Below are 71,465 nucleotides of genomic sequence, written 5' to 3'. Positions count from 1 at the left end.
TATCCCTAATGAAACTTTTCCCAAGAACAAAGAACTATTACCTCTGTGTTATGGAAGAGAAAAATAGCTCAGAGAGGTGAAGTAACCCACCTAAGACCACACAGGATTCAGAGCCGTCTGACTCAGAGCCTGACCTTTTCCACTCCACCAGGTGGCACTCTAAACCAATGCCTGTACAGACCCTCCATCCCTTCCCCCTGAACTCTGTGCTTCAGCCATAATCAGAGGGAACGGAATACTCTTCTGCCGCTAAGCCTTTGCAAATGCTGTTCCTTCCACTGGCACACCCCTTGCCCTTCTCACTCTTTCCGTTCCAGCCAATGCATCACTTTCCAGAGGAAGCCTTTCCAGATTAGATGAGTGCCCTCTTTGGGGCTCCCAATAAAGTACCAGCTAATCTCTCTATTTTTCCATGACCAGACCACGTTCCTCAGAGACAGGAACTTTCCAACCCTACAACCCATACCTGGCACAGTGCTTCATGCAGAGTTGAGATCTGGTACGTGTGAACTGCATGACTGGAGGAGGAATGGATGGACGCCTACACCAAGCACAAGAGGATAAACATTTTAAATTACACAACGGTCCACTTGGTCCTGGTTCTTAAAGCCAGCCTCACCCCCTATACCTCCCACACTTTGCAGACCCTAAAGGTGAGCACTGAGCACAGCTGGTGCTCCAGGCAATTGCTCAGGGCCCTTGTGTCTCCCTGAGCCACCTCAGTTGAATGTCATCTCCCCAACACTGCCCCCTTGGTCCCTGGGACTCACTCTGTTCTCCACTTCTTCTGTCCCTTGTCTGCCGGTCCAGCAGCACCTCACTTCCTGTCACTCAGACATTGCTGCCAAGATCCCAGGGGCCAATCACAGTGATGTTGTTAAACATTTCCTCCTATTCTCAGTCGTGCACTCAGAGATCCCTATTCTCCAGGATTATCTGCCCTCCGGTGGCCTGGGATCTTCTCCACTGCCCCTTGATTGGGCTCTGAGGATTTGGGGTCACAGGAATCTCCTGCTCACACCACCAGCCTTTCCCCTCAGGCTCCTGGAAATGTCCCCTCCCACCTCCAGTAAAAGGCAGCACCTGAGGGTTTTTTAATATTATATCACAACCAAGTTGGATTTATTTCCAAATTGCAAGGTTTATTTAACATTCAAAAATTAATCAGTGTGGGCCTCCCTGGTGGCGCAGTGGTTGAGAGTCCGCCTGCCGATGCAGGGGATACGGGTTCGTGCCCCGGTCTGGGAGGATCCCATATGCCGCGGAGCGGCTGGGCCCGTGAGCCATGGCCGCTGGGCCTGCGCATCCGGAGCCTGTGCTCCGCAACGGGAGAGGCCACAACAGTGAGAGGCCCGCATACCGCAAAAAGAAAAAAAAAAAAAAAAAAATTAATCAGTGTAATATCCAAAAAAATATTTGATTAAAAAAAAGTGAATAAATAAATGCTGCCATCTCACAAGTTAAAAAAATATATCACCTTGTCTAAAAAAAAAATTAATCAGTGTAAACCAGGGTTTCTTAATCTTGGCACTATTGACCTTTTTGGTTGGATAATTCTTTGTTGTAAAGGGCAGTCCTGTGCATTGTAGCTTCTACTCACTACATGCCAGTAACACACACACACACACACCAGTTGAGTCAATCAAAAATGTCTCTAGACATTGTCAAACGTCCCCTAGGGAGCAAAATTGCCCTCAGTTGAGAACCAATAATAAAATCATCTTATTAATAGAATAAACTAGAAAGTTTATAAAATTATCTTGGTAGGTATAGAAAAACCATTTGATAAAATTCAATGCCAATTCATGTTTTTTAAAAAGTACTTGGCAAACTAGAATGGAAGGAAATAATTTGATAAGTGGTATCTACTAAAATAATCTACAGTAAACATTATACTTGCTATGGTTGGAATTGTGTTCCCCAGAAGTTCATATGTTAAAACCCTAACCCTCAATATGGCTGTATATGGAGATAGAGCCCTTAGAAGGTAATTAAGGTTAAATGAGATCATAAGGGTGGGACCCTAATCCAATAGAACTGGTGACTTTATATGAAGAGACCTCTCTCTCTCTGGTCATGTGAAAACAGAGCAAGACAGCAGTGCCTACAAGCCAAGAAAAGAGGTCTCAGAATAAAACCTATTTTGCCAGCACCTTGATCTTGGATTTCCCAGCTTCCAGAACTGTGAGAAATAAATTTCTGTTGTTTAAAACCACCCAGTCTATAGTATTTTGTTATGGCAGCCCAAGCTAATATAATTCTTAATGGTGAAAATTTGAAAGTTTTCCCCATGAGCTCAAGAAAGAGACAAGGCTGCTTGCCACCATTGATTCAGTTCCATTTTATTGGAGATCTTAGCCAGTGCAACAAGGTAAGGAAAAGAAATAAAATGTATAAGGATTATAGAGGAAGAAATAAAACTCATTATATGCACATGATATGATTGTGTTGCAAATCCAAAAGAATCTACAAGTGAATTGAGCAATTTCACTATACACAAGTTCAATAAACAAAATTCAAAAATTTTAAAGTAAACTGGCAATAAACAGTTAGACAATATAAGAAATGGGATCATAATTCCTCCTTCACTGGGCTGCTGTCAGGGTCAGGCTGAGTCATTCCAGGCTAAAATGGCCTGAACATCAGTGCTTCCAAGGACAGAGGGAGGCTCCCTATGTCCTAGAGTCCTGGGGAGGAGGCCTGGGGCTGGTACTTGAAGGATAGGAAACAATGAGGAATAAGAACCTTCAAACTCCAGCCCTGGTTACCTCTCTAGCCCCATCTCCCCTCCCCCCACCTCCCACTCTGTGACCCTGCCAGGTTGGCTCTTTACTTTTCCTATCCATGTGTCTTTGCACATGCTGTTCCACCCTGCCAGAATACTCTTCCCCTCCACCTTATCCAGAGACCTCCTGTTCATCCTTCAACACCCAACTCAGATGTGTCCTTTTTGGTGAACACTTCCCCACCTTTCCTGGGCAGAGTTAGGTGTCATCTAAGCTCCCCCATGATGAGCCCCTCAGTTCAGCAAACATGTATTTCATGTGTCCTGGTTGGGGTGAGATTCAGATGAAGCAGACGTGGTCTCTACCTATAAAGCCCCTTTACACAATCGCTCTTCCTCTGTTGACTGACAAAATGCAGAGGATCCAGGGGGGACTCTGAGCCCCTGGAGGGTGGCAAGGTCACTAAATGAAAGGTCCCTGGGTTCTTGAGTGGCTGTATGGAGCAGACCCCCTCACCATACCTGCCCTTCATTAAACTGTGATGTGAATAAAGAAATCTGCAGTGTGGTAAGTGTTGAGATTTGAGGGCTATTTGTTAGACAGTCAGTGTTATTTACCCTAACGGCCCCCAGTGTCTTTCCTGACTCCTGGGTCAGACAGATTAGAGTGAGGGGGCACTGAGAGGCAGCTGAAGGCTGAGGGGGCTGGGCAAGAACATAAGGACAGAGAAGATGCCCCAGCTTAGGGGATGAAGATGTGGGTACTTCTTGGCAGCACAGGTGACCTAGTATTAGTCACTTCCCCACATGAACCTCTGTTTCCTCCTTGATCAAATGAGGATGAGAGTTCCTACCTCTCATGGCTACTCAGAGCATCAAAAATTACATACATAGAGTGCTTCAGCTATAATGCTGCTTTATAAATGTTTGTGTCCCTTACATGGGTGGGCCTAGAGACTGTCATAGAGAGTGAAATAAGTCAGAAAGAAAAAAACAAATATTGTATATGAATGCATATATGTGGAACCTAAAAACATGGTATAGATGATCTAATTTGCAAAGCAGAAATGGAGACACAGACATAGAGAACAAACATATGGATACCAAGGGGGAAGGGTGGGGCGGTGGGATGAACTGGGAGATGGGGATTGACATATATACACTATTGATACTATGTATAACATAGATAACTAATGAGAACCTACTGTATAGCACAGGGAGCTCTACTCAATGCTCTGCGGTGACCTAAATGGGAAGGAAATCCAAAAATAGGGGATAGTGTATACGTATAGCTGATTCACTTTGCTGTACAGTAGAAACTAACACAACATTGTAAAGCAACTACACTCCAATAAAAAAAATTACATAGAGCTACACACATACACACATATGCACACACACACATTCATGAATGCACATGTAACTAATGAAATCTGAATAAACTCTGTGAATTGTACCATCAAAAAAATTAAAAATAAAAAAACAAATGTTTGTGTCCCCTGCTCTCTATTGCATCCCCATCCACAGAGGGTGAAGCAAGGCAGGTAAAGAAGATACAAAATAGCTCACAGTTACATACAGCTTATTTTGTGACCAAGCACTTTACAGAAAGAGCTCATTTAATTCTCACAGCAGCCCATTTCACAGATGGGGAAACTGAGCCACACTAAAGTTAAGTCACATGACCAAGCTAGTAAGTTGCAGAGCTGGGATTTGAACCCACACCATCTGGCTGCAGGGTCTGTGCTCCTAACCATAATGCTATACTTCTAAGTGAGCAGAGCCTACCGAAAAGGGACAGAAAGAGCCACTGATACCAGTCACCTACAAAGAGCTGGTGACAGCCAAATCCAACTCCCAGTCATTCCCTGGCTGAGCAGACATCAAAGAAAAGTCAGACTTACTTGGTGTTTCTTTCCTCAGAAAAGAAAGCAGACCAAACTGTCTGCACAGAGGGGAGCCCTTCCTGGGAACTTTATTCAGTGAGAAGCACATCCCGTGCTCCACCGTCCGGGAGGCCCTGAGTCACTGAGTGGACAATGGCTCCTATTATGGTTTTGCAAAGGTCCAGACCTGCAGGAAACCACGTCATTTCTGGAAGCAATCTGACTCTGCTTCCTTGTAAATCCCTTCACTGGAGTGCGACCTGGAACCTCACTCACCAGGACCTGCCAACCTAATGCCAATGTGTTAACAGGCATGGGGCAGGTATCAGAGGAATCTAGTTCCACCTGGGAGAGCTGAGGTCGCTGTTCTGAACACCTGTCACCTTGGGCAGGCAGTTAGGACACTCAGTCCAGCTCCGGATGGGCCTCAGTTAGTCTGTGAGACCACAGGGGCATCATTCACAATCCTGGGCCCAGGGAGGGCCCATCCTCATGGGAGACTCCCCCAGGCTGGGGGCCCCTGAGGGCAGCCACTGCCTCACATTCATCTCTGCTTCCCCAGCAGCTGGCACAGGGCCAGGGACCAAGTGGGGACTTTGTAAATGTTGGCTGGAAGAATCCAACTAAGGTAGTAGCGTGGGGCGGGGTTTGGCTAAAAAAAATAATATAGTACTGCTTCCATGTGTGCTCACTTCCCGCAACAGCTGTGTGTGAAAAGAATGGTCATCGTCCCCATTCTTCATTCTAGGAAAGCTGGGGTTCCGAGAAGTTAAATGATGTGCCCAAGGTCACACAGCCAGTGGGAGTGTTGCATTATTGTGCCATTGGAGGCTGCCATCCAAACTGAGTTGTTGAATGAGGACCTTTATCTTGGTCTTGGAACCCTAGCCTGTATTCCCCAGGCTGGGGGTAGTTGCAACATGGTAGAATAGGAAACACCACAGCACTTGGGGTCAGCCTTGTAACTTGTGAAGACTAAGTCGGGCTTCTCTTTGTTCAGCAGCACAAGAAATCCCAAATTTGTCATGGGAGTTTGAAATTAAAACTAAAGAAAGCCTATGAGCGCCCCCTTGTGCCGAGCTCCACCATCATGCATGTAATCCGTGCTTCTTGGTTCCTAAGTCACATGGGCCACAGGAAAAGAAAGGGCTCCAGTGACCACCACACGGCCACATCCCCAGGGCCAGGAGTCCAGTCTGCCAGCCCCAGAGGGTTCACAAATAGTCTTTAATGGCTCAGGGCCTCTCAGGCACAATGGGGTCAATTGCCCATCCACTGGTCCCTGCTGTGCCATGTGTGGGGGCCCACAGCTTCAGTTTTACTCATTCCATGCACATCCACTGAGGCACTGTGCCAGGCTCTATGCTAGGTGCCTGCTGCCTGGTCATCTCCAAAGCCTGACCCCAGGGTGTCCCATGTCCTGTGCTTCTGCCAGAGACACTTCTCCCCTCCCTGCCCCAGTCCCCCTCCTCCCATCCCCACATGCCCATCAGTGGCACCCACCTCCACCCTAGGAATCCTTCCCAGGTCTCCCCTCATTCCAGTCATACCCCCAGTCTCCACACCTCAATACTGTGGCATCTCTCGCTTCTCGCCCTTCCCATCACTATCCTAATCCAAGCCACCACCATCTCGGCCCTGGACAACCTCTAAGGCCCGCTCACTGGCCTCCCCACCTCCATTCTTGACCCCTACACTTACTCTCTGCACTATGACCTGAGTCAACCTTCTAGAATGGAAATGTAGGCAATGGAAATTTCTCTGTAGAAACCCCCATGGCAAGCTCTCAGCTCTATAATGACTGAAATGGGAGGGGGAAGGACAAAAGTAGGGGAAATGTACAAAATGGATATATAAAGGAGATGTAAAAATCAAAATGTAAAGAGGTTATTTTTTAAAGGGCCCGGTGCTCAACATATATCCACTAAAACCTTGCTCCTCAAAGTTTGTCCACAACCAGCAGCTTTGTATCCCTGGGAGCTTGTTAGAAATGCAGCATCTGAGCCCCACCCAGATCCCTGAGTCAGGATCCGCATTTTAACCCACTCCCAGGGCTTCATGCACTGGGGGACACCTGCTGCAGAGGGGGATCCCCTGAGGGGAGGCCATGCCTCAGCTATCCTGCAGCCCTCACTGCCAGCACTTGGCCTCCTGGCAGGACCCTGTCCCAACAATGCCACCACCAGGCTGATCCCTGCCACCCTCGAATGTGGAACAACCCTGCCTGGAGACATGGCCAGACTCAGAAGGGTCAGTTGTACAGACCTGTTCACATTGACGGCCACCATGTGCAGGGCTAAAGGGCTGATGGTGACAGCTGCAGACACACTGAGAAGTCGCCAGTTTGTTTTGAAAGCTTTCTCATTAAAAAGACAAGAATAGGGCTTCTCTGGTGGCGCAGTGGTTGAGAGTCCGCCTGCCGATGCAGGGGACACGGGTTCGTGCCCCGGTCCGGGAAGATCCCACATGCCGCGGAGCGACTGGGCTCATGAGCCATGGCCACTGAGCCTGCGCGTCCGGAGCCTGTGCTCCGCAACAGGAGAGGCCACAACAGTGAGAGGTCCACGTACCGCAAAAAAAAAAAAAAAAAAAAAGACAAGAATAAAAAGCCCGTCATTTGTTCTTTCCAGAAACCAGGGTAATGCTCGAACCCCTCTTGCATCACTCCTACCAAGAACACTTTTCACCCTCCAGGGTCTTTTCTCTGCTTTGTTCTGGTGTTGGGCAAGGGCTCTTTTCACAGTTAAATGTATACAAAGTTCTTAATGACAATTGTCTAAAATCAGGAAATTGTGGTAGTTGAATGGGGGGTGTGGAGATCAGGGTGGGAGAGCGGAGTTAGCTAGCTGTGTGACCCCACAGGCCACTGGCCCTCTCTGGGCCTTGGTTAACTTTACAATAAAATGTGGGCAGGCAACGAGGGTGGGTGGACTTCTCTTCCTCTGAGAGGTCCCTGATGCTGAGCAGCCAGGCCCTGTGTTTTTTCTGTGGCTCTAGGCCAGGGGGGAGTGATGGAAGAAGCAAAGGCATTGGGGTCAGACAGACAGATGTGCGTTTCCATGTGATTCAACCACCTTCCAGCTGGGCCACCCTGCCAGCCGTGTACCTTAACCTCTCTGTACCTCAAATTCCTCTTCTAAATTGGGCTTTAACAGAAACTACTTCTTAGGGTTGTGGGAGCTCTTTGTGTGTCCTTTTCTGCAGTGCTTACTCATAGGAGCCTGGAGTTTGCTTCTTTTCCCCTTCGTTTCCCTGAAATGAGCACTAAAGTGGCTTTGAAAACAAATCACCAAAGGCTGGGTGTGGGGGCGGGGGTGAGGTGTGCGTGCAGAGTCCAGCCCCAGACGCCTGGAGGGCCAGAGCTCCAAATCTCCCCAGCCCAGTGAAGGAGGATGGGGTGGTCTATGGATCGATTTGTGCATAAAGGAGTGGCGGCTGCAGGTACTTTAGCTGAGTCACCACCCAGCCAGCTGCCAGCATTGCTGGTGTGGGTGGGGATGGGAGAGAATGAAGGCGCGGAAGGGGTCGGAACTAGCCATATTTAGGTATCCAAGGTGGGCTGGATGCTTCACAGACCAAATTTATGATCATAACAATCACATGACAGATATCATTTCCGTGCTGTACAGGAGAGGAAACTGAGGCCCAGAGAGGTGAAAGGACTTGCCCAAGGTCTCATAGCTCCGCTTCTTTTCCAACACAGTAAGTACATTTGTCCATCCTCCTGGGTTCCAGGAATGTAGACCTCATTCACCCCATTTTTCAAGCCTGGGACGGGTCTCATGAGCAAGAGGGAAAGAGCTTTGCTCTGTTCTGCCCTTCCCTGGAAAGTACTGGCTCAGGGCAAGGGCTACCAGAGGGAAGAACAGGGTCCATCCGCCCAGAATTCATGCATGCATACAGACAGGCATCACTACTTAATGTTGCCCAGGTACCTCCGTGTTGCAGGAAACCCCAGGAGGGTTCTAGTTCCTCCCTAGAATTTTTTTTTTTTTTTTTTTTTTGCGGTACGTGGGCCTCTCACTGTTGTGGCCTCTCCCGTCGCGGAGCACAGGCTCCGGACGCGCAGGCTCCGCGGCCATGGCTCACGGGTCCAGCTGCTCTGCGGCATGTGGGATCTTCCCCAACTGGGGCACGAACCCGTGTCCCCTGCATCGGCAGGCGGACTCTCAACCACTGTGCCACCTAGGAAGCCCTCCCTAGAACTTTTGATTCCAGCCCCAGTTCCTCAGCCTGGGACTGACAATGTGTAATCTCATTGTTTTCTTGCTGGTCTCCCTACCTGATGCTAGGGGCCTGTCACTGTCCCTCCTCCTTATCTCTCAGAAGCCTCCCACAGGAAACAGTCCAGGTACCTCACCCGAAGTGTTCCCAGGACCTGACCCCTCCATCGCCCCCTCACACTGCACAGCAGCCCTCCTGAACCCCTAGCTTCTCTCCCTCATCCCTGTTTGCACAGGCAGTTTCTTTTGCCCAGACCACCTCCATTCACCCACTCTCTACGATGTCCCCCTGATCACCGCTCACCCCCTGCTACTCCCAATGACTCCTGTCCTACTTTGTGCCTCTTGCCCCTTGCAGATGGTCAGTCAGAGCTTCTCACACTGTGTGGAGAGGGCAGGCTGGTCTGATTCCCCTGGGGCCCAGCCAGGCCTGGGAGTCTCCTGATGTTGGCTCAGAGATGAATGAATGAACAAATGGATGAATGAATGAATGAATGGTGAGGTAGGCTTCTTGGAAAGCGGCCATCTGCAAGCCAGGAAGAGAGTCCTCACCAGAACCCGACCATGCCGGCACCTTGATCTCAGACTTCCAGTCTCCAGAAATGTGAGAAATAAATTTCTGTTTTTGGGGGAATTCCCTGGTAGTCCAGTGGTTAGGGCTCTGCACTCTCACTGCTTAGGGCCCAGGTTCAATTTCTGGTTGGGGAACTAAGATCCTCACAAGCCGCACAGCATGGCCAATAAATAAATAAATAAATTTCTGTTGTTTCATCTCACCCAGTCTATGGGATTTTGTTATGGCAGCTCAAGCAGACTAGGATTCACTGCATCTTAAACAGCCCTGGAGTTGGAGGAGTGGGGCAAGTAATTTAGTTGCTGGATTATTTCCATCTCCTGCTCTCTCTGGTCAAAGTCCACCCCGTGGGCACTAGCCCCCTGCACGGCCAGCTTGGCCCCCCAGGAAGCTGCTGGGAAAGCCAGGGCCTCTGAAGTTTTGGTCCAGACCAGCTAGTGGGCAGGGGCAGCAGTCTCTCTTTGTCAGCTGGCGCTGACATGGGGGCTTCTCGGTCTGTGATGAGTGTCCAGGCTTTAAGGCCAATGTAAGGTGGGACTTGTCACTAAGGCCACTCCGGACAGGAAGCAAGTCACGTGAGCTGAGCAGATGTAGGGGTGGGGACGCTTGAACTGGGTCTGGGGCCGTGCCTCTTCTCCCTTTGGAGCTGAGTGTTCCGTGAAGGCAGGGGCCATGGCTTGCTCCTTGCCCGCCCCTAGTGCCATCACAGAGCCTGGCACAACGTGGCTGTTAGTGAATGTTCATGGATGTGGCAAACATCTGTCACTTTGGTTGCTACAGAGCATATGAAAAATATCTGTGTGTTTCTGCACAATTAGGGCTTTCTGAACAAATTTTCCTGAAACCTGGGCCAGACCTAAGAGCAAAACTTAAAGTTATTTACAAAAGTTTAGATGAGAGAACTCCAGAGAGATGTACCTAATCGTGGAGGAATGTGTTTACATTTCCAGGGAGAATGGAGTTTCTCAGGTACTCAGTCTCTGCCAGGCTGACTTACATACCACAGGGCAGCAGTGAGGACTCAGGCCCATCCAGTTTCCAAGGAGACCCTTCCAGGAGGGGCAGGGGACAGCTGCCTCCTTCCCCTCTGTAAGCAGAGAAACTTCATTTTTCATTCCTTCCTCATTATGAAACAGATTTTGTATACACAGGAGCTTTTTCTGACTTTCATTATATTACCCCAAGGATGAGAATTGGGGTGTGGGGAGTCAAGTGATTATTATTTGTCTTTTAAGTGAATAATGATAATCTGATGTAGTCACCTTGTGTGCACATTCAGTATAAAATTAATAAGCATGAATACTAAAAATCCAACAGCTGTTCAGCATCTGAACACCCTTCCTATATTTTAGGGACTCCCAAACAGGGAGAAACAGACAGAAAACCTAAGGAGGAGAGAGTCCCATCCAGCCCCGTGGCACTGGAGTGTGGGCACACATTCTAGGTGTAGCTGATTAGCTGCTCCTTCCTGGCTTTGACCTTTGAAAGACATCTGGTCATTAGGGATTCTTGAAGATGGGGGTGAGGTCTTCAGTGGCCCGGCAGCAAGTGTCCAGACAGCAATACAAGAAGGCTTTATCCCTCAGCAGACACTTCGTGGGCAGCGTCTTCAGTGTGCTTGGCCTCCCTTACTTCCTGTCAAAGTCTGGCTCTCAAGCCATCCCATCATGTCTTACAGCTTCCTGATACCCTCCACAGATTCCTTTTCCTCTTGGATAAGCCAGGACCCATTTCTGAGCTTGAGAAAGAGAGAGAGAAGGAAGGAAGGGAGGGAGGGAGGGAGGAAGGAAGGAAGAGCCTTACTGACAGAGCTGAATTGCACTTGCTGTTGAATGTGTATGATTAAATCTCAAGCCAGCTGTAAGGTTGAAAGGTTGAGGTCTCTGTTTCTCTTTCTCTCTCTCTCTCTCACTCCAGTGGAGATAAATAGCAGCACCAGCCTTGGGCATGTCCTGACCTCTGGCCATCAGCCTTCTGGAATGCTGGAATGCTGGAATGCCCAGCTGTGTTATCTGATAGTTGGTAACATTCTCTCTACCTTCAGGAGCAAACTATTATTTATGCCTGCAGGACCTCAGGAAATCAACTGGCTGAGATTAACACCATCATAGGGGGCTAACCTTGGAGAAGAGCTGAAATCTATTATTTGGGGCGATCAAGATTTGGCCCCTCCCACCTGACCCCTGTCTTCATTAGTCTGGAGAGTTCACCACCCTCCCAGCCCCTCACACCTCTGCACCTTTGCTCAGGCAGGGCTCCTGGAAGCCGACCCCCTCCTCCTCTGCCTAATGGGATTATGCCCTCCTACATGGCCCAGGTCACCTCTGCAAAACACCACCCATTCCCACTCCAGAATGAACACTTATCATTCACTCTTCTGTGTTCTATTTCAGTGCTTTTCGTACTGATTATACACACAATTGGTTCTGTGCCCACTGATAACTTTATTGAACTACAAGTCTGTTGAATCCTTAGCAACTATACACTACTGGTCACCTACTAATGCTCAATAAATGTTTGATGATAGAATAAATGAATGGATTCAGTTTAGTCCTCTCATCTGACAGATGAAGAAAGTGGGACTCAAAGAAAGAAGTATTAAGTTGCTCCAAGTAATAGAGCAAGTAAATAGTGGAGCTGGGATTTAAAATCAGGTCAGTCTGAAACCTCAGTCCTGTGCTCTTTCCATTTCTATGCCTTCACCATGATCATCATCATCACTGTGATCACCATCGACATCACCACCTCCATCACCATCACACCACAATCATACAACCATCATAACTACTATCACAACATCATTACCACCAGTACCACCATCACCACCACCACCACAATTACCACCATCATCACCACAACCACCATCACCAGCATCACTGTAATCACCACAATTACCACCATCATCACCACAACCACCATCACCAGCATCACTGTAATCACCACCACAATTACCACCATCATCACCACAACCACCATCACCAGCATCACCGTAATCACCACCACAATTACCACCATCATCACCACAACCACCATCACCAGCATCACCGTAATCACCACCACAATTACCACCATCATCACCACAACCATCACCAGCATCACCGTAATCACCACCACAATTACCACCATCATCACAACCACCATCACCAGGATCACCGTAATCACCACCACAATTACTACCATCATCACCACAACCACCATCACCAGCATCACCGTGATCACCACCACAATTACCACCATCATCACCACAACCACCATCACCAGCATCACCGTGATCACCACCACAATTACCACCATCATCACCACAACCACCATCACCAGCATCACCGTGATCACCACCACAATTACCACCATCATCACCACAACCACCATCACCAGCATCACCGTGATCACCACCACAATTACCACCATCATCACCACAACCACCATCACCAGCATCACCGTGATCACCACCACAATTACCACCATCATCACCACAACCACCATCACCAGCATCACCGTGATCACCACCACAATTACCACCATCATCACCACAACCACCATCACCAGCATCACCGTGATCACCACCACAATTACCACCATCATCACCACAACCACCATCACCAGCATCACCGTAATCACCACCACAATTACCACCATCATCACCACAACCACCATCACCAGCATCACCGTAATCACCACCACAATTACCACCATCATCACAACCACCATCACCAGCATCACCGTAATCACCACCACAATTACTACCATCATCACCACAACCACCATCACCAGCATCACCGTAATCACCACCACAATTACTACCATCATCACCACAACCACCATCACCAGGATCACCGTAATCACCACCACAATTACTACCATCATCACCACAACCACCATCGCCATCACCGTAATCACCACCACAATTACTACCATCATCACCACAACCATCACCAGCATCACCGTAATCACCACCACAATTACCACCATCATCACCACAACCACCATCACCAGCATCACCGTGATCACCACCACAATTACCACCATCATCACCACAACCACCATCACCAGCATCACCGTGATCACCACCACAATTACCACCATCATCACCACAACCACCATCACCAGCATCACCGTAATCACCACCACAATTACCACCATCATCACCACAACCACCATCACCAGCATCACCGTAATCACCACCACAATTACCACCATCATCACCACAACCATCACCAGCATCACCGTAATCACCACCACAATTACCACCATCATCACCACAACCACCATCACCAGCATCACCGTAATCACCACCACAATTACCACCATCATCACAACCACCATCACCAGCATCACCGTAATCACCACCACAATTACCACCATCATCACAACCACCATCACCAGCATCACCGTAATCACCACCACCTCCTCTACCATCACCACCATCATCACAATCACAACCATTACCATTGCCACTATTGCCATCAAGACAAACATCACTGCCACCATCATCAGCACTGTCACCACCACCATCACCACCACTGCTGCCACTACCAACACTATCAGCCTCACCATGAGCTTCACGACCACCACCACCATCACTACTACCAACACCTCCATTAACCTCTCAATTACCCCCGTCATGACCATGACCACCACCGCCATCATTACCACTGCCATCACTTCTACCACCAGTTCCACCACCATCATCATCATTGTCATTGTATCCAAAGCTCATTCAAAGAGTTTTAGAGTGCTAAGTCCTCCTCACTTTCTCAACTCCTGTTCAGTTGTTAACAAAATCAGCTTTCCCAATGCAGTTTGTCCCCAGATGTGTCAATGCCAATCTTTCTCTGGTGGGTTTCCTACAGGACTTTCTGTGGCTGTATCAGCCAGATGGTTGGTACACATAGAGTGTTGTGTGGATACTAAACAGGGCTCCCTGTCCACGAGGAGCACATTGAACAGCCAGGAAAGCGTGCTCAGAGCACATAGTTAGGCAGCATGGCTCCTCGCTTCACCTGAACTACCTGACGTAGTGGGTCCTAAAGTCAAAGTGGCCTGGTTTCAAATCCTGGCTCTGCCTTTAAATGGCTCCGTAACTCTGAGCCAGGCCTCTCCACACTTCATCCATAAAATTAGATGAGTGGCACCTATTCCTAGACTTGTTGGGAGAAGAAACGAGATAACGCCTGTAATGTGGTAGCTCAGAGCTGCCAGGTGTCAAGTGTCTACTATTAGTTCTGTCTGCCCCGAGTCTAGCACAGAGCTTGGCCTGTTGGTCCTATTGATTGATCTCCCCTGAACTCCTCTCCCCAGGCGGTGTGATCAATCTCTTACAAAGGTAGAAAGAGCCACAAGTGTTGAAAGGAAGGAGTGACAGAACTCAGCTGGAAGCTGAAGGTGGGGCAGGAGGCACTGATCAAAGGGGACTTCATTGGTGATTGAGCTCACTTTGAGGAGTAGGCAGGGTTTCCCTTGGCCCAGATGGATGGGAAGGAAAAGCAGATTTATTGTCCCTTCTCTGCCTTATTTTTGAGCCTTGACCATTGTACAGTTCATGCTGCAGGATGCCCACCACAGAGCTGACTTGCAAACAAGCTGTTGAATGAATAAAATATAAAGTGACTTTATTTACATATTATGCTATGACCACCACTAAACTGGGCACCCCTGAGAGCAAGAACCGCACCTTCTGCCTCTCTGTACCCCAGCACCCAACAGGGTCCAACACATTGGCAGTGAGCTGTGTTTGCAAGCAACGTAACACAACTCCAGATAATTAAGCAGAAAAGGAACACATTAAAGGATCTTGGGTATCTCACTGCATCTCTGGGAGGCCCGGAGAACCGGGCTTGGAGACTACACAGCCTTGAGCAAAGCCACAGAAGGTGCACGGGCTTCAGCAGTTGTGGCACATGGGCTCAGTAGTTGTGGCTCGCGGGCTCTAGAGCGCGGGCTCAGTAGTTGTGGTGCACAGGCTTAGTTGCTCCGTGGCATGTGGGATCTTTCCGGACCAGGGCTTGAACCTGTGTCCCCTGCGTTGGCAGGTGGATTCCTAACCACTGCGCCACCAGGGAAGTCCCTGTGCTGAGCATTTTCCACACTTTCTCTCCCTTAACCACCAGCACATCCCTGTTAGGTTGTGTACTGTCCCATTTTACAGATGAAATCCGCCTTAGACTTGCTCAAAGCCACACAGGTAACAAGAGGAGGAGCTAGAATTTGAACCCAGATGTGCCTGTGCCCTGAACTAGAGTTCTCGCCTGCTAAGCTCTTTTTCAGAGCAGAGCTTAGCCTTAGGGATATGGTTGCAATGGCCATGAGTTAGCAGGATGGGCTGCAGAGGGAGACAGGGGCTGCAAGACCATTTAAGTAGCAGAGCATCCTCCAAGCTTTACGTGCCTCCTATCCTTTTGGTCTCACTTGCCCCTTACTCAATTCTGAATTCCTCAGTTCGGAGACTACTTTAATTTACCTTTGCCGCCCAGCCACTGGCTCAGGGCCCAGCCCCCAGTAGACCCTCCACGATGTGAGTTGAGTGAATTGATTGGATGCCCTGTGTGTTTCCAAGACAACAGGCCTGTCCCATTCATCTCTGCAGCCCTAGAGCCTGGCACTGGGTCTGGCACGTGGAGGGCCCTGAATGGCCACTTGGTGCTCACCAGGCTCCTCATAAACCCAAAACCTTCTCCAAGGAGACTTTAGGCCTCGACTCCCTCCCTGTCTTAACCTCGTCAGAAAATTACCTCCCATTTATCTCATCCTCGTGGACAATTTAACCTTCCTAGGTCACCATGTGCTTCTTGTTCTTCTCCGCTGGAACCTGATTAGAACATCGACTTGATCCCCTTTTAACAGCTTGTGTCCTGGCAGCTCTCCAAAGCATGGTGTCAGCTCTTTGCCTGCATCATTTCTAATTCTAACAACCCAAAGGGGGGTATTACCTCCATTTTCCAGAGGAGGAAATGGAGAGGAAGTGCAAGCAATTTGCCTAATAATCGAAAAAGTCTGATTAGAAACCCAAATCCTGTTAATGCTAAAACCTGGATTTTAAGGCCTGTCTACGGGTCTAGCATTAAAAGAAAAGTGTGTAACAGCTTCATCCATTCTGTGTGTGTGTGTGCGCGTGTGCGCGTGTGTATATTTGCTGCTATGCCCAGGCACTCACTCCGATAGACGCCAGACTCATCATAATGACCCAGTGTCTGCCCTCCAGGAATTCAGAATCTAGAGGGGATGTTTTGTTTATTTTTAAATTAATATATCATAGAGAGATATAATATACCATCTTGGCCAAGGTCCAGTTATTTTAACAGAGAGAGTTTAGTATAAAGAAATATAAGGTCAGTTAATGTTGTTGACTCGGTAGCTGAAGAGTCAAGAAGGAAACACTTAGGAGAGAGTAAGTGCAAGAAGCTGCTGACTCCGAGGGCTGGGGGACTAAGGGAAGAGGTTGGAATTATTCAAAGTAAACACTTGGGGGAGGGCCCTGTGGGCCTGGGACCCAACCCCTGGGGAAGGGGGGCTGGTTGCTGCTGCTGGTGCCTGTGAGGATGTTCCGCAAGGACTGGGAAAACTGCAGACTGGATCCAGCTGCTGCTACAGGGAGGAACTGCTGCTGCAGTAGAAGCACTGCTGGGTTCTGCTCACAGGGAGAGGATGGCAGACACAAGTCCTCTGGAAGCAAATAGGAGGGAGCAAGTCCCTTCTTCCCCCTTCCCCTCCCCCACTCCAACTGATGGCTGAGCAGCCTTTCTCCCTCTCTCCCCCCCTCTGTCTCTCTCTTTCTCTCTCTGTCTCTGTCTCTCATCTCTTGAGCACATGCACAGATCCTAATGTAGGGCCAGTGGGCAAAGCGGAACAGGGTAGTTTGCAGAATCCCATCTCCAGTATCCAAAGCCAAGCGTAGAAAGACAGGGTTGGAGCCGAGAGGCGATAACTTACTAACTGACACACAGGATAGGAAAGGGTCTGGACTGGAAATCAGCGTTCCTGAACCTTCTCCTGCCCCTTCCACTAACTTGCCATGTGGCTTGAAGTATGTTGCTTTACTTCAAGCTTTGGTTTGTTCTGCTGCAGAATGAGAGGGGTGCTCTGAACTCCTGCTTCTCAAACTGTGGTCCTCAGACTAGAAGCTTTGGAATCCCTTGGGAGCTTGTTAGAAATGAAGACATTCTGATCCCACCCCGACATCCTGAATCAGAATCTGCATCTTGGCGAGATTCCCAGTGCACGGTCAAGTTTGACAAGCAGTGCTCAGAGTGCCCCTCCTAGCCAGGCCCAAGGCTGGCAAGCATAGCAAGGCCAGGGACAGGACCGAGGCTCGTGGTCACACAGGTCTGACTCAAATTCTGCCATGGGAGCGGCAAGTTGCTTAGCTTCTCTCAACTTCAATTTCCTCATCTTAAAAAAAAAAAAAAAGAAGAAGGATTTAATGAAACTCATGGGACCACAGTAAGGATGAGACAAGGTGAAATATGCAAAGTCTCCAGACACCAGCAGGAGGGTCTTAAGAAGACTTTTATAGAATCTGTTACAGAAGCAGTGTAACAGTGTGGGTCAGTACATCAGGACAGTCAGTCTTCCTGGGAGCAACACTGAAACCGGACCTCAATGAATTCACAGGACATCAACAGATTAACCACACTCCAAGGAGACTGGCATCTGAAGAGACTTCTTAAAAAGCCAGAAATGTCAAACATTTGTTCTCGTCTCTAGAATAAACAGTGTGCACCTAGGAATGCCTCGTATTGGTTGTGTGCTCTTGAAGTCATGATGACTCTTCTCCTGGCCTCAGTTCCCACATCTGTAAAATGGGATCATTTTGTAATTTTCCCATGGTGGACATTACTTATATAATGAAAAGACATTTGCAGAGTTGTTTATTTTTTAAAGAGTGACTCCAATGCTTCCGGCTTGGGGACTGTCCTGGTTGTGCCACATTCCGGGATAGGGCCTTTGGGAGGTTAAACAGCAAGAACTCCAGGCATGCTGAGGTTGGCGTTCCCGCAGGACTCTAAGAGGAGATGTCCAGTAGCATTGTCTATACAGGATGAGAATGGGGTATGTTTGTATATGTGTGCCCGATATGTCTCACTCACTTCCTCAGTGTACAAATGTGGTCACATCTTTGTTTTTCAAATTAACTGCTCAAGCCCCCACCAGCCCTTCTTAACAGAGAGTCCAGTATCTCTCTGTTAAGAGACCTGTTTCCTTCCCAAGGAGGATTGAAGTCCTTATGTCACTGTTGTAATGACTCACCACTGTCAGATGGTGTCACTGTTCAACACCACTCCAGCTGCAGCCCACAGAGGCCAACAGCCCTCTCCTTCATTTCCCCAAACAGAAAAGCAGAGCTCAGCACTGCCCCGAACCAGCCCTCCCCGTCCCTCGGTGGATGCTCGTCCACTGGATCCCTGTGGCAAGCTGTCGGTTGAGACTTTTGCCCTTTCCACCAGCTCCAGGACCAGGGACAAGCTCGTGGGGTCCACCTGCTGGGTGTCTCTACCTTCAGATCTCAAGGAGAAGGGGCTGAGGAGGGGGCCCTCTTCTCCCCAGCGGTGCTGGATTCTTATGTAAATTGGCCCATGTTCCCCTCAGATCCCCTGCTTATCCGAGCCTGAGTCCAGAGACCCTGCACAGAGCCAAGGTCAGTGCCAAGGCGTCTTGCTTGGGAACGGCATTTCTGTCTTGCCAGACACCTGGTGCCCAGAAAGGTTTGGGAGCCTCTGCGTATAGGTGAAGAGTGAGGTCACAGCAGGGCTGGGGGTTGAGCACTAGGAGAGCCATGGGCCAAGGAGGGGGCCCTGAGCCCCACCAAGGCTGGGAAGAGGGAGGGAGGGGGCAGTGCCAGGTGGGAGGCTGAGCAGACTGGTGGAAGGAGGGCATGGGTCACAGGCCAGGGGGGGACAGGGTTTCAAGGAGAGAGGACCAAGAGGGCAGGGAGGAGGCCTGAAAGGACCCTCTGGGTCAGGCAATTCTAAAGTCATGGGTGGTCTCGATGCAAGCATTAGGAGGGGGTCACAGCAGCCTAAGTGAGGTTGCAGTGGGATTAGGAATGAGGAAATGGGCAGAAGTATGTGTAACTTACCCAAGGAGTGTGTCTGTAAAGAGAAGCCAGAGTTGGGGTAGGGAGGGGGGCAGGTCCGGAGAAGGCTTTGCTATCACAGGGGGGTGCCTGTGAAGATAGCACACAGAAGGGGTAATTGACTTGACTGAGGGAGGAGAGAGAGGGATTGAGGGCAAATGTTGGGAGGAGACGGAGAGGAACAGGAAGGGTAGGTTGGCCCCATCTTGGGTCATCATGTGATACCAGCTTAAGGAACCTGCTTGTAGCCAGCAGGGAGCCATGGAGCTGGTAGAGCAGGGGCTGTGCTTGGAGAAGATCATGTGACTGGATGTTTACTTCACATTTAACCAAGCTGGAGATCTCTGGGGTTGATGTTATGTTTTAAGCCAACTTACCGAATGAATACCAGTGATCTAATTAAGACATATATTTCTACACTCTGACTTCTCAACCCTATCATCTCCACAACAATCTGCGCCACATTTCTGTGCTGGTGAAGAAAGGCGGGACTTGACTTGGGCTAAGGTATTCATTCACTTGACCTTTATTACAAAGATAAAGTTGTCAGTTTCTTCTGGGGAATCAAAATGTTCTAATTCGATTAGATATGATGATGGTTGCACAACTCTGTAAATATACTAAAAAACCATTGAAGTGTACACTTTAAACAGGGAAATTTTATCATATGTAAATTCTATCTCAGTAAAGCCGTTAAAAATTTTTTCATACCCAGCTAACGGGCAGCCGCCTATGAAGCACCAAGCCAAGGGGAACAATAGGTTTTCCAACCTATGATGAAAGAGTACTGTCTTCCTGGAGGCTCCAGCTCTCCCAAGCTGCCTACACACATTGTTCTCTGCTACTGACATCTGCGGCCCAGCACTGCTGGCCCACGCTCCACCGGTCCACAGCCAGCGCTAGGCTGAGTTTTCATTGCTGTGGACCAGAGTTCTAATTATAGAACCTCTGACCTTCCCCATGGCATCCCCACAACCTAGCAGATTGTCTAACACATTGTAAGTTGCTCAGTAGGTATTTATTAAATGAATGAAAGAATGGCCTAGCTGGAAGGAACATAAAGATTTCTTTTTAATATCCCTAACTTTAGGGACAAGAGTACTGATGCTCAGAGAGCTTAAGTGAACTGACCCCTTAGCGAATAAGAGGCAGTGGGTTCAGTTCAGCATGTCCTTAGTGAGCATCTGTCTATAAAGAGTTATTCTGAGGACTGTGAGTGACACCAACACAATGAAGGTCAAGTCCTCGCTCTCCACAAATAGGGGACTTAAACTGCGTCATGCCTGTACAGGAGAAGGGAAGAGACGCTGAAAAAGTCCTTGAATCAGGCTCTGAGCCAGAGCCGAATATTCGCCGGTCTCCTTCAGTCTCCTTCAGTCTCCATAATTTTATTTTCCCCAATTTACAGATGAGGACATTTAATCTCCGGGACATGAGACACTAGAGGAAGATTCAAAATTGGAACGCAGGTCTATCTGGTGGCAAAATCTAAGCTCTTTTCCTAACACTATTATAATTCAAGAAATAAAGGCCAAATGAGTTCAAATGAAGAAGTTGCCTGCATCTCTTGGAGATGAGAGAGTACTTGATTGAAAACTTTGACAGAAAGCCATGAGGTGGAGGGAAGGTAAGGAGATGGGTGGCTGTCTTGGATGGAGAAAATGCAGAAGGAACTTCATGTATGAAGAAAGGCCCATAAATCAGTTTAGCTGGAACTAGAGTCCATGTCAGGCAATAGTGGGGACAAGAGGGGAGTGGGAACTTAGGGCCATATCATATGCAGACCCTTGAAAGCCAGGAAGAGAAACTTGGACTTACTTTGAAGATAGTGTTTCAACAGGGAGATGGCACACATAATCAGAGCTGGGCTTTGGGAAGAGTAACCTATCAGTGTATGCAGGTCAGCTTACAAAAGTGAGAAACTGGAGGGAGGGAATCAGGAAGTTGCTGAAATCATGCAGGGCCAGAAATAAATGGGTGTTCGGTGGAGTTGGAAAGGAGACAATGGTTTATATTGCTATAATGTACACGTGTGTGGATGTGATCCATCTGTGCTATAATTATATAATTGCTGAGTACATCTACTCAGTAATAATAAGAGATATTTACTGAGTACTTACAGTGTACTGGGCACTTTGCTAAGTGCTTTATAAGCACAAATTCATTTACTACTCACAGCAGACTTAAATGGATGCTGTCATTATCCCCATTGTACAGATGAAGAAATTGAGGCTTATACAGAATAGGAAACACATGCCAGCTCATATAATTAGCAACTGCAGAAAATGCAACTCAACCCAGATTTGTCTGACTCCAGAGTCCATACTGTTACCCACCTGCTACATACTCAGTCCTCGTGGCTACCTCTTCCTGGCTCAGCACCCCCTAAAATAAGAAGATTTTGATGGAAATTTAAGGGCAACCTCATACAGTGGAAAGAACCTGAGACCAGGAGTGCCACAGGCCTGATTGTGGTGGAATCCTGGCTCAGCTACTCACCAGCTGAGGGATATTGGGCAGTTACTTGACCTCTCTGAACTTACTCTTTCTGTAAAATGGAGATAAGAGACCAACTTCCCAGGGTTGTTGAGAACTTTAAAAATGAGAAGATATGGAATATCCCTAGGCAGTGTGTGGCACATAGTATCAAGTGTTCAATAAATCGTGGTTGTTAATAATGAGAATAAAGGGGACTTCACATGAGGGCAACCAGGCTGATGAGAGGACTAGAGATCGAGCCATGTGAGGACCACTGATGAGCAGTGGCTGTGCTCACCTGGAGAAGGGAGCTATAATCGTCACCTTCAAATGTAGACAGTGTGTTGTCAAGTGCCAGGAGACAGGGAAGAATCATCCTGGGTGGCTCAAGAGGGCAGAACTGGGACCAGCGAGACCTGTCCAGGAGCTTTGAACCACCTGAGCTGACTCACATTGAAACAGGCTTCTTTGCGAGGTGGTTGGGATCCTGTCATTGGAGGGTTTCCAGAGAGCATCTGTGCCATCCATCTAGAAGGGATGCTTTGGGGGACATCCCTGGCTGTCCAGTGGTTAAGGCTTCATGATCCCAATGCAGGGGGCACAGGTTCAATCCCTGGTCAGGGAACTAAGATCCTGCATGCCACAAGGCACAGCCAAAGGAAAAAAAAAAAATAGAAGGGATGCTTTGCAACCGTGGTTCTTCTCAAACTTGGGTGTGTCAGCATCCCATGGAGGGCTTGTGAAAGTACAGGTTGCTGGGCCTGCTTCCAGAATTTTTGCTTCACTAGGCCTGGGGTGGGGCCTGAGAATGTGCCTCTGTAACCAGTTCCCAGGGGTGCTACTGCTGGTCCGGGCCCAGGCTTGGAGAACCTCCACTCGAGAAAGCAGTAGTTTCTAAATCCCAGGCCCATTTGGTCGGTACATAGCAACACTTCCAGAAGGTGCAGCAAAGTCAGAAAAGTCATGAAATGCAGCAAGTGTTTTGCAATGCCAAATGTGTTCAGTTTGAAGGACTGTCCTTTATTCTGAGACTGTGACTTCCCTGCTTTCTCCAACGTTAAAATTTCCTTCCTTTCATGGAAAGATGATAACAGATGGTGGTTCTCTCGTTAGTTTCTTGGTTTCTTTACATGGCAAAATAACAAGCTGGCAGCCCTGTCATGGTCTTCAATTTTTTAAAACATCTTTTTGGTCCATGTACTTCCAAAATTGAGGACACGCTGCTCCTGGGCATGTAAGAGTTTAGACTGAGTTTCTCTAAGAGATGCCATCCAAAGTTAAGCTAGGGGTCTTTTAAAAAGGTGTTACACACCTCTTTGCCTGGCTGAGCTGCTTACTCGGAATATATGTGACCTTTTATTGATGCTTCAATGTATTATTATACACATCTATTACTATAAAGCCCTGTCAAACCCACAAACATGCCCTCAGGGAGGCTACTTAGCAAAGGACTCTTTGTCCCTCATTAAACCACCCAGACTGCTTTCCAGTTGTGAGTAGCAATCCTGCTGCCTCTGCAATTCACTCTCACCCCATCCGCTGTTGTCTATTCTTCCACCCATCACCCACAGAATGTCAGGCCGCCAAGCTTATTAAATCAGTGGTTTCATTTTACACATTTTTAAGTCAGTAGTCTGTGACTTTGGGACTGTTTATCTCTGCCAAGGAATGAGGCCATAGGCCCAGTACATGATCAAAGAGATTTGCCCCTTTCTTCTGGGAAATGATGACAGATAATATTCACTGGGAATTTACCACCTGCCAGGACTTCTCTAGGGTGGATAAGTAACTTGCCCAAGGTTCATATATGGAGGAGTCAGGATTCAAATCAGAGCTACGGGAATGAGATTGGTACAGCTAACCTGTACTCCACCTGCCTTCAGGGGTGTTTGCAATGCTGAGCAGCTGGAGGTCTGAGCACTGAATAAATGAAGGTTCATAGATGTTATTGTTTGTATGTGATGCTTAGTCAGTGATAATTTTTTAAGGGATGTACTGATTTTGTTGGGAGAAATTGAAATTGTTCTGATTTCAAGAATCAAGATGGAGAACAGCTAACTTCCGGACACTGGCCCTGTGCTGGGCACTGGGCAACTAGGAGACAGCTCTTTTGTCCCCAGGAGCTCACAGCGCAGCTGCAAGAGAGGAAAGCAGGACTGGGTATGGGAAGGGAGGAGCAGGAGACTGCTATTTTTGTGAAAAAACCTCTTATTGTGCTTTGGCCTGTTGAACTATATATATGCTTGTGGCCTTCGCTGAAGTTGAACAAAGCCCGGACCCATACCACTTGTGTGTGCCTGGTACATGATAGCTTTCTTAGGAGGTCAATGCCCAACATCTTATTCTCTTTGTCCAGCTCCCTAACCTCTCCAAACACTGACATATCAAGGGCACATCAATGCCTACATTACAGTGTTGTTTTGAAGGTTATATTAAGATGATGGATGAGTCATGCCTGGTACAACAGGTGCTCAATTCTTCTCCTTATGATGATATGCCAGAAAAATTTCCCTCCCTGTTAAGTATTCTGCATAATTGGACCACTCATGAGGTATTTAGCATATTCTACTTTGTACTGTTATATTGTATTTAATTGTATTATGATATTGTATTTAAATGTAGAGCATTGAGAATTGTGCCTGACAAAGAATCATGTTCCATAAATATTAGCTGCTATGATTATTATGATTGGCATTGCTTTTTCTGCATATATATCTTACCTACCACACTATGACCCATGGGACAGAGGTCCTGTTGGATGTATCCATCTTTGCTCTCCCAACCTGTTCCCGGCAGTGATAGGCACATAGTAGTCATTTGACCAATATTTTTGGAATGGACTATGGCCTATCTTATATAGTTATGAATATGTATATAACATTCCCAGAATTTCACTAACAGTTGTGTTTGTCTCTCAGTTGTATAGTACTCGCATTCTGCCTTACTTTATAGTTAGCTTTTGTCATGTCTCCCCATTAATCCATGATCTTCCCATGGACAAGGACTGTGTCTCTATAACCTAAGAACCAGTTCAGTTTGCTGTATGGAGTTAAAGGTGGATACACAGAAAAGTGTTTATATGAAATAAATGAAACTTAAGCTTCAGGGACCCTCACTTACCGGAGCACCTCCTGAATCCCTGGTTAATGAGTGTCCTCAATTCAAAAAGTAGAGATTATTCACTGCATGAGAAAATTCGAAATGTTTTGAAAACTTACAGCTCATAATTGAAAGAAACTTAATAGAAATATTTCCGAATTTGATAATGAGCCGAAAAAATTTGCCATGACATTGACAATAGCTACTTATATACCAAAACGTTTCCAAACTATCAATAATAAAAAGCAAATGTTGGGCTTCCCTGGTGGCGCAGTGGTTGAGAGTCCACCTGCTGATGCAGGGGACACGGGTTCGTGCCCCGGTCCGGGAAGATCCCACATGCCGTGGAGCAGCTGGACCCGTGAGCCATGGCCGCTGAGCCTGCGCGTCCATAGCCTGTGCTCCGCAACGGGAGAGGCCACAATAGTGAGAGGCCTGCGTACCACAAAAAAAAAAAAAAAGCAAATGTTGATCAACCATGTTGGAAGAAGTACTGAACTATCATTTTATTCTCTCTGCTTATAAAATGATACTATAAAATTGTTTTCACATGAAGAAATGATAAAAGAGAATTGAGCCCCCAAAATATAAGAAAAAAGTATTAGAGAGGTGTATCCAGCAGTTTAATAAAAATTTTGTTATTTTTCTAGATTTTTTTGTTTGTTTGTTTTTGCGGTATGCGGGCCTCTCACTGTTGTGGCCTCTCCCGTTGCGGAGCACGGGCTCTGGACGCGCAGGCTCAGTGGCCGTGGCTCACGGGCCTAGCTGCTCCGCAGCATGTGGGGTCTTCCCAGACCGGGGCACGAACCCGTGTCCCCTGCATCGGCAGGCGGACTCTCAACCACTGCGCCACCAGGGAAGCCCATTTTTCTAGATTTTGTGATATTTGTGGTAACTGTCAGCTTCTTAAAATGTATAATTCGTGCTTTTTTTCTCATTCTAAATAAGTAACCACATTGATGCTTCATAATTTTGTGGTCTTTTCCTTAAAAAGAGCATCCTGAATTGTATAAAACTTAGACTCTGGGAATTCCTTGGTGGTCCAGTGGTTAGGACTCCACGCATTCACAGCAGAGGGTGTGGGTTCGGCCCTGGTCAGGGAGTTAAGATCTTGAGAGCTGCATGGCGCAGCCAAAACAAACAAACAAACAAACAAGCTTAGACGCCATAAAACCTGGAAATATCCTTATTGATACAGGTTGCTTGTTAAAATAATAATCTGACTATATTACTCTGAAATTTTTAATGTTTTTTCTGGCCCCCAAATGAAGTCCAGAATCATTACTGTGGCCTAGCTCCTGCCTGTCTCCTCCACTCTTCTCCTTGTTCCTTAAGCTCCAGCCACACAGGACTTCTTCCTGTGGGTCCTCCCAGGCCCAGAGCCTTCCTTCCAGGAGGCTATTTCCTCCATCTTGACCAAGTCTCACCCCGAGTCGTTGCCTGGATGATGCCTGTTCACTTTTCAGGTTTCTCAGGCAAACTGTCCCTTCTCCCCCAGACAAGATCTTGTTAAAATGAAGATTCTGATTCTGTAGGTCTGGGGTGGAGCCTAAGATTCTGCATTTCTACCAAGTTCCCGGGTGAATCAGGTGCTGCCAGTCCAAGGACCACGTTTTGAGTAAGAGGCTCTGGACCTCATGAAGTCCCTTGCTTTACTACCCTATGTTCCTCTGCTGTGCAACTTGTGTACTGTGTTCAAAAACATGTATGATAACGAAAATTCACTGGAACTTTGCCCATCATAACAAAACTTTGAAAATAAATGTCCTTCAATAGAGGACTGATTGAATAAATTAAGCCACACACACAAATACCCCCGTACTCATACATACAAACACACACTGGAATACAAGGAAACCATTAAAAATGTCTATAGCCTATGGTTCAGTTTTTATAAAGCAAACTGCAAAGTTCATGTTGAGTTGATCTTGTTTGGGAAATTATGTACATATATGTACGTGGGCCCAGAGGTATGTCTAGGAGGATGTTCATGAATATGGGAACTTTAGTTGTCTCTGGATGATGAACCATTTGAGATGATTTCTTACTTTCTTTTCTGGCTTTTTTTGTATAGTTTGAATTGTTTAGAAGAATATACCCCACATTTCAAAAGCAATAAAGCTACTTTTACACAAAATATAATAAGTTATAGTATTATTAATCTGCTTTTTAAAAATATTGCTCCTTCTAAAACAGCCATGCCTTTAAAATAGCCACGACAAATTAGTAAGGGCTAATTTGCTAGACTGATTCATTAACATCTTGGAAAGAAGACAACAGTGCCCTAAAGGCAAAGGATCAGAAAATGGACTCTGATGGCTTGTCCACTACTCACCCCAATGATGTCCATTTACCATTTCTTTGCCCCAGACCCAACGACCATAGACTCACTCTCTCAGTCAGTGTAACAGAATACTGTAGAGTGGGGAGCTTAAACAACAGACATTTATTTCTCACAGTTCTGGAGGCTGGAAGTCTGAGATCAGGGTGCCAACACGGTAGGGTTCTTGGTGATGGCCTTCTTCTTGGTCCACAGGTGGCTGCCTTCTCACTGCACCCTCACATGGCAGAGAGAAAGAGCTCTGGTCCTATCACCTCCTTATAGGGGCACTAATCGCACCATGATTAGCTCTTCCCTCATGACCTCATCTAACCCCAATTACCTCCCAAAGCCCTCATCTCCTAATACCATCACATTGGGGATTAGGGTTTCAACTTATGAATCTGAGGGGACACAAACATGCAGTCCACAGCACTCATCTTTTCTCGTACTCTGCCCCCAACCTATCACTTTACAGTTGGCCCTCCATGTGTGCAGTTCTGTATCCACAGATTCAACCCCCTGGGAATCAGGTGATACTGTAGTATGTATCTAGTGAAAGAAATCCACACATAAGTGGACTCGTACAGTTCAAACCCATGTTGTTCAAGGGTCAACTGTATAGACATATATATATATATATAAAATGTATACAACTCTTCATGTGCTTCCATAGTACCCTATAATTCCTTATCATAATACTTAGCACATTGATTCATAATTGCCTATTCATTTGTCCAGATCCCTCACAATGATCTGTCAGGACAATGACTGTGTCTAGTTCACTACTGTATCCCCAGTACCTTGCACGATTCCTGCACATCAATAATCACTGAAGACTGTAGACACGGTTAATTTCCATCTAAAATTGATTCCCCTTCTCCTCCAGGATGTTGCTGTATCTGATGGAGCCCCTGGAACCGTGGCCACTCTGGCCATTATCAGGGAAGCTAACCCAGGAAAGACAGAATAAGCAGAAGACAGGAAGAACCGGGTCTTTCAAGAAGTCATTGAGGGGCTTCCCTGGTGGCTCAGTGGTCAGGAATCTGCCTGCCAATGCAGGGGACACGGGTTCGAGCCCTGGTCCGGGAAGATCCCACATGCCGCAGAGCAACTAGGCCCATGCGCCACAACTACTGAGCCCATTCCCGTGAGCCACAACTACTGAGCCCGTGAGCCACAACTACTGAAGCCCACGTGCCTAGAGCCTGTGATCTGCAATAAGAGAAGCCACCACAATGAGAAGCCTACGCACTGCAAAGAAGAGTAGCCCCTGCTGGCCACAACTAGAGAAAAGCCCTCGCGCAGCAATGAAGACCCAACGCAGCCAAAAATAAGTTAAAAAAAAAAAAAGTCATTGAGCTAATGACTTAACCAACTCTGGGTCAAACTACACTCAGGCTTCTGGCTATATGAGAGAATAAACACCCTTATTGTTGCTGCTGTTTGAGTTATAAAGCATCACCAGTGAGAGGTTGAGGGAACAAATGAATTACTCTGACCACGAGCATAAGAAAGCCAGCTCCCCTAGAATGGAGTTAAAGTCTTGTCCTGGAGACTTCAAAAACTGCTTACTGTTCTTAAGATACACAAGGTGATAAGACAACAAAGGCTTTATTATCTTTGTTAGCTTATTATGGTTTTCCAGATAAACTGGGCTTTTAGGCAAAAGCTTTTGCAAGGGAAAAGAATCTCTTATTAGGGCTTCATTTAAAAACAAAGATAATATTCTTAGAGATGTTTCAGAGTCCATACACATTCAGTCCAATCTCCTAAATGTTAGCACGTGTAATCATAACTTGGAGACCTGTTAAAAAGCTGACTCCTGGGCCTCACCTAGGGAGATTCTGATTCAGTGGGATGTGGTGGGGTCCTGGAATCTGCATTTTAGCCGGCAATCTGATGTGGATGGTCTCAGACCACACTTCAAGAAACCCTATTCTTTTTTTTTTTAAATAAATTTATTTATTTTATTTATTTATTTTTGGCTGCGCTGGGTCTCTGTTGCTGCACGCGGGCTTTCTCTAGTTGTGGCGAGTGGGGGTTACTTTTCATCGTGGCGCATGGGCTTCTCATTGCGGCGGCTTCTCTTGTTGCGGAGCACAGACTCTGGGCACGTGGGCTTCAGTAGTTGTGGCACACGGGTTCAGTAGTTGTGGCTCACGGCCTAGTTGCTCCACGGCATGTGGGATCTTCCCAGACCAGGGCTCGTATCTGTATCCCCTGCATTGGCAGGTGGATTCTTAACCACTGTGCCACCAGGGAAGCCCAAGAAGCCCTATTCTAAAGTTTGCACTTCGTATCTCTAGAACCTAACCACAAGATATGGTGTTTCACACAATAATCAAGGGAGCAGATTCAAGTGATGGAAAGATCCAGAAAATGGGAGCCATATCTGGGCTTCTCTATTCACCAGAATAAGGCACTGATCAGGCAAGTCTCTCAAGCTCTGTCTGAATGACCCCATTTATTAAAAACAACTCAGATTAATAGTTCTCTGTATTGCCACCCCTCAGACTGGTTGTGAAGACCAGATGATCTCAGTAGCTGTACTGTACAAATATAATAAAATGCTCTTTGTTAGGACTCTGGTGTTTACTGAGCTCCTTAATAAGTAAAATTATTTGTGTTCCTTAGGCTCTATTCATTAAGCAAGAAATGGGGACTCACATTTTAGAAAGATTGTTTCATGGTCAAACTGTAAAAGGGATTTTGCTTAATTTCCAGTTAACCTGAGTACTTGTTAACCAGAACATCCTATTCCTAAGCATTCTAACTAGGTTTTTATGTAAATAATATACATTTATTAATAGTAATTAATGAGTAGACTCCCTATCAAAGGGAGCTTCCTTGACTTGTGCAAAAATTAATGGGTCCAACAGCCCACAGAATTGGAGAAAATATTTGCAAATCATGTGTCTGATAAGGGATAATATCCAGAGTACACAGAGAACACCTAAAACTCAACAACAATAACAAAAAGCCCCAATTCATAAATAGGCAAAGGATTTCAACAGACATTTCTCCAAAGAAGATATAGGTATGGCCAAAAAGCACATGAAAAGACGTTCAGCATCATTAATCAACAGGTAAATGCAAATCAAAACTACAATGAGATACCACCTTACAACCATTAGGACGACTACTGTCAAAAAATCAAAATAGAAAGCAACAAGCACTGGTACAGCCACTGTGGAGCAATATGGCAACTTAAAAATTAAACACAGAATTACCATACAATCCAGCAATTCCACTTCTGGGTATATGCCAAAAGAATTAAAAGGGTCTCAGAAAGATATTGGTACACACATGTTTATAGCAGAATTATTCACAATAGCTAAAACATAGAAGCCACTCAAGGGTCCATGGATGGATAAATGGATAAGCAAAATGTGGTACATAAAATGGAATATTATTCAGACTTAAAAAGGAAAAGTAATCAATATCAAAATTATTAATGAGGTATTCTGCATTCTCTTTTTTGTACTGTCTTTGAAAGCCAGTGTGTGTTTTACACTTAAAGTATGTCTCAGTTTGGACTAGCCACGTACCAGTAGCTAGAAGCTATTGTGTAAGAGAGTACAAGTCTAGACAATTCATTTTTGAAGCCTAATGCAAACAGCCTCTATTTTGACTTTTACATTTACTTGAATGTTTGAGCCTCTGCCTACATTCTTCCTTCATTCATGGTCAGCAAACACTGGCGTGCCCACTATGCACCAAGCATTATGCTAGAAACTAGAAATACAAAAGTGGACATTTTATCCTAAAGCTCAGTCTGTGAGGGTGAGACACCCAGAGATGATTATGAAATAATGCAAAAGAATCATGACATAGACACCTCTATTTTATGAGCACCTGAAAGGAGAAGGAAGTGCCATAAATGTAGTTTTAGAGGTGTCCCTGAGTTGACTTCAAGGACCTGTAAGGTCAGCTCTATGAAGAGGATGGGAAATGGCATTCCAGAGGTGTCAGCTTGAGCAAAGGCCTGAAATGAGAGATAGTGGGGCCCTGGGAACGTCCAAAGAGTGCGTGTTAGGGCAGAGACGAAAGAGAAGAAAGTGCGGAGGCAAGCAAGGCCACTGAAGGGCCTGGTAAGTCATGTTTGGCTTCTAAAATAAAAAATCTACACTTCCTAAAATTTCATAAGAAGTAACTGTAGGGGCTTCCCTGGTGGTGCAGTGGTTGAGAGTCTGCCTGCCGGTGCAGGGGACACGGGTTTGGGACACGGGTTCGTGCCCCGGTCCGGGAGGATCCCACATGCCGCGGAGCGGCTGGGCCCGTGAGCCGTGGCCGCTGAGCCTGCGCGTCCGGAGCACAGGCTCCGCAACGGGAGAGGCCACAGCAGTGAGAGGCCCGCCTACCGCAAAAAAAAAAAAAAAAAAAAAAAAAGTAACTGTCTCTCTACAGGATTGCGGTGGAATGCAAATGACACTGGATTTAAGCTTTTGCTGGTAACAGTCACGCTCCTCTGGACTGGCTGCTCCTTGAGGGCTGGGCCGTCTGCTTTGCTCACTACCCTGTCCCAGGGCCTGCAATGCTGCCTGGCAGAGCGGGAACTATAAGTTTACAGAGCCGGTACCTTCCTTCAGTCCTTTCCCCAAGTCCTCCCCTCCCCCTCAGTACAGAGGGAGAGGGGGAAGAGCGCCAACCCTAGCCTACGCTTCTTAAGTCCTCGGGAGTTCAGAGGCAGGCCTTCACCCTTCTAGGATGTTTCCTCATCTATAAAACGGGCTCACAGACCCGCCGCACTGGACTGTTGCGTAACTCAAATGAATTTACAGAAAGCGCCTCGAAAAACGAAAAGGTGCATCTCGTGGCCATGAGGGCATAGAGTGACACGACCTGTGGAGGTCGAGGCCAGGTTTCCACCCTCCCTGGCCGGTACGGGCATCCTCGGCCAAGCTGCAGGGTGACTGACCCAAGTCGTGGGGCGCCCCGACCCGACCCCCCAGGAGGTAACCGAACGCGTGACCGCTTAACGAGCCTCACGAGAAGGCGCCACCTAAGGAGGAGGGGAGGAGGTTGCAGCCGCGCCCCTCAGCGGCGGGGCGACTCCTCAGTCCCCAGGGCCGGGAAACCTGAATCCCGGAGCCGCAGAGTGCCGTAGACCCCACCAGCGCCAGGGTCCCCGGCCACCCCCTCCCAGCGTGTCTGAGAGGAGAAGAGGGTGGAGCGGCCTGACTCCCGCAGCCAATAAAAGCAGCAGGTTCCTGGTCCGATCTCCGGCGCGGCTCGCCATTGGTCACCACCCGGGTCTCGGCCCACCGAACCTTTGCGACCCGAGCCAATCGCGAGGCGGCGAGGGTGTCCTCGGGCTCGCGGGGAGCGGGCCGCGGGTAGCAGCGAGCGCAGGCCGGCGAAGAGCGGGTGGCGGTGACCAGCGGCGCGAGCCGGCATCCCCTCCCCCGCGCGGTGAGCCGCCGGCTCCACCATGGAGCCCGCCGTGTCGCTGGCAGTGTGCGCTCTGCTCTTCCTGCTCTGGGTCCGCGTGAAGGGGCTGGAGTTCGTGCTCATCCACCAGCGCTGGGTGTTCGTGTGCCTCTTCCTCCTGCCGCTCTCGCTCATCTTCGACATCTACTACTACGTGCGCGCCTGGGTGGTGTTCAAGCTCAGCAGCGCGCCGCGGCTGCACGAGCAGCGCGTGCGGGACATCCAGAAGCAGGTGAGCGGAGCCGGGTGGGGCGGGAGACTGGCGCGAAGTGGTGCGCGGCGCAGGGGAGCCAGGGCTTCGCGGAGGAGGTGGCGTCTGAGCGGGATTTGAACTAAACAAAAATGTAACTGGGGGGAGGGGTGCTTCCGGAGAGGGAACGGAGTAAGCAAAAGAGTAGAACAGAGCATTGCTCCGACATTTATAGAGTGCCTACTATGTGCAGAGTACGTGCGGGGATCTGCAGGGATGTAAAGAATCATAAGAGAGGGTAGGTGAGCCATGCTCAAGTAGCTCTCACCGGGCCCAATCGATTTCAGAGGAGGAGGGGGTCTTCAGGAAGGTTCACCTGGCGCTGGAGACTGGGAAGCAGGGGGAGTGATTGGGGGAAAGTGTGAGCATAGGAGAAGAGAGGCAGAAGGTTGGAAAGTCAGTTTGGAACTAGGTTGGGGAGGGCCCTTCAGTTTGGAGTTTACTCCTTAGCAAGAAGGAGCTTTCTACCTTCTTATAATAGAGGACTAAAGAGAGAAGGTAGCCCCACACCAGGGTGGGGAGCCTCACAGACCCTGCGCCAGGCGCTCACTCTTGACAAGGCAGTGTCACGTCCCAGTAACTCTGTACGTCCTCCACTGTGTCAGCACCCACAGAACCCCTGCCCCTGCTGCCGCTCACAGCCGCGCCTCGTTCTTCATGGCCACAGCTGGCATGGGCATCAGGCCTGGGCATCAGGCCTGGGCAGTTTCTTGGCTCCCTCTGCCCCTCCTTATGTTCCTCTCTTACTGGCGTCAGGTTGCAAAGAGCTTCTGTTTCCTGCTGCCACCCTCGCCGCAGGTGTAGCAGCCTCCATGTTCTGTTTGCTGCTGGCTGGGTTCTGCCTCCAAGAGCATGAAGGTGGATGCGGAGAGCCATCCCTGTGAGGGATAGACCTTGGGCCAGGTGGGAGCAGGCAACAACTGGAAGCGCTTTACTCGGGCTGCCATGGGTTGCGCTGGTCACAGTCACAGCTCCAGAGCCCAGCCTACCCTCCCTCCCAAATGCACCCTGTTGCCTAGTTCTTTCTATGTGTTCAGATTCTTGATTTACCTGCTTGTCTGCCCCATCAGAGTGTGAGCTCCTTGAAGGCAGAGACTGCTGTCTGACTCCCCTCTATCCCATGGGCCCTGGCCCAAAGCAGCGCAGTGAGTGCTTAGGAACCTAAGCTAAACCAAAGGGCTCACTAGGGACAGGAAGACAACGGGCCTTGCCAGTCCGGCCCACCGCTGAGGACCTGCCCTGTGCCACACCCCCCATGCCATTGATGACCATTATTTCTCAACCTCACAGCAACACTGATAGGTCTTTTTTTTTTTTTTTAACTTTTATTTGCTTTTTTTTTTTTTTTTTTTTGCAGTACGCAGGCCTCTCACTGTTGTGGCCTCTCCCGTTGTGGAGCACAGGCTCTGGACGCACAGGCTCAGCGGCCATGGCTCACGGGCCCAGCCGCTCTGCGGCATGTGGGATCTTCCCGGACCAGGGCACGAACCCGTGTCCCAAACCCGTGTCCCCTGCATCGGCAGGCAGACTCTCAACCACTGCGCCACCAGGGAAGCCCTGCATTTTTTTGTGTGTGGCATTTATTCCCAGGCCATAAGTTTTTTTGTTGTTGTTTTGTCTTGTTTAATTAATTAATTAATTTTTGGCTGCATTGGGTCTTCGTTGCTGCACGCAGGCTTTTCTCTAGTTGCAGCGTGCGGGGGCTACTCTTTGTTGCTGTGCAGGGGCTTCTCATTGTGGTGGCTTCTCTTGTTGTGGAGCATGGGTTCCAGGCACACGGGCTTCAGTTGTGGCACATGGGCTCAGTAGTTGTGGTGCGTGGGCTCAGTAGTTGTGGCTCATGGGCTCTAAAGTGCAGGCTCAGTAGTTGTGGTGCATGGGCTTAGTTGCTCTGCGGCATGTAGGATCTTCCCAGACCAGGGCTCGAACCCATGTCCCCTGCATTGGCAGGCGGATTCTTAACCACTGTGCCACCAGGGAAGTCCCGTAGGGCATAAGTTTTTATTTCTTCAGTTTCTTCTGGAATATCTTTTTCTTCCGTGCAACCTCCTCTTCTGGTTTAGTAACAATCTGCTCTTTTTCAGTAAAGATCATCTCAGTGTGGCAGGGAGAGCTCATGTATGGGTTGATCTGACCATGAGCTCTGTTAAGTCCTGTGCTGCATCTTGGGGGCTTTATTCACTTGGATGTGCTCAGTGACCAGAGAATCTGCATTTAAGCCCTTAAGTTCAGCATTGCTCTCTGCATTTTTGAGCATGTGCTGTCAAAATTCAGCACTCTTTTTGGGCCACTGACCCCGTGTCCAGCCCCACTGTTTGGCCTGGGCACACCTACTAACTCCACCATTGTAACAACGGAATGGCACACATTGCTTCTGTAAAGTGATATCCTTCAGATACTTGGTGGCTTTTCGGATATGCATACCCTTAACGGCCTGGACAGTTTCACCCGTGTTCTTAAAGTGAACACGAAGATTCGAACCTCTTGATTTGCATGGTTTTGTGGGGTTTTCTGGGTCAAGTGAATACCGAATCGTTTTTAGAGGTCACCTCAGGCAGCTTACTGGAAAAGGACCACCCTGGTAGGTCTTGTACCTGTTCTGCAGGTGGGAGGTATTGAGGTTCAAACTGTAAGTCATGTTCCCAAGATGGTATAGCTAGTAAATGGGTCTGGAACTCAGGTCAGCTTGATGTCAGAGCCTGAACTGTGACATTTCTTCTTTCCCAGCCCATTTCATTCCACCCTGGGGGTCTGGTTCTGTTGCCTCACACCTGGAATGTGATAATAGCTACCTGACCAGTTGCCTGTTCCCTGGGCCCTCCCCACCTCTCCTTGGCCTGCCCTTAGTCATAAGGGCAACACTCCACAGGATTGCCTCCCTGCCCAAAATCTTGGTTAGCTCTGGTCAGGATCCAACCCAACCAATGTTTCAGGCGTGATGGCCTCCGCATTCAGTGTTTCAGGCTTGATGGTCTCCACGTTCACTTCATGCCCCACTGCCCCCCTTCCCATTCCAGGCTGCATGCAGCTCTCCCAACCCATCCTCCACACCTCTGATCTTGTATTAAGTCCTGCAACTGCAGAGTCAGGCAGGGGCAAGGTCTGCCTGGTCATCCCTTTACCCCCTACTCACAGGAATCCCTTCCTCAGTAACACCCCTCTGCGCGAACACCTCTGCTTCATGTGGCACCCTGGCCTCTCCGATCGCAGAACAGTTCTTCCCCACGTTGAACCGTTTGCCTGACCAGCTTCAGTCCAGCTTCTTCCAAGGACTCTTGGTTGCAAGTGATAGAAAATCAACTCCAACTGGCTTGAGCAAAAAGGGACTTCGTTGACCCAGGTCTTGAAAAGTCCAGGAGTAAAAGTGGCTCAGACATCACTGGATCCAGGATTCGTCTCCAGCTGCCATCCCTTGGCTCTGCTTTCCTCTGAGTTGACTTTACTCTCAGGGAGGCCGTCTCCCTGCGGAGGCCCCAGCAGTTTCTGGCTTACATCCAACCAGCCTAGCAACCCAAGTGAAGTGAGAGGGCCTCTCCCAGGATCGGTCTTAACTGGCTTCACTTGGATCACAGGCCCATCCCTGAACCAGTCACTGTGGCCAGGAGGATAGAATCAGACCTCAGTCATGTGCCCACCTCCTGGGGCAGGAGGGGAATCAGCTTCACCTGGACCAAAGGAAGATGGGAGTGTTACAAGCAGATGAAGAGGACATGGATGGTCGCAGGTCACAGCAACAGATATGCACCTCCCTGCCCTTGTCCAACAGCAGGAAGGGAATGCTTCCTCCCATGTTCCTGATGGGCTTGTCATTTCCTGGGCCATTTCTTCTCTGTATTTTGTGCTCTGGTCACTTACAGAAGGGTTTTGCAAAAGTCCTTCCTTCCATTGGCTTGGTGGGCCTCCCCTGCCTGTTCTCTCCCCCTGCTAGTGATGCGTGAGTTAACATGCGCAAATGCTTGGAACAGGGCTTGGCACCTAATAAGCCTCAGTCAGTGTTAGCTGTTACTCTGTTGACTATTAATTCAAGCCCATTTATCCTTACAGGCCTAAAGTTCGTTAGCTCTGATGGTGAATCTGGGCTCTGCCCTTCAGTGGTTGTGTGACCTTGGACAAGTTATTTCGCCTCTCATTTTCTTCGTCTGCAAAAGGAGGCAGGTCATCCCAACCCCCTGGGGTTGTTGTGAGAATTAAGTGAGACGAGATACAGCAGGGCTTGGTACAATGGTGGCAGCTGGTACATAGTTATAATTTGTGTGGTTGTTATTACTACCATTACGAAACCTGTCCTGAACTTTGCAGTGAGAATCAATGTTTTCAAAGTGCTTTGATCCTGTTCCCTTGCTCTTTTTTCATTCTGCTTTGTGATGTGGCAGCACTTTGGCTTCTCTGTCGGCCTCACTAGCCAGGGAGAGTCCAGAGGATAGGACCAGTGGGTGTTTCATCATCCCGCTCCTCCTGGTACCTGGAAGGATTCAGGGTCTCGGTAAATTCCCAGCTCCCTCTCCTGAAAGCAAGGCTGTGAGCTGCCCAGGGGATCTCTGGCAGGCCCAGCTCAGCCTCTTCTCATGTCTGTAGGTGCGGGACTGGAAGGAGCAGGGCAGCAAGACCTTCATGTGTACAGGGCGCCCTGGCTGGCTCACCGTCTCACTGCGGGTTGGGAAGTACAAGAAGACACACAAAAACATCATGATCAACCTGATGGACATTCTGGAGGTGGACACCAAGAAACAGGTGAGAGTGCCATGGTTCCCTGGCTCTGGGAGTGGGTGGGGCACTGCCCCTGGTGCAGATGACTCACGGGGAGATGATTTTAGCCAAAGGCGTCCCAGAGTGGACAGGACCAAGGCCCTTGGTCATCACAGAAGGCTCTGCCCACCATTGCCATCCTCTAGAGCCTCACAGCTTTGGAAAAGAATGGTCATAGCCCCATCTCACAGGTGGGCAAAGTGAGAGCTCAGGGGGATTCTTTGATTATCTGCAAGTCTACAGGAAGACAGGGATGGGGAAATCATGGGCAAAAATGAGAGACAAAAAGGAACCTATTTACCTCTTCCCAGTAAGGAAGCGTGCTGGTAAAAATTGGACTGTGGAGGTGGCTCAGAGGGTGGGCCTCGTTCCAAGCTTTCTGGGGACCCACTTGTTAATAGCCTTAGATGTGTGCATACTCTTTGGCCTATCTAGCATTTCTACTTCTTGAAACTGGGCTCAAGGAAAAGGGAAATAAACTTAAATCAAAAACAACTCGGAGAGAGATTGTATTACGGCTTTGTTTTTAATCAAAGACAACACAATATCGAATAGTAGTGAGTTGTTAAATATGGTATATCCACGTGATGGCATTTTGTTGTGACACCTTGGCCAAGTTGCTTAATTTCCCTGTGCCTTTTTTTTCCTTAACAGCTTTCTTGACATATACCTGACATACAATAAACTGCACGTAAAATGTACAATTGATAATAAATTTTGACATTTGTATGCACCTGTGAAACCATTACCACAATCAAGACAATGAACCATCACCCCAAAAGTTTCTTCATGCCACTTTGTAATCCCTTCCTCAGGTTCCTCCCTGCCTCTTTTCCCCACATCCCTAAGCAAATAATGACCTGCTTTTCATCACTATAGATTGGTTTGTATTTAGAGTTGTTTTTTTTTTTTTTTTTTTTTTTTTTGCGGTATGCGGGCCTCTCACTGTTGTGGCCTCTCCCGTTGCGGAACACAGGCTCCGGATGCGCAGGCCCAGCGGCCATGGCTCACGGGCCCAGCCGCTCCGCGGCATATGGGATCCTCCCAGACCGGGGCACGAACCCGTATCCCCTGCATCGGCAGGCGGACTCTCAACCACTGCGCCACCAGGGAGGCCCTGTATTTAGAGTTTTATATAAATAGAATCATGCATTATGTACTCTCTTTTATTTTGTCTGGCTTCTTTCACTCAGCGTAATTATTCTGAGATTCATCCATGTTGAAGCATGTATCAGAAGCACATTCTGTTTTTATATATATTATATATATATATATATATATCAATCACAGTTTGTTTATTCTTTCACTTATTGATGGATATTTGGGTTGTTTCCAGTTTGGGGCTGTTACAAGTAAAGTGGCAAGGAGCATTTGTATATAGTCATTGGGTGGACATATGCTCTTTTTTCTTTTGGGTAAATACCTGGCAGTGGAATAGCTGGGTCATATGGTAGGTGTATGGTTAACTTTTTAAGAAACTGCCAAATTGTTTTCCGAGGTAGTTGTAGCATTTACATTCCCGCAAGTATTCTAGTTGTTCCATATCATCGTAAACTTGCTATGGTTAGTCTTAATTTTAGCCATTCAGTTGGTGTATAGTAGGTATCTCAGTGTGGTTTTAACTTGCATTTTCCTAATGACTAATGAATGATATTGGGCATCTTTTCATGTGCATATTTGCCCTTTGTATATCTTTGGTGAAGTGCTTGTTCAAGTCTTTTGCTAAAAATTTTTAATTGGGTTGTTTGTTTTCTTACTAGAAACAAGACCTTCATCATATATACAATTTGTCAATATTTTCTCCCAGGCTTTGGCTTATCTTTTAAAAACCAGAAATTTTTAATTTTGAGGAAGTCGGATTTAGTAATTTCTTTTACAGCTTGTGCTTTTGACATTTTATTTAAGAAATCTTGCCCTACTCCATGTCACAAAGGTTTTCTCTTCTGTTTTCTTCTAGCAGTATTATATTTTTTAGGGTTTACATTTAGAACTATGATCCATTTTGAGTTAATTTTTGCATATGATGTGAGATAGGGGTCCAAAAAACTTTTTTTTGCACGTGGATTTCCAATTGTCCCAGCCTCTTTTGTTGAAAAGACAATCCTTTCTCCACTGAATTGCATTTGCACCTTTGTTGAAATCAGTTGTCCATATACACAGGTCTATTTCTGGACTCTGCTGTTCTGTTGATCTATTCGCCCATCTGTATGCCAGGAACACACTGTCTTGATTACTGTAGCTTTATAATAAAAAGTCCAAAAGAATGAGTTGGGAAGTATTCCTTCCTTTTCACTTTTCTGAAGGAGTTGGTATAGAATTTGTATTACTTCTTTAATAATTAGTGGAATTAACCAGTGAAGCCATCTGGGCCTGGAGTTCTGTTTGTGAGCAAGTTTTTAACAAGTTAATTTTTTTAAATAGATATAGGGCTCCTCAATTTATTTGTTTCTTCTCAGTGAGTTTTGGCAGTTTGTGTCTCTAAAGGTATTTGTCCATTTCACTAAGTTGTGTAATTGATTGACATAAAGTTATTCATAATATTCCCTTACTGTCCTGTGAACATCTGTAGAATCTGTAGTGATGTCATGTCTTTCATTCCTGATACTGGTCATTTTGTGTCTGCTTTCTTTTCTTCCTGAGCAGTCTGGCTAGAGGTTAATCAGTTTTACTGATCTCAGAGAACTAGCTTTTGGTTTCATTGATTGATCTTTCTTTTTGTTTGTTTGTTTTCTATTTCACTGACTTCTACTTTGATTTTTGTTAATTTCTTTCTTTGGCTGACTGGGTTTAATTTTACTCTTCTTTGTCTAGTTTTTTTTTTTTTTTTTTTTTTTTGCGGTATGCGGACCTCTCACTGTTGTGGCCTCTCCCGTTGCGGAGCACAGGCTTTGGATGCACAGGCTCAGCGGCCATGGCTCATGGGCCCAGCTGCTCCGCGGCATGTGGGATCTTCCCGGACAGGGGCACGAACCCGTGTCCCCTGCATCAGCAGGTGGACTCTCAACCACTACGCCACCAGGGAAGCCTCTTTGTCTAGTTTTTTAAGGTGACAGCTGAGGCCATTGAATTAGACCTTTCTTTTTTTTTTTAATATAGATGTTTAGTGCTATAAATTTCCACCTAAGCACGGTTTTAGAGCCATCCCCAAATCTGATATCTTACCTTTTCATTTTCATTCAGTTCAAACTACTTTCTGGTTTCCTTTTTTTTTTTTTTTTTGCGGTACACGGGCCTCTTACTGCTGTGGCCTCTCCCGTTGCGGAGCACAGGCTCCGGACGCACAGGCTCAGCGGCCATGGCTCACGGGCCCAGCCGCCCCGCGGCACGTGGGACCCTCCCAGGCTGGGGCATGAACACGTGTCCCCTGCATCGGCAGACGGACTCTCAACCGCTGCGCCACCAGGGAAGCCCTCTGGTTTCCTTTTTGATACCTGCTTTGACCCAGAGGTTTTTTAGAAGTATGTTATTTAGTTTCCAAATATTTGGGATTTTCCAGAGATCTTTCTGTTACTGATTTCTAATTTAATTTAGTTGTCAGAAAACATACTTTATATGATTAGAATGCTTTTCAACTTATTGAGACATACTTTATGGCCCAGAATATGGTCTACTTGGTAAGTGTTCCTTGTGCCTTTTAAAAGAAAATGTGTATTCTGCTGTTTGGGGGTCATGTGTACTGTGAAAATTAGGTCAAATTGGTTGATAGTGTTGTTCAAGTCTTCTATATCCTTATGAATTTTCTCTTATTCCATCAATTCTTGAAAGGGGGATATTGAAATCTGCCTGTGATTGTAGATTTGTTTATATCTCTTGAACTTCTTTCAGTTTTTGCTTCATGTAATTTGAAGCTCTGTTATTAGGTATATAAATGTTTGGGATTTTTATGTCCTCTTGATTAATTGATCTCTTTTTTTAATAAATTTATTTATTTTTGGCTGCATTGGGTCTTCGTTGCTGCACGTGGGTTTTCTCTAGTTGCGGCGAGCAGGGGCTACTGTTTGTTGCGGTGCGTGGGCTTCTCATTTTGGTGGCTTCTCGTTGCGGAGCACAGGCTCTAGGCATGCAGGCTTCAGTAGTTGCGGCATGCATGCTCTAGAGGGCAGGCTCAGTAGTTGTGGCGTACAGGCTTAGTTGCTCCGCAGCATGTGGGATCTTCCCGGACCAGGGCTCGAACCCATGTCCCCTGCATTGGCAGGCGGATTCTTAACCACTGTGCCACCAGGTAAGCCCAACTGATCTCTTTATCATTGTGAAATGACCTTTTTTAAAAATTTATTTTATTGAAGTATAGTTGATTTACAATGTTGTGTTAATTTCTGCTGTATAGCAAAGTGATTCAGTTATACATATATATATATTTTTTCATATTCTTTTCCATTATGGTTTATCACAGGATATTGACTATAGTTCCCTGTGCTATACAGTAGGACTTGTTGTTTATCCATCCTATGTATAATAGTTTGCATCTGCTAATCCCAAACTCCCAGTCTTTCCCTCCTCCACCCAACCTCCCCCTTGGCAACCACAAGTCTGTTCTTTATGTTTCTGAATCTGTTGTTTCATAGACATGTTCATTTGTGTCGTAGTTTAGATTCCACATATAAGTGATATTATATGGTATTTGTCTTTCTCTCCCTGACTTACTTCACTTAGTATGATAATCTCTAGGTCCATCCATGTTTCTGCAAATGGCATTATTTCATTCTTTTTTATGGCTGAGTAATATTCCAATGTATATGTATACCACATCTTCTTTATCCATTCATTGTCAGTGGACATTTAGGTTGTTTCTATGTCTTGACTATTGTAAATAGTGCTGCTATGAACATAGGGGTGCATGTATCTGTGAAATGACCTTTTCTATTACTAGTTATATTCTTTGCCCGGAAATCTACTTTGTCTGATATTAATGAAGCCACTCCAGCGTTTTTTGACTAAGTGGTGACATGGTGTATCTTTTTCCATCATTTTCCTTTTTTTTTTTTTTTTTTTTTTTTTTTGCAGTACGCGAGCCTCTCACTGTTGTGGCCTCTCCCGTTGCGGAGCACAGGCTCCGGACGCGCAGGCTCAGTGGCCATGGCTCACGGGCCCAGCTGCTCCGCAGCATGTGGGATCTTCCCGGACCGGGGCACGAACCCGTATCCCCTGCATTGGCAGGCGGACTCTCAACCACTGCGCCACCAGGGAAGCCCCATCATTTTCCTTTTAATCTATTTGTATCTTTATAGTTAAAGTGTTTCTTGTAGGCAGCATATAATTAGGTCTTGCTTTTTTATCCAATCTGACAATTTCCGCCTTTTAATTCAGATTTAAGACCATTTACGTTTAATGTTATTATTGACACGGTTTGGTTTAAACTTGTTGCCTTGCTCTTTGTTTTCTATTTGTCTCATTTGTTCTTTGTTCCTTTTTTCTTTTTTTCTGTCTGCTTTTGGATTACTGAATAATTTCTATGATTCTGCCATAGCTCTTTTGTTGACTTACTAGCTATAAGCCTTTGTTTTGTTATTTTAGCAGTTGTTTTAGGATTTATGGTATACACTTTCCTTGTCACCCTCTACCTTCAAGTGATGGCATCCCATTTCATGTACAGTATAAGAATCTTAGAATAATATGCTTCCATTTCTCTTCTTTCCACCTTTGTGCTATTGCTGTCATCCTTTTACTTTTATATATGTTATAGACCCCACACTACATTATTGTTGTTATTAATAGTTATCTTTTAAAGAAATTTAAATAATAAGAAAAATCTTATATACTTACCCATATAGTTACCATTTCTTCATTCCGTTTTGTAGATATGTGTTTCCATCTGTGTCATGTTCCTTCTGCCTGAAGAACCTCCTTTGACATTTCTTATATGGTGATTTTGCTGGTGATGAATCTTTCAGCTGTTGTATGTCTGAAATAATTTATTTTGTCTTCATTTCTTTTCCAACTTGTGTTGTGGTAAGATACACATAACAATTACCATCTTAACCACTTTTAAGTGTGCAGTTCAGTGGTATTAAATATATGCACCTTGTCATTCAGCCATCACCACCACCCATCCCCATGACTCTTTTCTTCTTGTCAAACTGAAACTCTATATCCATTAAACAATAACTCCCCATTCTTCCCTCCCCCCAGACCCTGGCAACCATATTCTACTATCTTTCTATGATTTTAACCACTCTAAGTAACTCATGTAAATGGAATCATACAGTATTTGTCTTTTTGTGACTGGCTTATTTGACTTCGCATAATGTCTTCAAGGTCCATCCATGTTGTAGCATATTGCAGAATTTTCTTACTTTTTAAGGCTGAATAATATTCCATTGTATGTACATAGCACATTTTGCTTATCCACTCATTCATCCATGGACACTTGGGCTGCTTCTGCGTTTTAGCTATTGTGAATAATGCTGCTATGAACATGGGTGTACACATAGCATTTCAAGACGCTGCTTTCAATTATTTTGGGTATATACCCAGAAGTGGAATTGCTGGATCACATGGTAGTTCTATTTTTAATTTTTTGAGGAACAGCCATACTGTTTTGCATAGTGGCTGCACCATTTTAACATCCCCACCAACAGTGCACAAGGGTTTTAATTTTTCCAAATCCTCACCAACACCTGTTATTTTCTGTTTTTTTTTTTTTTTTTTTTTTTTTTTTTTTTCTTTTTGCGGTATGCGGGCCTCTCACTGTTGTGGCCTCCCCCGTTGCGGAGCACAGGCTCCGGATGCGCAGGCCCAGCGGCCATGGCTCACGGGCCCAGCCGCTCCGCGGCATATGGGATCCTCCCAGACCGGGGCACGAACCCGTATCCCCTGCATCGGCAGGCGGACTCTCAACCACTTGCGCCACCAGGGAGGCCCTATTTTCTGTTTTTGTTTTGTTGTTAATAATAGCCATCTTAATGGGTATGAGGTTGCCTTCATTTTTGAAAGATATTTTCAGAGGGCATGGAACTCCAGGTTGACAGTTTTTTTCCTTCAGTACTTTAAAGATGCTCCAGTGTCTTTTTTTTTTTTAATAAATTTATTTATTTATTTTATTTTTGGCTGCATTGAGTCTTTGTTGCTTCATGCGGGCTTTCTCTAGTTGCGAGCAGGGGCTACTCTTCATTGCAGTACAAGGGCTTCTCATTGTGGTGGCTTCTCTTGTTGCGGAGCACAGGCTCTAGGTGCGTGGGCTTCAGTAGTTGTGGTACACAGGCTCAGTAGCTGTGGCTCCTGGGCTCTAGAGCACAGGCTCAGTAGTTGTGGTGCACGAGCTTAGTTGCTCTGTGGCACGTGGGATCTTCCTGGACTAGGGCGTGAACCCGTGTCCCCTGTGTTGCCAGGCAGATTCTCAACCACTGTGCCACCAGGGAAGCCCTCCAGTGTCTTCTTGCTTGCGTTATTTCTAACAAGAAATCTCTCATCCTTATCTTTGTCCCTCTGTATGTAACTTATCTTTTTCCTCTGGCTACTTTTAAGATTTTATCTTTATAACTAGTTTTGAGCAATTATTAACAATGTGCTGTGGTATAGTTTTCTTCATAATTCTTGTGCTCGGGAGTCATAATTTTTCATCAAATTTGAAATTTTGGGGGTCATTATTTCTTCAAATATTTTTCTTTCCCTTCCTCTCTCTCCTTTGAGGACTGCTGTTACACATATGTTGGGCCACTTGAAGTAGTTCTACAGCTCAGCTCACTGAGCTGAATGAACAGCAGTTCATTAAAGGTTTTTTTCCTCTGTGTGTTTCATCTTGGATAGTTTCTACTGCTGTGTATTTAAATTCATCACTCTTCTTCTGCAGTGTCTAATTTGCTGTCAGTTCCAACCAGTGTATTTTTCATCTCTAACATTGTGGTTTTCATTTCTAGAAGTTTGATTTGGATCCTTTTACTGCCTTTTAAATGTCTGTACTTAACTTTCTGAACATAGGGAATACAGTATCAATAATTATTTTAATATCCTTGTTTGCTGATTTTAATATCTGTGTCAATTCTGGGTCTGTTTTATCAAAACAGATTGATTGATTATTCTCATTATGGGTTGAATTTTCCTGCCTCTTTGCATGCCTGGTGAACTTTGATTGGATTCTAGGCATCATGAACTTTACCTTGTGTGGGGTGCTGGATATTTTTATACCCCTGTAAACCTTAGTGAGCTTTGTTCTAAGATAGAGCCGAGTTACTGAGAAACAGTTTGATCCTGTTTGGTGTTGATTTTTCAGGTGGGCCTGGAGCAGCATGTAATCTAGGGGCAATTATTCCCCGCTGCTCAGGCAAGAATATTCTGAGTACTCTACCCAGTGCCCTGGGAGTCATGAAGTTTTCCAGTCTGGCTTGTGGGAACAGATACTATTTCCTGCCCTTTGTGAGCCCCTGGCACTGTTACCTGCCAGGCTCTTCCCCTGGCCTCAGCCTCTGATAATTTCGTCCTGTGTATGCACCAATCAGTACTCAGTTGAATACTCAACGGGCACTCTTCGCAGTACTTCAGAGTTTTCTCTCTGCAGTTCTCTCCTCTCCAGTACTCTGTCCTGCAGACTCTATTCACCTTGGTCTTCTAGGGCCCTCGACTCAGAGTCCACTGGGCTCTCCCTTCCTGCACTGCCTAACTCCAGGCAGTTAGCTGGGGCATTCATAGAGCTCACCCTGTTTGTTTCCTGTCAGCAATCATTAACTTCGCTGCCTGATGTTTACTGTGTTGAAAACTCCTGTTTCATATATTTTGTCCTTTTTTTCTCCAGGCAGCAGGTTAAACTGGTTCTTTTCGCTCCATCTTGACTGAAAGCAGAAGTCCTCTTGATGGCGTATTCGTGTGTCCATTAAAAATCATGTTTTGGGCTTCCCTGGTGGCGCAGTGGTTGAGAGTCCACCTGCCGATGCAGGGGACACGGGTTCGTGCCCCGGTCCGGGAAGATCCCACATGCTGTGGAGCAGCTGGGCTCGTGAGCCATGGCCGCTGAGCCTGCACGTCCGGAGCCTGTGCTCCGCAATGAGAGAGGCCACAACAGGGAGAGGCCCGCGTACCACAAAAAAAAAAAAAAAAAATCATGTTTTTTTTTAAGCGTAAACTTTTTTGTAAATTATTATGTGTAACATAGGCAAAATTATTTAAGTCAATAAATTTTTAAGGATTTCCTTCTACTGCTGGTCACCTCAGTTCCTCCAGTGTTTGGGTCATAATCTTCAAGATAGCCCTTTCAAAAAGAATTTTTGCTCAATACACAGTTGTCTTGTCAGTCAGTCCACAATTCTTTTAGTTGGGCTTCTTTGATCTACAGTGGAATATGGACACACTACAAAATTCCCCACCTGTAATCTTTGGGATCCAATTTCCCCAAGCAGTTTACTTTAGGACCGTGTTTAGGGTCAGAGGGGTTGAATCTTCCTGGTTCTGAATTTTACACACCCTAGAAAAAGAGAAGCATTAGTTCCTATTGAAGATTATGTCAAATTGAATAGTATGAGAAACTACAGGAATACTGTATCGGTAGAAATACCAGGTCTAACATGCACAAAGCCAAGAAAACCAATGATGCCAGATACTGAATTAATATTGCCCTGTCCTTTGAACAAAAATCATGTTTTCCAGGAGGATTTAATGACAAGGGATCATGTCACAGTATAGCATTAAATTTTTTTTAAAAAGTCTGTGTTATGTGTGTTTGCATTTGTGGGCGTGTGTGTGTGTGTGTGTGTGTGTGTTGTATTAAAACATAAAAGTAGTAATATAGATATGCATGGGAAAAGACTGAAAGGAGATATACTCCAGTATTAACATTGATAACTTGGAAGAACTAGGATTAATGATTTTTGTCTTCTTCATATATGCTGTTTCTTCCAAATAAATGAGTATTTCTTCTTCTAGAAGAAGAATAAACTAAGTATTAAATATAAAGGTATTTGAAAGAACAAGATTAAACACTATCTAACCCAGCACCAGAAACCCCATTCACTGTAACTAAAGGTGGTGGAATGCTCTGGAAAGAGGCTGTAAAGCCCATATAGGAATCCCCATGTTGATTGTTTGGGAAGGTCTGGGATAACACCTTCTGCAGACAGAAGCCCCCATTAGGCCTGGCAGCCTCCTTGTGACCCAGGGTCTCTCTTCTGTGTCAGCAGATTGTCCGCGTGGAGCCCTTGGTGACCATGGGTCAGGTGACTGCCCTGCTGACCTCCATTGGCTGGACTCTGCCTGTGTTGCCCGAGTTGGATGACCTCACAGTGGGTGAGAAATCAGACAGATTTCGTCAGAGCTGAGGAACCTCGGCCCACCTTCCTTCAGGTCCAGGAGTCACCACTGTCCCATCTGTGACGGATGTCACCCTGTCTCGTCCAGCACCAAAGACAAGGCACTCACTGCCTGTCAGTCCATGTCTGAACAGCTTACGTTATTAGCATGCACTTTTCAATCGGTGGTTGGAACCTGCTTCCCTGTGACTTGCATCCATCGCTCCAGTTCTGCCCCGTGAAACACACAGAATAAGTCTAGTCTCTCCTTCCGTAGGATTCAAGGTCCCAGAGCCTTTTCTTCTCCAGGGGAAACACCTTCAGGTCCTTTAACTGTTCCCAAGGGACACGGCTTCCCCCACCCAACCAACCCTCTTTTCGTCAATGTCCCTGTTGAAATGAATGTGCACAGACAGGTTTCTAGGTTGGGTCTGGCCAGAGGTGATGGCGCGAGCGCCCTTGATGGGGTCTCCCACCCATCTTCCACCTCTAAGCAAGCCCTCATGCCCACATCTTAGGCCCTCCTTCTCTCTCCTGCTCTCTACCTCCATAGAGATGGGAAATCTCCCCTAAGATCTGCCAGCCCTGTCATGCCTCCTTCATGCTCTGAGTTTCCCCAGCTCCAGCAAGGTGTCCTTTTCCCAACTCTCCCCAACCCCCTTCCAGCTCTGCCTGGCTAATGCACATGTCTCTGCAGGGGGATTGATCATGGGCACAGGCATCGAGTCTTCATCCCACAAGTATGGCCTGTTCCAGCACATCTGCACTGCCTACGAGCTGGTCCTGGCCGATGGCAGCTTTGTGCGATGCACACCGGTGAGTTCAGAGTTGGGGGATGCCCCCACCAGCCTGCTCTGGGCATTAAAGACCCCTGGGAGGTGGCTCCCCTGGGGGTGCTTCATTTCAGATACACCTGTCCAGTCTGGGTCTGTATCCATAATAATAACAGATTTCTGTAGCCCCTGATATGTGCTCAGATACTGTTGTAAATGCCTCATGTATATTAAGGCATTTAATTGTTAAACAACTTTATGAGGTGGGTACTATTATTAGACACATTTTACAGATAGGAAACTAAAGCACAGAGAGGTTAATGAACTTGCCCAAGATCACACAGCTAGTAAATCCCACACGGCTGGGATTCAAACCCAGCTTATCGGGCTCCCAAGTCAATGCCCTTAGCAGTTCATGTCACCATACTGTCTTGAAGTCAGGCCCAAGCATCAACATTCTATGCCAGTGGTGAGGTGTAACCAACAGTAATCAGAGGGGCCGTTTTGGAGAAATAAAAGGCAATTCCACGGCCCAAAGTAGGATGCAGTTACGGAGCAGGACAGATGGAAACTTTAAATAAACTCAGATCTCACTGAGCATATCTAAGGAGCCCCTGGGATGGGAGGAACAGTGTGATCCTTTAGAAGTGAATGTTTCCGGGCTTCCCTGGTGGCGCAGTGGTTGAGAGTCCACCTGCTGATGCAGGGGACGTGGGTTCGTGCCCCGGTCCGGGAGGATCCCGCGTGCCACGGAGCAGCTGGGCCCGTGGGCCGTGGCTGCTGGGCCTGCACATCCAGAGCCTGTGCTCCACAGCGGGAGAGGCCGCGGCGGTGGGAGGCCCACGTACCGCAAAAAAAAAAAAAAAAAAGTGAATGTTTCTGAGAGCCACCAGAGTTGTTGGCCTCACAGAGTCCAGGGCAGGACTACAGGCTTGAGAGCTCTGGTCTGGACAAGATAGACCTCTTTCAGGATTCACATCAGTTCAGCACCTTTCCCGAAACGCTCACTGGGCCCTGCCTTCTAACCTGTTTATTATGAGCAGAGAAAGGAGACAGGCATTCATGAATTACTTCCCTGCTCTGAGGTCCAGTTTCCTCATCTGGCAAATGCGTTGTCAGGAGGAGAACGTAGATGCCATATATTAAGCTCCTAGCACAGAGCCGGGCGTGCGGCGGACACCTGCTTATTACTGCTGTGAGCTGACGGTGTGATCAGGCGGTGGCCCAGATGGGCATCGGGTGGCCCATGTCTGCTGTTGCAGAGACTTCTGCCAGCCTGCTGCAGAGCTCCCCTGCTCCATCATGGCCCTCACCCCACCACCTCGCTGCACCCACCACACCAGCACCAAGGGCGTTCAGCGTGAGCAGAGACCATGCAGGACTGTCCTCTCCGTAAAGCCTGGACAAGGCTAGACTTCTTCACAAGGAGCTTTATTAGAATCAAAGAAGCTGCCTTAGAACGGCCAGATGAAAAGTTGTTTGTCTCCAAGACAAATACCAAAACAAGAAAATCATGAGGTTAGAAGGAGGATCGCTGGATCAGGTGTCAGGCGGCCTTGCCTGAGCCCGACATCGCTGCACTGAATTGGGGGGAAGCCTTGGGTGAGCCATTGTCCCCTCTTGGAGCCTCACTCTCCTTAGCCATTCAAGCAGGAATGTTAATGCTCTCCCTGGACTGTGGTTGGGGAGGGGGGAATTCACAGCTAACGGAATGGGAAAGGCTTTGTAAGTTTCAGTAATGGCCCATTTTAATGTCCCCTGGCTACCTTGACCCTCATTAAGGGTTCATCTCTCTCTAGCCTGGCCTGGGACCCCTGGCCCTTGGTCCCTCATTTTAGGACTCTGGGCAGAGCTGGTCCTGGCCTCTTCCTGGGTAGCCTGTGGTCCAGGGGCTGTGCCCAGGTGGAGGAGAGAGGATGTACTCTCCCTGAGCATCCCTGATACAGAGGGCAGTGTAAGGTCAAATGTCATGCTGAAGCTGCAGGGGGAGGACTGAGGCCCAGAAAGTGCAGTTGCGAGGTCCTTGTTCAGGTTGACACAGATAGTGCCAGGACAGGGATTTAGCCCAGGCCCTGCGTCCTCTGCGCCCCGCTGATGACTCACTGCAGCGCGGGGTTTGGGGGTCAAACATTCAGCATGTGTCCACTCCGCCTCACAGTCGGAAAACTCAGACCTGTTCTACGCCGTGCCCTGGTCCTGTGGGACCCTGGGCTTCCTGGTGGCCGCCGAAATCCGCATCATCCCCGCCAAGAAGTACGTCAAGCTGCGGTTTGAGCCGGTGTGCGGCCTGGAGGCCATCTGTGACAGGTTCACCCGTGAGTCCCAGCGGCAGGAGAACCACTTCGTGGAAGGGCTGCTGTACTCCCTGGAGGAGGCCGTAATCATGACGGGGGTCATGACAGATGAGGCAGAGCCTGGCAAGGTAGGCCTGGAGGAGGAGGGCCTGGACGGGCTGGGATGGAGCCTCATTCCCCACCCTGACCGTGGCAGCCACGCTCTTTGAGGCTGCGACCTGGGTCAGCCCACCTGGGCAGCAGGAGCTATGGTCGGCCGTCTTAGGCTGTGACCAAAGTATCCATTTACTCTGCCCCTACCATCTGCCTGGTGACGTGTGTGTCTCTTGATAGGCGTACTCTTTGATCCTCACAGTAACCCCATTTTATAGATGAAGAAACCAAGGCTCCAAGAGGCCATGTAAACTTCCACAAGATGACAAAGCCAAGATTTGAGTAATGGATTTGATGCCTCAGAATCCAGATTCACACCCCTTCAACGTACACTGTGTAATTTTTAATAGCCGTTCTTTCTCCCTTGAGAAAGGATTTGTGCTTATTACGAGAGGCTTGGAAAGTGTACAGACGTAAAAGGAAAGAAAAGACTCCACCTATAGATATGACCCAATCCAGCTCTTGCTAATGTGTTTGATAGATTTATTTCCTCTCTTTTCGATGCACAGATTTTTTTAAAGCTTTTACAAAAATAGTATAACAATGTTGGAATATATAAAGAAAAAGTTAAAGTGCATCTCTTCACCCAAGCATGCTCCCAGGGTAACCACCTGTAACACTGCACTCTTCAAGGCCTGTGCCTGTGCGTGCGCATGTACGCGTGTGTACATGCCCATGCCCTCGTTTTATCCCATGCTTTCTGTTGTTGCCTGTAATTAGCCTAACTCATTGCTTCCCGATGAGCATTTATTTTGCTTAAAATGTTTTGCTCTTACAAGTAATATTGCATTGAAGATTCTCTTGCATCTATCCTTGGCCTCTTGTGCATGCATTTCTGTAGGATTGAGTCCAAAAAAAGGAATTCCTGACCCAAGGGGTTTGAATATATTAAATATTGATAGATATGACCAGTGACCTGCCAGAAATGTGTGCTTGTGTCCACTTCCAGCGACGCAGTGGTGTGTGAGAATACCTTTCCCCCACCTCCTTGCCAGTGCTGGATAGCATCACTCTTTCATTTTTGCCAATCTGATAGGGTTAAAAATAGTAGCTCGTTTTATTTTGCAGTTCTCGGGTACTTTCAAGGTTACCATCTCTTTGCACAGCGATTCGGTTTGTTTGTCTTCAGCTGTGATCACCTGTTCAAATTTGTAGTTTCTGGTTTAGTGTGATAAGCATTTCTACATATCGTTACATTACCTTCATGTTTAATGACTGCAGAAACATTGCAGTGAGCAAATGCCCTATCATCTACTAAACCACTGCCCCATAGTTGGAAATTAAAGTTGCATCCAGTTTTTCATCATTTTAATTAATGTAGCAGTAGACATCTTTTGTCTATAATTTGAATAACACCTTCAAGTAGAATTCGTACAACAAAGGATAGGCACTTTTAAGGCTCTTGATCTATCCCTATATACTTAAAGCATTTTAAAATCAAAAAGGACTCAAAAATCATCTGATACAATTCCCTCTCCAAATAAGGAACGGAGGCCCAGAAGGGGAAAGAGGCTCCTCTGAGGATCCACAGCAAGCATGGGGCAGATTAAAGTTTGGGTCTCTGACTCCTGGTTGGGTGTTTGTTCCCCGCCATACCAGCTTCTAGAATTTGGCATCATCTGCAAACTTTGACCGAGCACCATTCTTTATGGGTCATTAGTGAGCACTGGAGGATGGGGATCCTGGAGCAGGAGTGGGACTTCAGACACTGAGCCCAAATGTTCTGGTGTCCCCGGGCCCTGGCTCTGCCTGAGCTCAGGTCGGGCCAAAGCCCAGGCAGAGTATCACTCTGAACCTAGTCACCTGGCAAGGAGGTCTCGTCCAGAGGTTTTCCGCCTTGTCTGAGATGTTCCTCTGGAGGCTGCCAGTGGTGATAAGCTAAGGGCCGGGACCAAGGGGTATCACCACCCCCTTTGTACTGAAAGTCATCTCTTTGATGTATTAGATGCCACCTAAGGTTGCAGTTGGGCAAAAGGGATTGTACAGCTTTTAAATTGTTTGAACACTCTGACCAGTTCCCTTATTTCCCAGGAAGACCAAGGTTTTCCCCAGAGGCTTGCCTGGTATCAGTGGCAGAGGGGCCAGGCCTCGAGCCACAGACTTTTGCAAAGTGTTCCCATGATGCCGGATGAGAACGGGGCCTGGGGCCGCGGGAGAGTGATGGGTGCCAGAGGCCTGTGCATGTTTCATCAGAAGAGCATTTCTCCCAAACATGCCTGTTTGGCAGGCTGCTCAGGCATTTGTCCTTGCGTGCCCAGGCACTGTCCACCCTGGGAGAAGGCAGCCACCCCTGTTTTACGGGGGAGCCCAGAGATAGGAAGTGGCTTGTTATCTAAGTGCTTGGATTGGAACTGGAACTCCTGCCGCCTCTTGGCTGCCACGGCTGCCATATGCCCCAGGAGAGACGTGCCATCCAGGTTCTTTATCGTGTCCCAGGCTTCTCTGGCACAAAGAGTTACCGATGAGTCCATGAACACCAAGAGTGCCTGTATCCAGGTTCCCCCGAGTCTCGGGTTCCTCAGGCAGCTGGTGCCACTGCCGGTGTGTGACCAGGTCCACCTGGGGTTAGATCAAGTTGCTCTGTTCCTGTTAGATCTGACTCCCCTTTGCATTCGCAGGTGGAGGCCAGCCTGTGGTGACTTCTTCCCTGCCCTGCACTATCCACACTCTAACTGACTTGGACAAGCAGGCTCTTTAGCCCGTTTCCTGGTACTTTGTTGCCTGGTTTCCCCACTGCAGAGTGGCCTAGCAGCAGAGTGCCCTGCACACAGCGGTGACCCCCAGATGGGCTGCAAGTGTTGGCTGCCAGAGGTGGAGGGCAGAGGTTGCCTGGCTCCAGGGTGGAGGGAGCTGCCGAGGGGCTGGGTGCAGTGAGAGGGCCGGGAACTGAATACCGTGCCCCTGTTGTGGGCAGGCCCTGTGCTTGGCACTTCCTGCATTATCTCTTTTAGTCTCTCTAACCATTTTGCCTGTACTGAAAATGAGGCTCAGAGAGGCTAAGTAACCTGCCAGGATCAGCCTAGTGCATTAAAAGTGGAGACAGCAAATCAGTAAACAGTAGGCACACAGCAGTCCCATTTATATAAATCTGTGTGTGTGTGAAAATAAAACCTAATGAATACACATCAGTTTTTAGCAGTTCCCCCTGGAGGATGAGGCTACAGGGGCATCTCTCAGGTTATACATTACTGCAGTGTCTGAAGTTTTCACAAGGAGCGTACGTTGCTTTTAGAATCGGGAAAAAAATTAATAGTTTTTTTTTTTTTTTATAATGCCCACATTCTAGAACCCACCATTCAAGGTTCTCTGCCATCCGCCTTGGCCTTCTTTTGCAACATGGAATGTACTTGAGTCCTTGCCTTGCCTCTTGCCAGCCTTGTGACCTCGGGTAGTCCCTTCAACCTTGATGATTCTTTCTCCTGGTTAGTGAAGCAGGAACAGCCCTGCTGTGCAAGGTCGTGGAGGAGAGAAAGAAGGGACGTGTGCAAGGTCATGGAAGAGATAATGAATGTATGCAAAGTCATGGCGGGGACAGAGAGTGAATATGCCGGGTACTGGCGCTGCCTCCCTGGAGTGTGGGCACTTAGCCCGTGCTGTGATTATTCTCCAGCCACTCTGGGCTTGCTTACTTCTTGCCTCTGCTCCTGTCTTTCCCTCCCTGATGGTCCCCTGGCAACATTCTACCTCTCCTACGTGGCCTCCACTCTCTGCTTCCTCCTGTCCCTTTGCTGGGTGTGATCTCACCTGCCCCATAAAAGTCGGGTGCCTCTCCCACCCCAAGAGAAGCTGGTATGACATGGGCCCAAGCGTCTGCAGTGTGTGTGTATGTAATTTCTAATAGGCCCAAAGATCTCCCACAAAGTATTTATTTTTATTGCCATTTTACATGTGAAGAAACAAGCTCAGAGTGTCCTGCGCCAGGTCACACAGCTAGTGGGTGACGGCCAGGGTCTGGCCTCAGCCGCCCAGCCTGAAGCCCATGACCCTTCCGGGTTGCTGCCCTGCCTGTCTCCAAAAGCATCGGCCCACAGTTCCTTTCATGGGTGAGGAAGCTGAGGCTCAGAGAAGCTAAGTCATCCCAGGGCACACAGTAGATAGAGTCCTGAACCATTTAGGGCTGAAGAAAACACCAGCTAAATATATGATTTAGGCTTGGAGACCACGGGGCCCAGTGCCAGGGAAGACTGTAGCTTTACTGTGAGCTTCCTCCGTTGATGGTGGCTGCGTGGGGGGAGCGCTGTGGCCAGAGGATGTGGAGCTTGGTCCAGGGCAGCAGGGAAAGCACCGTGGTCAGTTAGTGCTGTCAGCTGTGGGACCCAGTGGGGAGGATGACCCACGCTCAGTGTTCGTCCCAACGCTGGCCTCGTGGGAGGGAGGTGGGGAGGAACACGCCTGTATGGAGCGCTGCACTGTGGCCTACGGCGACAGACACCGGCACTTCAGTTCTCTCACCGAGGAGGAGTAGCAGGCTGAGCTCTCGAGCCTGTCAGGAGTTCGCTGTCGGGCCCTGGGCTCACCACTTAACCTCTGTGAGCTTCTCTCTCTGCTAGAGAATGCTGGCTCTGCGCATTAACCTCGCCTGGCTTTCAAGAGCCTCCAAGGCAATAATAGACATGAAAGAGCTCTGGAGAGGCCAGGAGTGCGGAACAGAAGCCAGGTATCACTGTTACACCCCGATGGCATTGGGACTTGCCTGTGGCCTGACACAGTGCCCTCTGTCATTGCAGCTGAATAGCATTGGCAACTACTACAAGCCGTGGTTCTTCAAGCACGTGGAGAACTACCTGAAGACAAACCGCGAGGGCCTGGAGTACATCCCCTTGAGACACTACTACCATCGCCACACGCGCAGCATCTTCTGGGAGCTCCAGGTGAGGCTAGGATTTCCTGGTAGTCCTGGCTCCCGGCCAGGCTGGCAACCAGGATGGTTTCCCCTCCCTTGGGGGAAAAGAGTGGCTTTGTCCTCGGGACCAGAACAGCCTCTTAACCCAGCAGCACAGTGCTTCCTTCTTCAGGAGCAGCCACCTTGCCTTAAAGCCGTGGGCTCTCCCCACACACCTGCCTGTGCCAGAAGGTGGGGCGCGGGGCCCAGTGCTTTGGGGAACACAGACCTGTCCTTGAGGAGCTGTAGCCTAGCCAAGCAGACAGACTGCGGCCTGAGAAGAGGAAGTGGCTGGTCCTGCCCAGGGCTGGAGGTAGCTGTCAAGCCGTGGCCTTGACGTGTGAGCAAGAATTTGCTGTTGTGTGATGAGCGACGGGGAGCAGTGACATTTTAAATAAGCGGTCAGGGAAGGCCTCTCAGGAGATGCCTTGTGAGCAGGACCCGAACATAGGGAGGACACGCCAGGCAGAGGAAGAGCCAGAGCACAGGTCCTCAGATGGGCTGAGTGGGTAGCTTTTTATTTATTTTTTTTAATTGAAGTGAAAACATAAAATGAAACATTTTAACGTGTACAGTTCAGTGGTATTTGGTACATTCATGATGTTGTGTGTCTACTATATCTAGTTTCAAAATATTTTCATCACCCTAAAAGGAAATCCTGTACCCATTAAGCAGTTACTCCCCATTCCCTTTCCCCAGACTCTGGCAACCATCAGTCTGCATTCTGTCTCTATGGATTTACCTATTCTAGACATTTTATATAAATGGAATCATACAACATGTGGCCTTTTGTGCCTGGCTTCTTTCACTAAGCCTGTTTTCAAGGTTCATCCACGCTGTAGCATGTATCAGTACATCATTCCTTTTTGTGGCTGAATAATTCTCCATTGTATGGTTGGACCACAGTTTGTTTTTCCGCTCATCTGCTGGTGGACATTTGAGTTGTTTCCACCTATCGGCACTGTAAACAATGCTGCTGCAAACATTCATGTACAAGAATTTGTTTGAGTACTAGTTTTCAGTTTTGGAGGATACATGCCTAGGAGTGGAACTGCTGGGTCGTGTGATGATTCTGTGTATAACCTACTGAGGAACTGCCAAACGTTTTCCGTGGTGGCTGAGCCATTTTTCATTCTCAACAGCAGCATGTGTAGGTTCCAATTTCTCTACATTCTCACCAGCACTTGTTGTTTTCTGGTTTTTTGCTATAGCTATCCTAGTGGGTAAGGAGTGGAATCTCACTGTGATTTTGACTTGCATTTTCCTAATGACTAGCAGTGTTCAGTATCCTTCCATGTGCCTATTGGCCATTTGTATATTTCTTGGAGAAGTATCTGTTCAGATCCTATGCCCAATTTTAATTGAGTTATTGATCTTTGTTGTTGAGTTGTAAGAGTTCTATATATATTCTGGATATTAGGCCCTTATCAAATACATGATTTACAAATATTTCCTCTCATTCTGTAGGTTGTCTTTCACTTCCTTGATAATGTCTTTTTTTTTTTTTTTTAGATTTTTTTTGACGTGGACCATTTTTAAAGTCTTTATTGAATTTGTTACAGTATTGCTTCTGTTTTGGTTTTTTGGCCATGAGGCATGTGGGATCTTACTCCCCGACCAGGGCTGGAACCCGCACCCCCTGTATTGTAAGGTGAAGTCTTAACCACTAGACCGCCAGGGAAGTCCCGATAATGTCTTTTTTTTTTTTTAACTTTATTGAAATATAGTTGATTTACAATGTTGTGATAGTTTCGGATGTACAGCAAAGTGATTCATATTCATATATATACACATATATATTCTTTTTGTACATTCTCTTCCATTATAGGTTATTACAAAATATTGAATATAGTTCCCTGTCCGATAATGTCTTTTGATTCACAAAAGTTTTTGGTTTTGATGAAGTCCAGTTGATCTATTTTTCCTTTTGTTACTCGTGCTTTTAGTGTCGTATCTAAGAATCCATTGCTAAATCCAAAGTCATGAAGACTTCTTCCTGCGTTATCTTCTAAAAGCTTTATGGTTTTAGCTCTTATATTTAGCTTCTTGATCCATTTTAAGTTAAGTTTTGTATATGGTGTGAGGTGGGGCTCCAACTCCACTCTTTTGCATCACAGCAAGTGCAAGTTGTCACAGCAAGGCTGCGTGTTTCTGAAAACAGCAAGAAGGCCCTTGAGCTAGACCCATGGTGGAGAATGCTGTCAAACAGCAGCCATAGCCTAGATCATGTGGGCCCTTGTAGGTCAGGGGAAGACTTTGTATTTTACCTTGTGTGATAAGGAAGCCAGTGGAGGACTTGGTGCAGAAAAGTGACATGACCTGATGTTTGTTTTAAAAGGATAATTTTGACAGCTAGGTGGAGAGTGGACGGGGTGGGGGTGGCAAGATTGGGAGAGCGGAAGAAAGAAGATTCTGTCGTCCATGGTGGTAGCGGTGGAGGAGGAAAGGGGTCTCAGACCTGGGAGGTGCTGTGAAGGTTGGACCAACCAACAGGATTCCCCACAGATTGCCCTTGGGTGTGATTCCGAGGTTAGGGACCCAAGCAACTGGGTGACCTGAGGTGCCATTGACTGCTAGGGACAACATGGGGGAGGGGTCTGGGAAGGAAAATCAGAAGTTTGGTTTGGGACATTGTCAGCGTGAGATGCTTTTCACATATCCAGGTGAGACGTTGAGTGGGCGGCTGGCACATATGTCAGATCTTCAGGGCAGAGGTCGAAGAAATCCATATCACTGTGGGTATCATCAGCAGAGAAATGTTAATTAACACTGGGGGACTAGATGAGTGAGGGAGGTTAGAGAAGAGAAGTCCCAGAGCCAAGCCCTGCAAGTTGAGGGAGGAGAAACCAGCCAGGAGAGGAGAAGACGCTGTCAGCCCGAGGGGAGGAGAAACCCAGGAGGACTGGCATCCCGGAAGCTACTTGAGGACAGCATGTCAAGAAGGAAGATGAACAGCTGTGTCAAATGCCCCTGAGCGAGATGACGACAAAGCATCGACCCCTGGTCTTAGTCGTGAGAAGGTCACTGATAACCTTGAGCCATGGGGCTGAAAGCCTGACGTGGGTTCAAGAGAAAACAGAGATAGGCAAGTGGAGAGAGTGAAAATGGAAATCTGAGAAGGCTCAGTATAAGGGAAAGCAGAAAAGTAGGGTGGGAGCCAGAGGGGGGTGTAGGATCTAGGGGAAATATTTTGTGTGACTGTTTTATTTTTTATTTTTATTTTTATTTTTTTGGCTGTGCCGCACGGCACATGGGATCTTAGTTCCCCAACCAGGGATCAAACCCGTGCCCCCTGCAATGGAAGTGCAGAGTGTTAACCACTGGACCGCCAGGGAAGTCCATGTGTGACTTTCAAGAAGGGAGAGGTTACCACATGTTGACATGCTGGCAGTGCAGGGGAGAGGGTGTGCTCGCAGGGTGAACCTTGAGGATGGATGGATCCTGTGCTCAGGTGGAGAGGTTGCCTTTAGGTGAGAGCATGGAGATTCACCCACTGGACAGGAGGGAGGAAGTGTTAATGGAACAGTTGCTACAAACAGGAGGACCATTTGGTGGGGGGAGGGTGTGGGAGTTCTTCTATTTTCTCAACGAAATAGGAAGCAAGGATTTTAGCCAAGATGGGGGGTGGGTGAGGGGTTGTTGAAGGACTGAGGAGAGAGGAGATGGGAAATTGTCCCTTGGAGAGTGGGAATGAATTAACTGGGAAAATGTCATAGGATTGCTGGGCAACACTGGGCCTGCCAAAGATTCATGGCCATGAGTTTACAGTGAGACCAGCCCTGGTGGTTGTGGATTTTCACACGTTCAGCTCTGTGGACGGGGTACAGCCTAGGGAGAAAGTTAGATTTAACCACGGTTGAGGTTTTGCAAATGAGTATGACAAGTGGGGTGGGGTTGGAAAAGCCAGGACATGATCAGGATGAAATCCAAGCCAGCTGAGGGGGGCCAGTGAGGATGTGCGGGGCTGAAGGGACTGATATGGTGGCCTGGGTGCCCCGTGGGGTGAAGAATTGACGTCAGAGCACTGGAGGGCATGAGCAGCAGGAAGGAGAGTTAGTGGTGGTCAGAGGGCGCACGCTCGGAATTGAAACTATGGAGATGCCAAATGAAGAATGTTGCCTACCATCCAGTTCTGCAGGAATGAAATCATTAGGCCTTGCGGTCACCGTCAACCGCCCCTGAAAGAAATTCAGGGCAAAGGTCAGTAATGAGGCACTCTGTGCTATGGGAAAACTGGCAGATAAAGACAGCCTTCAGATAGGTAGATATTTTGGGGAGAAAATTTTATGAACCCAAATTCTTGGATCTTCCCACACTTAGAAAAGTACCAAAACCATTAATAAGATGGCTGTGCCTCATAACTAGCAACAACCTCCGACCGAGACCTGTGCTTGATTACACGTACGCTTTGCCAGAATCACATACATACTGATCTGGCCTTTACCTCTTCGGAACGGTTTCTCAGAGCCGTTTGAGAGCGGGTCTCCCAGGCTATAGTCAGTGAGACACTGAATAAACTCAACTCACAGCTCTGATGTGCTTTGTTTTTTTCCAAGTCAGCAGAGGCAATGAATACAGACAATAGGACAACATCGAGAGGTCAGCAAACTTTCTTAAAGGGCCAAATAGCAAAAGCTTTAGGCTCTGCGGGTCCTACGCCCCGTCGCAGCCGCTCAGCCCTGCCCTTGTAGCACAAAAGCAGCCACAGGCAGTGCACAAACAGACGTGCATGGCTGTGCTCCAGTGATACTATGTATAAACACAGGCAGGGGGCCAGATTTGGCCAGCAGGCTGGATCCGCTTGCAGACCGATTCCCACGGGCTGTAGTTCCTCATCCCCTGCTCTGGAGTGTGACAAGAGTCAGGGCAGATGCCAGGTGGAAGGTAAGATCGCTGGAGGACAGAGAGGAGGCTGGGGCGTGGGAAAGATCATAGAGGTGGATATTAAATCACATCAGTGATAAGATGGGTGTTGAAGAAGGTGGCAGTGACCTGGGAACGAGGGAGATGATGGGGGTGGAGATGATGGGCAGGTGGCTGCAAAGCCTCTGAGGGTTTTCAGGGAATGGGAGGGGCAGAGACCTAGAAGCAGTAATGAGGAACCCACCTCACCTCCGTCTACCCCAGAGGGTCATGGAGAGAAAATGATACCACCTCGGAGGGCTGCAGGGGCCAGCCAGGTTGCAGCTAAGAGCAAGGAGAGGACACGACGGTCTAGAGAAGAGCTTGAGGATGGAGGGGGTTTGCTGCTGTCTAGACCACGAGAGAGCACAGGGGAGGGGTTTGGCAGATGGGGGGACAGTGGCCAGTGGGGTCAGGTTAAAAGACATTGCATCGCTGTAGCACATCAAGGGTGCTAGTGGGAGGCACCCAAAAGTCCACCGTGACTGAGATAAATAGGGATGTCAGGCATGAAGGAATTACACCTGGTGGTCTCCTAGGAGGAGGTGTCGGGTCCCTTCTAGTCGTGGGCTAGGTCTCTCAGGCAGGATGTGATGGGGCAGTGGTAAGGGGTGGAGGAGTGGCCAGCAGAGGCTTCATCAAGGCCTGGGGAGCTCTGGGCTTCCCCCATCCCTGTTAATCCTCTGAGCAGTGTCCAGGCCCAGAGCGTTTGGTGGAAAGTTTTGCCAAAGGCAGAAGACCCCCGAGTCCCTCTTTATCCCCGCCAAGAGCAGTGTTAAGGATGTGGGAGGTGTGGTTTTGTCAAGAGCAGGGATATTTAAGAGACAGGAAAGGAAAGAGGGGCCAGCAAAGTACGTGAGGGCACATTAGAATGCTAACAGCAGCAATGAACATGAATCACTCCTTACCTGTTAGTTCTTAGGCCAGACACTTCACATGCATTCTCTCCATCTTCCTAACAGCCCTGTGAGGGTAGGTGCTGGTGCTGTTTCCACTTTACAGATGAAGAAACTGGTTTAGGTTATCTAAGTAACACAACTCAGTAAGAGATAAGAGTGTATTGGTTACCTATTGCTGCATAATGAATTAACCCCAAATTGTGAGGATCACAACAACTGCCCTCTGTTATCTCGGTTTCGAGGCTCAGGGATTGGAGAGCGATGACGTGGGTGTCTCTGGCTCAGGGCTGCAGGCAAGGTGTCGGCAGGGCTGGTGTGCTGGAGGCTCTAGTAGGGCTGGAGAGTCTGCTTCCTGGAAGGGTCCCTCACGTGGCTGTTGACAAGAGGCCTCCGCCCCTTGCCACCTGGGCTGCTCAGGTGTCTTCACAACAGGGCAGCTGGCTTCCCCCAGAGCAGGTGATCCAAGAGAGAGACCAAGGAGGGGTCCTCAGTGCCTTCCATGACCCAGTCTTGGCACCTCGCCACTCCCGCCGTACTCTCTTATTAGAACGGAGTCACCAAGTCTGGCCCACACCCAAGGAGGGGGGAATTAAGCTCCACCTCTTGAAGAAAGGAGTAGCAGAGAACTCCTGGATGGGTTTTAAAACCACAGAGCTAGACCGCCTGGAGGGGTGGGATAGGGAGGGTGGGAGGGAGGGAGACAGCAAGAGGGAAGGGATATGGGAACAGATGTATATGTATAACTGATTCACTTTGTTATAAAGCAGAAACTAAAAAAACAAAACAAAACAAAACAAAAAAAAAACCACAGAGCTAGGTTTCAAAATGAGGTTTGTCTTATATTTTTGTGCTGTTAAACACTAGCCTGTACTGCCTGAAGTTAAAGGAAGAATCTGGAAGGATGGGTATTTTACTACCAAGATGTGCGCACAGGAAGTTTGTTCAGGAGAACTCTGGTGATCCTCAGCTGCGAGGGGAAAGGGAAGCAGGGCCAGGCAGAGGGAAAAGGGGAGGTGTGAGGCAGTCACAACAAAGACCTCAGCCAACCCACAGGGAGCTCTGGGGCTGGATGGCCCTCCAGAGCTGTCCCACCTTGAGGCCAGGGGGCTAGGACTTTGCAGCCCCACCCCGTGAAGGGTGACCTTGGAGGTATTGCATGTTGGGTTCCAGACCACTGCAATAAAGCAAATATCACAATAAAGTGAGTTACACAAATATTTTGGTTTCCCAGTGCATATATATATATTTTTTTAATTTAATATTTTTATTAGGCTATAATTGCTTTACAGTGTTGTCCCAGCGCACATAAAAGTTATGTTTACACTATACTGTAGTCTATTAAGTGGGCACTAGCATTATGTCTAAAAAAAAGGGGGGGGCATACCTTAATTTAAAAATACTTTATTGCTAAAAAATGCTAACCGTTATCTGAGCTGTCAGCAAGTCAGAGTAGTGACATCAAAGATCACTGATCACAAATCAGAAGTGCAATAAAACAAGGTCTGTCTGTACAGTGTCAGGCATCCAGGACAAAGAATGCAGTAGCGTTGTGTGCCGACGCCCAGGATACAGTGATAAGCAGGAGGACGCTGCCATTTGTGACGTGTATTTTTTTTTAAGCCCATGGACTTGTCTGTGCATCGAATGTCTCTAGAAGGGTCCACAAATAATTCCTCAGAATGGTTGCCTTTGTGGAGGGGAAAGAGATTGGGATGGAGGAGGAATGATGAGTGGTCAGGGCTGTGAGGGAAATGGGGTCAGGTCTTAGCCTTTGAGGGGGATTTCTGCTATGGGCCTGTGTGGCTTTTCCAAGGACAACCAAGGGAACAATAAAAGCCACGCTATTTCCTGAGTTTCTGTTGTGAGCCAGGAACTGGTGTAGGAGCTGGAATCTAACAGAGCAGAGAGCAGACAGGCCCCTCCCTCCCTCATGGGATTGGGCTGGTGATCAGAGGAGATGATTCCAGGGGAGGGGAGGGGAGGGGAGAGGAAGAGTCATGCAGCCTCTGAAGCTTAGCCTGGGGGCTTCTTTGGGCAGCCACCACTGACCCTAGTCTGACGTGGACCCTTTTATGAGCTGCCTCTGCATCTCTCTGTTGCAGCTCTTCACACCTGAGGTCAGGGACCACGGCTCGATGATCTGGGTATCCCCAGCACCCAGCACAGAACCTGGCACCTGAGCGCATAGGCGCCTCGTAATTGTCTAACGAATGAAGGAATGTCCTTGGCTTCTAGGGCCCAGGAGCTATGGGGATGGGGTATCAGGTGCACGCTGGCAGCCCTCAGGAAGACGGCAGACTGGGGGCAGGGAGGACGATCGTGAATGGGGGGCTCCTCCCTTGTGGAGGTTTGAGGCGTGGGAGAGGAAGGACAGCCCTGCTCAGGGCGGTTTCCCAAGAGGCCAGCTTGGGGGAGGCAGGCGGGGTAGCACTGTGCAGTGCCACAGGAGCAAGAGAAAGTGGCTAGCTCTGCCTAGGACTGAAGGTAGCTGTCAAGCTTGGCCTTGACAGGTGAGCAAAAATTTGCTGTTGTGTGTATGGAGGGATGGGAAGCAGTGACATTTTAATAGGGGCGTCAGAGAAGGCCTCTCAGGAGATGCTGTAAACCGAAGGGCTCATCGTTGAACCTGAGCAAGACCTTCCCCACCTCGGTAGGAGCCGTCTCTGGCGGTGTGACCTTAGGGAAATGGCTTAAGCTCTCTGAGTATCCATCCCTCTTGCCATTCAACAGCATTCTCAAACATTTATGGAGTGCCTGCTCTGTGCCAGCCACACTGACCTCAGCCACTAGAACAGCAATGATAGCTTCGTTGTTATTTTGCTTCAGGCAATGGGCTGAGTGCCTTCCATTTGGTATCTTACCATTCATTCTCACGAGCCCCATTTTGCAGATCAGGAAACTGAGCTCAGGGAGGTTAAGTCCCCAGCCCAAGATCATCATCAGAGCTGGTAAATGCCGGAGCTGGGAATCAAACCCAGATCCAGCTGGGTAAATCCTGGGTACCACCACTCCCCCCCAGATAGGAGTGGACCCGTCGCATTTCTGTCCAGCACCAGAGGAGGACCCGGCCCCTGGCACCTGGGGACACTGGGCCCTGCTGAGTTCCTTCTCTCCATCCCCAACCCTTGTCTATCAGGACATCATCCCCTTTGGCAACAACCCCATCTTCCGCTACCTCTTTGGTTGGATGGTGCCTCCCAAGATCTCCCTCCTGAAGCTGACCCAGGGCGAGACGCTGCGCAAGCTGTACGAGCAGCACCACGTGGTGCAGGACATGCTGGTGCCCATGAAGTGCCTGCCGCGGGCCCTGCACACCTTCCACAGCGACATCCACGTGAGCCGGGCCGGGAGCTCAGCGGGGACGCGGGGTGAGGGTGGCCTGTGAGCAGCAGAGAGAGGGGAGTGCTGCAGAGCCTGCCTTCTGGGGGAGGAAAAGCACCAACACGCCTTCCCTGGCCCCCCAGGTCTACCCCATCTGGCTGTGCCCATTCATCCTGCCCAGCCAGCCGGGCCTGGTACACCCCAAGGGAGACGAGGCCGAGCTCTATGTCGACATTGGTGCCTACGGGGAGCCGCGTGTGAAGCACTTTGAAGCCCGGTCCTGCATGAGGCAGTTGGAGAAGTTCGTCCGAAGTGTGCACGGGTGAGCGAGTGCCCAGAGTGTGGCCGTCAGCCACAGAGCGCTGATGGGGGTGCTTTAGACGTGTCCAGGGGCTCCCACTCCAGGTTGGAGGCCAAAGCTGAGGTTGGGGGGGCACTCAGGACCATGAAAACCACACAGAGGCCTGGACAGAGCATTGCTCAGAAACATCCTGGAACAAACCATGGATGTGCAAAATCCACGTGGACGAATCTCAAAATAATTATGCTGATGGAAAGAAGCCAGGAAAAAAGAGTACTGTATGATTCTATTTATATATATATTTTTTATTTATATAAAATTCTGGAAAATGCAGATGAACCCATGGTGACAGAAGGCAGTTCTGCCTGGGATGGTGGAGGGTGATGGACAGACAACACGGGAATTTGGGGCATGAAGAAAGTTTGGGGGTGATGGATATGGCCGTTATCTGGACTGAGGTGACAGTTTCAAGGTTACAGACATACATCAAACTTATCAAGCAGTATGTTTCTTTTTTTTAATTCATTAAAAAAAATTTTTGTGCTTATTTTATTTATTTATGTTATTGAAGTGTAGTTGCTGTACAATATTATGTTACAGGTGTACAATTTAGTGATTCACAATTTTTAAAGGTCATAGTCTATTTATAGTTATTATAAAATATTGGCTATATTCCCTGTGTTGTGACATACATCCTTGTAGCTTCAAGTTGTACACTTTCCTTATGTGCAGTTTACTGAACATTAAAAAAGAGAGAGAAAGCAGCCTGGCGACCGTATTGGGGAGACGGGCATTCGGTGCACTGCATTCTGCTCCTGACTCTGCCTCCACTGCCACTTAAAGCCCTGAGCCCAGATTCCACCCCCCGCCCGCCGTCTGTAAAATGGGGATAAAAATTCCTGCACCAGCCTCAAGCACTAGCTCATTAGGGGGATTAAACAAGAGAAATCCTCCGAAAGCGTGTCCTGCCCTGCAGAGCAGGCGGTGCATTAGGGGCGCATTAGGGATGGTTGGGGTTCTTTGCGCCCCTTTCCCCTCCCCGCCCCTCTTACCCCCATCCCCAAGTCCTCACCCTTGTGTCTGCGCTGCAGGTTCCAGATGCTGTATGCCGACTGCTACATGGACCGGGAGGAGTTCTGGGAGATGTTTGACGGCTCCCTGTACCATAGGCTGCGGAAACAGCTCGGCTGCCAGGACGCCTTCCCGGAGGTCTATGACAAGATCTGCAAGGCTGCCAGGCACTGAGCCGGAGCCCACTCGGAAGAAGGCGGACGCGAGGGCGGACCCTGTCCCCAGGGCCAGAAGGCATATATCTTCCCTTCACTCAAGCTTGGCTGCTCTGCCAGATCCACACTTTCAGAAAGAAACCCCTCCAGAGACCCCACCCAGATGGCCCCGACAGCTTGCTCCCAGCTTTCAGGGGCAGCCAAGTAGAGTGGACAGGACATGAGATTCGGAGTCAGACAAACCCGAATCTAGTTCCCAGTTCTGCCGCTCATTAGCTGTGTGACTCTGAGTGAGTCACTCAGCCACTCTGAGCCCTGCTCATCTGTTAAAAGGGGGTAATGCTGTCTGCCTGCCGTTGTCATCTAAGTCAAGCACCTGTCGCAGCAGAGATGCCGGAGAAGTGGCAGCTTCTGTTAGCACGGCTTCCCACTCAGCGTCCCGTCGGACTAAAGTGCTTTGGATTCGGTGGTTGAGTCCGGGAAGGCTCCATGTTAGGTCACCTGGGCTCGGGTTTGGCTGAAGTGGGTGCCCTCGAGTTGCGCTGCCATCACTTGTCAGCTGCAAGACCTCCTCGCGGAGGGAAGGAAGGAAGGTTCCTCTCCATCCCTGGGGTCTTGGGAGGACAACAGATGGGGCGGGCGGGCGGGCGGGCCCAAGATGTGCTGTGCCAAAGCCAGGTCTGATTCCAAAGTTCTCCCTGCCATGCTCGGTGGCGCCTTGCCCCTTCCTCCTCCATGCTCAGGCTTGCAGGCCCACTGCAGCCATTGCCCAAGTCCACTCAGAGGGGACTGTGTCCTTGGAGAAGACACTTCAGGGTTGAATCCTGGCCGGGCCCAGGCCTGGGACACCTGCCCAGGTTGGGTGAGTGGTCTCTGCTCTGAATTGAATCCAGAGGACCTGGGCTCATTCTTGGCTGTCCACCCTCCATGGCTCTTGTTCCCAGGACCCGCTTTGCCATGGTGGGGCTGTGTCCTCTGCTCTGCAGTAGGGGTGGGAGTTGGGGGGTGGGACCGTGCCAAGCAGGAAAATGGAGCCCACCGTCACCTGGTTTCGTGGCGTTCCTCACTGCAGGGCTGAAAGAAAACAGCATCAACTTGATTTCTCCAACCACTCATCTCCCCCTTTTTTTCTTTCTCCCCCGGCCCCCAACTGTAGTTAATTTTAGTGCCTTACAAATCCTAAGCTCAGAGAAAATTTAGCTCCATTTCCATTCCAGAGGGAAGGAAACCTTCCCAGGTCCCTGCCCACCTAGTAAAGCTTGGTTGTTTATGCAGCTCCGTCTTAAGAACTGCCCAGCCTCAGCTGAAAACCCAGAATCTGAGAGGGAATTGTGTAAGGGAAGCTGGAATCAAGTGAACTGTGCCAGGCGGTGACATTTTGGGAGAGAGAGAGAGAGCACTGCATCGGGAGCCAGGAGGCCTGGGTTTCAGATCTTGCTGTATTCTTCACGAGTTCTGCACCCGTGGGCAAGTCATTTGTCCCTCTGAGCTGTAGTTTCCTCATCTGTCACATCAGCACACACAAGACCACCTGAGGCCCTTCTGCTTTAGAAGTGCAGAACTGTCTTAAACACCATGACTGCAAACCCCGTGAAAAGCCTCTTGTGTGTGGATAGTCAGAGGAAAAACAAATGATCTAAGTAGACGCTTGGGGGGTTGTCTGCCACTTAAGGTCCTTCCTTCAGCCCAAAGCCAGCTCTCATCTTTTCAGAAAGGCGCATCCATGGCCTGAAAGGAAGTGTCAGTCTTGTCACCACAGGTTGCCAGAATCCTCCCAGAGCCACGATTTGGCTGCCGAGGCTCACTCATCCTTCCCTGGGCTTGGCACGCTGTAGTGTCTTGGCATGGTCCTGGGAGTTCTGGGCGCATTCAGGGCACTCAGAAGGCAGAGGAACCACTCTTCCCCATTTGGCCTCTGGAGGGGGCATAAGAAAAAAATAAACCTCATTTTCTCGCTTGTATGCAAAGCACGTGAATACTTGGCATTAGCTCTCCTAGTGGGCCCGTGGGCTTCCCGCTCGGTGCTAAACTGATGATCCTACTTGCTGTAGAGGAATGGTGAGCCCGAGCTAGATTAGCCCAACAGATAAGGCCCCATCCTTTCACCAGTGGGGCCTCCGTCCCTGGGCCCCTGGGAGTGTGGGCAGAGATGCCAGCAGCTTCTGTTATCCTCAGTCCTACAAACCAAAATCCTGCCCTTCACAGACCTCACTCGGAACCCGGGGCTCTGAAGGGAGGGTCTGGGGATCACACCAGCCTCAGGTTATTGTTTTGCTTCAGTGATATCTTGCCTAGAAAGGGGCAGTCTTCCAAGCATGTTGAGCTGAGTGACCAGCTCTTTCTTGTAGCCAGTCTTGTCACTACCCATCCAGGTGGTGGTTTCAGGTGGAATTAAACTTGGCACATGGCGGGAGTGGGGCAGCGTGTGTGGAAAGTATAAGAAGAGGCCTCCCTTCCGGAACGCTGAGTTTCTCTGCATGAAGGTTTTCTGTAAAATCCGGATTCTAGCCAGTTTCTTTGGCTGGAAGGATGCATAATCTAATTAGCTGTTACTGAAAGGGAAGGGGTGGGGATGGGGGTGGCAGTGAATGCTGTGTGATTTTTAGTTTTTTCCTTAATCATGGGGACCGCGGAAAAAGGCATGGGTCCCCCCCACCCCCCAGCAGGCTCTTGCAGCTGCAGGCGCTATACCTACTGTCTGAACACTTCATGTCCCTATGGCTGTGTGGCCCCCACTTCTGTAAGAATAAAAGTGTGATCTGGAAAGTAGCCTTTGTCGTTTCTTGATCAGGGGACCACGACGTGGAGGCACTCCTGGCTCAAGTGCAGGCTCCAGTTTCCCTCTGAACCCGCGAGGGCTGGAAGATGGCGGGGAAGGGACAGGTGTGTTAGGGCAGAGGGACCAAGGTGATTTTCTTAACTGTTTTTGAATTTCCATCACCGTCACAATGATCTGGCATGGATGTTGATAATGTTCCCCTATCTGCAGGGTGGAGAACAGAGTACAAGGAGGAACTTGGAAGCTAGGAGACCAGTGAGAAGAGTTCAGGTGAGGTGGGGCTCAGATCGAGGTGGGGCTGTGCTTTTTAAGGCACCAGACCTGACCGAAGCTCTGGGCTGCAGTCCTGGCTTTGTCACTTGGATGACCTAACTAATTTTGGCAAATCAGTTAATCCTATTGAGACTCCTCATTTACACACTGGTAGAGACCACTAACTGTCCACCAAAACCCCTTCCTCCCTTTGAGCACACCACTGGACTACATTTCCCAGCCTCCCTCGCCCTCAGATGTGCCCTTGTGTTAGAGTCGCTCCGGGAGAATGTGAGCAGAAGTGGTAAGGCCCTGTGTGAGGTTCTCCTGGCTCTTCTCTTATTTGGACGCAGATGACAACCAGGCCATAGGTGGTAGCAGAGTCATAAGGGGAAGGAGCTAGATCCCGGAATCACTGTATGGAGAACTGCCCACCAACCTGAACTTTGGCCTGGTCTGGGAACAAGAAATAAACTCACTGTAGTTGAGTCACTGCATATTCAGGACTATTTATTAGAGCAATTTAGTTCACCCTAATTGTTACAGGTCGTCAGGTTTAAATGAACAGAGACACAAGGGTTGAGTTTAGTGCAATAAAGTTTTATGCAAATGCATAGATATACATGATGGACATTTTCCTAAAATATATGTGATGTCAGGGTCCCATCCTAAAGTTGTTTGAGAGGAACCCCTTAGGAAATTCTTTTTCCAATTGTTCAGTTTCACAAATCAGGATTTGTAAATTCTCCTTAAAGGAGAAATCTTTAATGTCCTTAAAACAGATTTTGTAGTTGAACCCTGAAATATCACCTTATATTTGAATAGCATGCAACATACAATATCTTCTTTAATCCTCACAGTCCTGTAACAAAAGCAGGTCGGTTTTTATCCCCATTTTACAGATGAGGAAAGTGAAGCTCAGGAAAGGTCAAGTGATTTGCTTGGAGGCCACATTGAGGCCATTAACGAGTTAAACAAGGATGCAGACTCATGTCTTAAAACATCAAAATGCTTCAAGAGCCTCTCCCCGAGCTAGTTGAGACCGTAGCTCCAGGTCTAGAAACAGTGAAATGAGACCCTTGGCTGAGCCCCACACGTAGTGGGGAGTCAGGAATCTCTTCATGAACTCAGCTCAGAAAGGAAGCCACTAGGGATCAGCAGAGGGTTCTGCTTTGACCCAAAGCATTTCCTTCTGCAAGGGAACCGTCTTGCCCTACCAGACCCTGTGGGCATTGTGGGCAGTGTCCAGACACCAACATTCAGGCCAGAGTTGCAACAGTTGGTTCTCCAAACTTGGCTTATATAAGAAAAATCACACACACACACGCACATACACACACACGTACACACACTACACAAGTTAAATGTAGATGTGTTTCAAAAATATGTTTTCTAGCTATGTCCTGGTGTTAAGATGGCCTACAGGTTTCATCCTGTAGGATCGCTGTAGTCATTGCAGGTTGTGAAATATTGGGAGGATTTGTTGAGTTCTAGGAGGTGGTATTTTGATTCTATGGACTGTTTGTGACCTGAAATTCATATGTTGACAGTGTTATGGAATTGGGAGGTGGGCCTTTTGGGAGGTAATTAGGCCATGAGGGTGGAACCCTCATGATAGGAGTGGTGTCCTAAGAAGAGAAATGAAACAGCTAGCCCTCTTTGTGAG

General features: G+C 47.9%; 2 protein-coding genes and 1 pseudogene across 3 annotated transcripts in view; 1 reads left to right on the top strand and 2 right to left on the bottom strand.

The window, feature by feature from the left end:
* Positions 1–1,498, bottom strand: part of TMEM61 (transmembrane protein 61) — a 25,408-nt gene extending 23,910 nt beyond the window's left edge. The window contains exon 1 of the mRNA XM_082614454.1: positions 1,152–1,498. Within this exon, the coding sequence (XP_082470580.1) occupies positions 1,152–1,153 (2 nt within the window). The 5' untranslated portion in view covers positions 1,154–1,498. The remainder of the gene's footprint in view (positions 1–1,151) is intronic.
* A 31,187-nt stretch (positions 1,499–32,685) lies between these two features.
* On the top strand, positions 32,686–69,534 carry DHCR24 (24-dehydrocholesterol reductase). The gene is made up of 9 exons (XM_082613373.1): positions 32,686–33,039; positions 37,633–37,788; positions 47,910–48,015; positions 48,715–48,833; positions 50,949–51,212; positions 55,965–56,108; positions 65,057–65,254; positions 65,385–65,563; positions 66,634–69,534. Exons 1-9 carry the CDS (start codon positions 32,809–32,811, stop codon positions 66,785–66,787), a joined length of 1,551 nt encoding a protein of 516 aa, XP_082469499.1. The 5' UTR covers positions 32,686–32,808; the 3' UTR covers positions 66,788–69,534.
* Positions 35,059–35,596, bottom strand: LOC309800774 (large ribosomal subunit protein uL22-like; annotated as a pseudogene). The gene has a single exon. The product of its transcript is annotated as a large ribosomal subunit protein uL22-like (transcript).
* Positions 69,535–71,465: the final 1,931 nt, after the last annotated feature.

This window comes from Mesoplodon mirus (genome assembly GCF_964341445.2).
Source record: "Mesoplodon mirus genome assembly, chromosome: 3".
NCBI classification, from domain to species: Eukaryota; Metazoa; Chordata; class Mammalia; order Artiodactyla; family Ziphiidae; genus Mesoplodon; species Mesoplodon mirus.
The sequence above is the reverse complement of the archived record's forward strand: the minus strand, read 5'-3'. Positions and strand labels throughout refer to the sequence as shown.

Bases quoted from the DNA above. Each gene is read 5' to 3' on its own strand.
- DHCR24 (XM_082613373.1), top strand. From the start codon at position 32,809: ATGGAGCCCGCCGTGTCGCTGGCAGTGTGCGCTCTGCTCTTCCTGCTC. The intron at 33,040-37,632 runs GTGAGCGGAGCC...TCATGTCTGTAG, and splicing joins TGCGGGACATCCAGAAGCAG to GTGCGGGACTGGAAGGAGCA. The intron at 56,109-65,056 runs GTGAGGCTAGGA...CTTGTCTATCAG, and splicing joins GCATCTTCTGGGAGCTCCAG to GACATCATCCCCTTTGGCAA.